Below are 72,089 nucleotides of genomic sequence, written 5' to 3'. Positions count from 1 at the left end.
TACTCTCACTCAAGCTAGGCAAACTGAAGAGGAATAACTCAAGTACAGATAACTCAAATTAACTGCAGTGAAGACATATCATAGATGCACTAAAGACGATTTTATCCTTGTGTTAATTGGTTTACCTTGGGTCAATAAATTACTAATTTAAAATAAACTGATTTAACCAAGGGTTGAACCAGATTACATGTGTACACATTAGAGGTTTTCGTACTTCTTTCCTTAGATAAACTGGTGAAACTTTTTTTAACATAGACAAGGCCAAAGTTATATTATAGCAGTAAGTATTAATGCAGTAGCGTAGCAGTGGGATCACAGACCCTGTAACTCCTTAGGTTCTTATTTCTTGTGCTTTTACATTACCTTATGCAATTGAGTGGCGCTAACCCTACAACATGTGGAACAATCAAATCACAGAAATACTGAGCACTTATTTGTCTGTAATTGTATTACCATGGTGGACAAAAGATTGGGGTGACATCATTCAACAGTGACATCATGGTACTGAAGTGTACATCCTCTCTTCCTTCTAGAATGAAAAGATTCCTTCCCGACCCCAAATATGGCGATCCGCTAAACCCTGAGCATATGGGCAAGATTCACCAGCCAGATAGTACAGAAAATTCTTTCCTGGGTAACTCAGATCCCACCTCACGGAGGGAGGGGAGAAGGACGACATGTACCCAAAACCACCCATGACAATGTTTTTGCCCCATCAGGCAGAGGGAGCTTAACCCAGAATTCCAAAGGGCAGAGAAGACTAGCTACTCACAGTGCAACGCTCCGAAAGTCGACACTAGCCTCGGTACTGTGGATGCACTGCGCTGACTTAATGCGCTTAGTGCATTAGTGTGGGGACACACACAGTCGACTGTATAAAATCATCTTCTAAAAAATTGACTTCTATAAATTCGATCTAATTTTGTAGTGTAGACATACCCACAGACTGAGTTCTTTGGCCTATAGGGCATGTGGCAAAGCCTACTTATTTTCCCAGGCATTTTCTGACTGAGTTTCGTCTCTTGTCTCTAGTTTTCACCTACAATTCAGAAGCCAGGTTCCCTTTTCCCAGAAAGAACCACTGAAAAGGTCCCTTTTTGACTCTTTTTGACCCAATATATCCAGAACAATTGAGATTTTGAAAGTGGGTAGGCACGTCTGATAACCTCATCCCAAAAGGTTCTGAGGGGAATATACCCAAGCTATCACTCAAAGTTACCACCCCGGCCACCTTATCCAGGTTAGTGCCAATCAAAATTCCAAGCAATATCTTCAATATTTGATGAAAAATAGTGTAGTTTGGCTCATCCTCAACATATTTTCCATCTAAGGCTGTAACTAGACAGTTCTGTGTAAGTTCGAACATGAAAGGGCTGACCTAGCCCAAGGACCAAAAAGAATCTGACAGCCATGCCCCATGCAAATGTTTGGAGCCTATCTTCTTGTGATGCATTCTAGTGATGTGTTCCCACCTCTCCCTTGTTCATTGCTTATGTGGGCTGGTGCAATCTAAATCTAGAACTACCCTTATTTTGTATAAATTTGTAATATTTTGCCATTTTGATGAAGTTGAGGTACATATTACTTTTGGGTGTCTGTTGGAGATGGAAACGAAAGCCTTACGGACCAAGGGAGTATGTTATTGATAATGTTGTAGGCAGTATGAAAGTGCAAAGGAATGCACAAGTCTTCCCACTTAACATCTTACTTCCCTGCTTTTAAAGTTTTGGGTGGAAGGGCAGGGTCCTGCTACAGTAAGTAAATTTGTTTGTCAGCTAATAAATATATACTTTGGTACCTATAAATAAATAAGTACAGTCTGAGAATTCTCTGTACTACCCACTATGTGAATATAATTCCCTGATTTGTCTTTTATTTAATTCAGACATAGGGAGATTTTTTTTTCCAAATCAGAATAGTTACTCCTGGACTGTTAGATCTATCTATCTCCCTGAGGAGAAATATCTCTAATTATCCCAATTACAGTATATTTTAGCTTCTGAGAATCTCATATTATACATTATGCATTTAACTTTTGGTGTCATAAAATGTAAAATGTAAAGTATACATGATGTGCCTATGTGGACAACTTAAGATTGCCATTGCGATCTTCTCATTAACATTGTCTGACTTTTTATTTTAACTCTGCAACATGAGTATTACATTTCCATATATTTTTGCATCTCATTTTTGAGACATTGAATTATAACACCAGACGCTTTTCTACTGTACTTAGGTAAAAATAACCTTATGCTCTTCACCGTTATCTGCCAGACACTTTCTCATCAAGTATGTTGGCTGGCCCACAGAGCCATATCCCTACTGGTGCTTAAAGAAGGTGATAACAGACATCCCAGATTAAAAAGGTCACAGCAGATGTTTCTTTGAGTACTGCTTACATGGCTGCTATGATACATCTGTGAGAACTTTGAGGGAAGTAGTTCTGCCTGCAGGCACAGTTTGGTTTCTTTTTTCTAGTTATTCATTTTTAAGTGGTTGGACCTTTGCATGTTGCAATGACACTGTGACATCCCAGGAGTACTCTCAGCAACCGAAACTCATTGACTATTAACCTTTAGCTCAGGTACTGGTGCTTTCAGAGAAAGAACTGAATGATTTGGTTTCTCTGCAGCTTTTCGTAACACTCCTTACTGGCAAGTGAGTTATTCAGGGAAGTCCACTTCTGAAAGTGGTGATTCCACTGGGATTTCCTTGGAGATTATGCTACATGCTTAACAGAGAAAAGACCAGAGGGTAAAACAGACTTTCTTTGTTGCTGGAGCTCTTAAGGCAATCTGGCCTCCAGAAGATGTTTGATTTTGTTTTTTGCTGTGAATTACATCAAGTTCATCTGTATTTTAGTTCTTCTTTTGGCAGATATATTAAAATTCTGGCTAAATAATCTACTGGAGATATTTGTGAAATTATCCAGGTCCCAATATAAATAAAAGATTTCCCCTGTAAATATTGTTCATATAAATATTGTGAAGAATAATACATCTATTCTATACTTAACAGATAAAAAAGTTTTATTGTTCTCTTTCCTTTTCTCTGCTTCCCACACCCCTTTCTTTTCTGATCGTCTTTTTGTGCCAACTATTCCTTACCTCTTTTTCTTGTATTACCCTCATTCTCTACTCTTAAGACTGTGCAATTTAGAATGCTTATTTAAGAGAAAACCTAGTTAAACAACTTTCTAATCTCCTCTACTTTATTCTTACTATTTCTTTTATTTCTCTATCTTCTCTCTTTTTTGTTTCTTTTCGTACTACTTTACGTATTATGGTATGGTTCAAAAATGAGAAAAAAAAACATAATGTGTTTTCTTAGATTTATTCATAATGTTTGTATTTTACAGCAATAAAATCTGTAATTTTAAAAATCAGACTTTGTTCTAGGATACTGCAGTTATGTCAAAAAATTCTACAGTGAGTAAGACCCTGAAACATTGAAACTAAGATGAAGAACCTTATGGCTGTTTCTAAGATCTTAATATTCAGAAAACAAAGCTAAATTTAAAAATTGAGAATGTTAGAAATTAGCATCAGAGTTAAGAATATTCAGGTAGTGGGTATACAGGAAAGTTCAGAAGATGTGGATTCCCTTGGATCTATCCAGGAACATTATGCTACCCCTATGAACATACTTCTATGGATAAAAAGATATACTTACAGTTGGCAATGTGCTGAGAAGTTGTTTAGAAAACATGGAAAGTTTTCATATAAGAATGCTTTTGATGCTTTGAAAATATTTCCCTTCCATTTGCTACAAATTATGGATTATTTAGAGCATGTGTACAGGGATGTATTAATTAATGTCCCTTTTTTCTGGTTTTCTTCTTTGATTTCACTGATGTGATCTTAGTTTTGATAGACATTTATCGTTGGTATAAAACATCACATTTATAAGTAGAAAGCTGAAAATTATTGGATGACATTTCCAGCAGATTATAGGAAAGAGCATTTCTAATAATGTGGGGAGCAGCTATGCTTTTGAACTCACCAACCTTAGCCTACATGCCTGTGTCTTAAAAGGATGTTTTTTTCTGAGTGCTGTCTGCTGGATACTTTTGCTATCCTATCACAGAAACAGGAAAGTATATGCTAATATCTTCAAATATTTTGCACACTTGCTGCAAAGACACAGACATAATTAATATTCTGAAAAGAAACAAAATTCAAATAAAACAGATCAAGATTCAAAGGTAATTTTAGATTGCATTAGATTACATTTCCAGAATCAGTGTTAGTGATCATATATTGGTGGCCTGTTTATAACTATATTTTGAGTATAAATAATGTAAAGTAACATAATTGTCTAAAATATTTTAAAAGAGCTTTTCCCAATGGGCACAAAGGGCTTGATACTGTTGTCAAGTACATGTCAAACATGTGCAGTATATTTTGAAAAATTCAGTACTGTCTTGCAAAAGCACAGGTACTATCAGATCTAATTAATCTGTCTAATCTGGGTACTTCTAATGCTCCCGTCAATGTAGTAACTATCAGCTATGCTGTGATGTATGCTCACATACTTGAGTGAAATTAAGCCCATAATAGGTGAAATACATTTTAATTCCAATAATATTTACTGAGATTTTGAAAATATTTTTAAATACACAGATCTAAAATATTACTACTTTGGACTTCTACTGCATTCCCTGTCCTGAAGAGTTTACAGTCTAAAATTATAATGAATAAAGGAAGGGAAGAGTGGGATGCAACACAAGGAAAACATTCAAGCAAAATACTTTTTCTCCAGTGACATTTCTGTTGGGAGATCATGGTATTGGGGTATTGTTGGGACCTTAGGAAATGTGTTGCTATTTGACATCTGAAATTGTCAATTCTTACAATGTTAAATCTAGAGCACCCTGATAGCAATCCCATAGTGAGGGCTGTGTTCCAAAATGGCATTAAAATGGTGCACAAATTCCTGCTTTTCTCTAAAAACATGCACTCCTTTGGTGTGTTATTTCACAAAGGTTAGTTTTTAGGTACTTTGAATTTTCTGTGCAGTTGTGGTTTGATTTCTCTTCATAATTTTTGAACAGGGAGGGTTTGAAATTCCTTGGCAGTGGGACCACTGTTGATTGATACGTCTTAGAAAGCATTGTGTATCTACATAAAACTTGATAGAGAGGTGTATCTTGAGTAGAGATGGTGCAACAGGTAGGTCTTTTAAAAAATTGGATGTATGGATTGATGTGCTGTTTATGTACCGTGTGCAAAAACATTGCGCAGCTGCACATAAATATTATTTGCAGCTGTGCATAAACGTTATATGGCACTTATGTGAAGCTGTCATTGCATAAAAATTCATGCACAGCTTCTACATATAACAGAGAAAGATTTTATTTGAAGCTTCTTGCATATAAAAGTTCATGGCAATATACAAAAACCTGTGGGAGAACACTTCAATCTCCCTGGACACACAATAGCAGATTTAAAGGTAGCCATCCTGCAGCAAAAAAACTTCAGGACCAGACTTCAAAGAGAAACTGCTGAGCTTCAGTTCATTTGCAAATTTGACACCATCAGTTCAGGATTAAACAAAGACTGTGAATGGCTAGCCAACTACAAAAGCAGTTTCTCCTCCCTTGGTGTTCACACTTCAGCTGCTAGAGGAGGGCCTCATCCTCCCTGATTGAACTAACCTCGTTATCCCTAGCCTGATTCTTGCTTGCATATTTATACCTGCCTCTGGGAATTTCCACTACATGCATCTGACGAAGTGGGTATTCACCCACGAAAGCTCATGCTCCAATACGTCTGTTAGTCTATCAGGTGCCACAGGACTCTTTGCCGCTTTTACAGATCCAGACTAACACGGCTACCCCTCTGATATGTAAAAGTTCATGTGCAGTTGCACTTACCTTCACCCCCTAGGTCCCCTACCTTCATTTAAAATCAAGCCCCCACTTAAGAATTAAAAAAACCTAGGAAATTGATCTACAAAAACTTGGTTGTAAAGGTGTTAGGCCTGCTAAACATACCTAACTCAAACCCACAATTTGCAAGGAAATAAAAAATTAAGGCAACTAACAGTATCTATCCTCTTCTACTTCACCCACAGCACACACTTTACCATTTCCACAGCTACCCTACACTACACACCACAACAAACCTTTGTGTGCCTCAGCTTCCCTGGCTGTAAAATGGAGATAACACTGATTCTGTGTATGATGGTGATAACAATTATTATTATTAAGCCTGTTTTATTTTAGTAACAATTAAAATCTATGACTATTTCTCTTGGTAGGATGGAGAAAGTTTAAGGAAATATAAATCAATTGTAATGGTCTTGAGACAAGAGTTTTTGATGTGGATAAATCAGTATGTTTTCTTCAAGGAAAAATAGTGAAATATAAGATTGCATCTCCACAGGTTCAGTCATCTAATATCATTCATGTTGATGCTGCATTTTCTACATGTGTAGAAAACTGAGGGGGATTTAAGATATTTAAAACTTCATTATCTACATCTCTCAATATTCCTTTGGGGCAAATTAAGTCATACATTGTTTCTTGAAATGTTTAAAGCCAAATTCTGAAACTGTCTTGCACTGAGTAGCATCTTACTTCACAAGTAGTTCCACTGAAGTCAATGGGACTGTGCACCAAGTAAGGTGTTATTTAATTTGAGAAATGGTATCAGAATATAGCCCTTAGTATACATCTAAAAGAAAGTTCAGAAATAGAAAAAAAATCTCCACATTTTGCAATATACATATATAACATAATTATTCTCTGCCTGTATTAGTTTCTCTCACAGGAGGTAACTGTGCTTCTGTTTCTGTTCACAGTTCAGATCTTCCTGTTCAAAAACACATTTTGTTGATTACAGTCAGTTTTGTTCTACTCTCCCATTGGACATTCAAGTTATCTAATTTGTCTTATCAACATCAGGTTCTCTTTTAAAGGGAGATAAAATGCATGTTTTTCTAGATATCACATAGACGAGTGGTTCTCAACCAGGGGTATGAGGCCCCCTGGGGGGCAACGAGCAGGTTTCAGGGGGTCTGCCAAAATAAACCAGAAAGCAGGGTGGGGGTTAGACGCACTGGGGCCCAGGGAAGAAAGTCGAAGCCTAAGCCCCACTGCCTAGGGCCAAAGCTGAAGCCTGAACCTGCAGCATGGGGATGAAGCCATCTTAGCTTTGTGGAGCCCCCTGTGGCATGGGGCCTTGGACAATTGCCCTGCTTGCTATCCCATAATGTGAGCCCTGGCTTTTAATCTACTGGATGTGCAGAAAAACATTTTTTGTGGCTCAGGTGGACCATGGAGTTTTTATAGCATGCTGGGTGGGGCCTCAGAAAGAAAAAGGCTGAGAACCCCTGACATAGACTACATTTAATTACAATACACTTATTCAATGCTCATTACAATCTCTCCTACCCATGCTGATGCTTAGTTTCATATAATAATAATTCGTATATTTTATGACTTTGATCAGTTGATATATTTTACTGAAGATTGCAAAGAAAAAATAGTGAAATTGGTGATGTTACTTCTAATATTTGAAAATGGACTGATTAATCTATCAGTTGTGTTGATTAGTTTTGTCTGGACCGGCGCAGTTCATGTGTTATGTTTCTGTTCCTAGACTAGATGATCAGGTTTCTAGCATGAACGCTCATATTTACAAATTAAAAATATGCTTGCTACAAGTATTTTCCAATGGCTCAAATTTTGAACATCAAATATTTGCAGCAAACTTCTCACAAAAAATCTAAAGATTAAGATATACTTGCAAAAAATGTTAAGGAACAAATACAAGGTACTACAGTGATGGATGTATACATATCTAGGGTTCCCAGGTGTCTGGTTTTCTACTGGAACGTCCACTCGAAAGGGGATCTGGCAGTGTCCAGTCTGCACATCCGACTGGATGCTAAACGTCTGGTTGGCCACACTAACTGGACTTCACCTCTGGGGGGCGAGAAGGGCAGCAGCTGGAGCCGCATGGAGGAGCTGTGCTCTGCTCAGCTCTTTACGCCTGACAGAGCAGTGGCTGGCTTTTGGACTAGGCTCCAAGACATAGGTGCTGCTGCCTGCAGGGTGGGGAATCCTGTCCGTCCCCCTTTTTGCCACGCCTTGCCCCGACGGCCCCCTTGCCGTGGGGACTGACTCCTGCTGTACCCCAATTGAGCAGGCAGGCAGGCTCTGTGTCAGCTCCTCCTAGCCTGGCTCTGCAGACCGTAGGTGAGTCCCAGGGGAGGGGGAAGTGAGTGGGAGTGGTGTGGAGAGTGAGCAACGGAGGGAGGGAGGAGAGGAGTGAGCAGGCGTGGGGCCTCAGGGGAAGAGACAGTGCAGAGGCTGAGCAAGAGTGTTCGGTTTCAGCAATTAAAAAGTTGGCAACCCTGTATCTAGAGAGCCAATAATTTCAAATAACAGATAAACTATAGAAAATGGTGATCTTTTTGTAGACAAATTTCAAACAGAAAAAGGCATAATTAATCTCCCTTCCATAACTCTAGTTTCCATAATGCCCACTATTTTCAGAGTCAGAACTTATAAAAATGTGTCCATGAGCAGTGTCCACACTTCAAAAACATTTGGCTAAATTAATCATCAGTTTAACTTCATTCACGTCAGTGTCTAGCCCCAATGGATGAAATGGCACTGGGACAAAGTGCTACTATAGACCAGTTTCTGATTTATGAGTAAAGTACACATCTGTATTTCTTAAACGTAAACACTATATCAGCTTGAGCAAGAGATATCATCAGGTAAAGATGAAGGAATAGCCCTGCCAAGATAGGAGGGAAAATGCCCATATCAAGACAAGAGTAATAGCCCTATCAAGAAATGTGGTGAGAATAGGATAGGTGGGGACGTGTAGGGAATATCCATACTGAGTACACAGCTCAGTCCTTACTCAAATGTCAAGCAAAAGCACTTCTAATGTGGGAGAAACACCTAAGGGCCCAGTCCTGCAAACACTTTTCAGTGGAACTACTCACAGGAATAAAGTTACATGCTTGACTGTGTGACATACCCAGGGTACAAATCTAGACTGATGAAGGGCTGTGTCATCCCAGCCCTCTTATGTGGGGTGCCCTTTGCACTGCTTTGCTGCTGTAGCCTGCAGTCTGGATGGCTCACAAGCAGCCTCCAGCATGTAAATCAATCCCAGCTATGTCTGTATATGAGCTGCAGCTTGCCACTAGCCTGAATTACACTACAGGGTGACTCCAGCACACTCCTAGTCCCAGACTTTTCCTCAGAAATATATGGCTTGTACTGCCCAGTCCTGTCCTGGACAATACAAGCTCATAGAAAGTCTGTCATTTTATTAATAGAAAACGATATGCACAAATCCTGTTATCCAAATGGAGTTTCCCAAACACTTCAACCCAACCACGCTGGTTTAGATAAAACAATGAAACAAGTTTATTCACTCCAAAGAGAGGGATTTGAAGTGAATACAACTAATGAGGCATAAAAGTCAGAGTGGTTACAAGAGAAATAAAGATAAAACACAGCTAATGCCTAATTTAACAAAGTGTGTTAAATTCAAAGCAAAGTTTCAAAGCAGCTTCTCCCCTTTGCAGGCCGTGGCGGCAGTTTTTTTCACCGCTTGGGGTGGCAAAAACCATAGAGCTGGCCCTGCAATCAATAGATGGACAGAGAGAGAGAGAGGATGAGGAAGGGTTCCATGGGGTGTTTGTCTCTGATTTTTATAGTGTCAGTCCCTCTCTTGGAAAACGTTTCCAGCTGAATTCAGGAGATAAAAAGTTTACATGGGAGGATATCTCCTGCTCGTTTTCCCACATGTTGGAACTCCCTGTGTGCTTGATAACTCTGCTTACTGCTTCAATGCAAATTAAGCGGGGCACACATTCTTTTGTTTGAGACAGAGCTGTTTGCCAACTTCTGTTTGGGCAGGGCTGTGGTTTGGAACATGTGTTAATAACACCATGTAGTGGAATCTTATAACTTCACATACAGTCTTGCCACACACATTTTATCAGGACAATATTGACCAGCATATTATGATTTTTCAAGTGATACCTCACAAGGCATACTTTGCACAAAAATTATTACAATAGTGTGCAAGAGGTGAACACAAGGTATACAGACCATCACCGAGTGTTTGCAGGATCAGGCTGTACATGAGGAACATTTCAAAATCAATAACTCAAATCACTCCCAGTACAAATCAGTACCTGGATATACAGTACACACACAAGGTTCCACAACATTTGTTAAAGTGCAGGGGAGAAGTTGTCTTCACATTCTTGAAACTCATTTATTTAGTTAGTTTTAATAAAACCACGGTGGAAGCTAAAACTTACTATTTTTCCTGCACCAAATTTGACTTCCTCCTTGAGTCTTGTCTTAAGTGGTATCTATCCCTCTTGCAGCATCAGCCACCTATGAGCGCAGCATTGTGCCTGAGGTCAGTCAGTGATCCTGCTTCTACTGAACCAATTTCTAGCTGTGGAACTTAATCCCCTCAGACACCTGCTTCAGGTCATCCCTCCCCACATTAAAAAAAAAAAGCTAAAAATACTACTTCTACAGGGTTTTTTCCTGTTGTAATGTTAGGGTCCCTATAAAGAACCCTACACATATTTTAACTGTCCTATCATATGTGGCTACTGGTAGCCACCTATTTTTATATGTTTTTAATTGTATTTTATTTTAAATGGTTGTGAAGCAACCTCAGCATCTTGGCAGGAAAGCACTTTTTAAATAAAAATAACCATCCTTAATAATTCTATTGTTTAGTTCGTATGTACGGAGTGATATTTGCCAGCAGCTGTGAGTGTGGAATCCTGCCCTTTGGGCAGTGATCCAGTAAAGGCTAAACATCTCAAGACCACATCTTCTTTTCTGTTCTCTGATTCTGACAGGGCAAAAGTCTAAGAAAAGTGAACATATGAAAGTCTTTCCATATAGGACCTGATCCAATGCCCATTGAAATCAAGGGGAGGTGTTCCATTAATTTCAATAGGAGTTTGATCAAGCCCACAGGGAAGTTGTTCTTGGACTATGTGAAGGGTAAGATGTCTCTGACCTATAGAGTGGGATGGAGGAGAGTTGAGCACTGGCTCATGGTTAGGGGATATGGGGATATGGAGTGTGGGTGGGAACAAAGAGATATGTGATTCATGTTCAAAACATAGAGGGTGGCAAAAAGTAAATGTTCTCTACCCAGTAAGCTGGGATGTGGAGAAAAATTACAGTTAGCTGGCTCTTATCTTGCTTTTTAGTATTTAGAATGTTTAAATCTATAAAATTGTATTAAACAATGTATTGTCCAGAATTTTCTTTTGTGAAACAAAAGTTTCTTCACATGTATTATTTTACACAGTTGAGAACCCATGGTCCCCTGTTGGAACCACTAGAGACACCTTTTTGACTCTGCTCTGTCGAATGGTTTGAGAAGAGTGGAAGCTGAGAAAGTGAGTTGACAACTTGGCCATCACATCTCGCTTACTGAGGCCTTGTGAAATGCTCTCCTAGGAAATGCTTTATAGTTCTGTATTTAAATAAACTAAAATGGTTTATTGTGATTTATTTTAACTGTATTTTAAATCTAAGTATAGATGACCTTTCCAAATGATAAATGATATGGGAAGCTTGGCCAAAGAGACAAACTGTCTGGCATTCCTTACAGAAAGATGGCGCCTAGCTATCTCTGCTGGGCTCTAGATAATGTACTTTCATCTCTCCACATTCAATTGTATGCTTAGTAGTACATTACAAATCACTCAAGCCTTGTGTCATCAGGTCAGTCAGTTGCCAGTGCTTGCAGAAATTACAAATTCTTTCTTTTTTTTTCTTTTTCCCCAAACTCTGTTCTGTTTTTTTTAAATTTTCTTTTGTGTGTGTGTGTTATTTTTTTACCCCATCAAGTTTGAAAAGCTTCTGTCGCAATGTAGGGAGATGCAGATGCCTGCTACGACTGTGTGTGCGCATTCACGCTTGGTGTGCATGTTCTGGTTGTCATGCATCACCAGCTTCCCACCTCTAGAGGGAGTGATGTTTCAGACAATTTCTATTGAGACATCTAATTTACATAGTTTATGTCAGGTGTTAGAATCAAATTCAGTCATTTACCCTCTGAACTGCTCTGGTTGGTGGTGAGAGGAATAAAATCTGTAGAAGCCACGCAGAGGTTTTCAGACTTTTTCTGCATATGCGGCCTGAGGAGAATGCACTCAACAGCAGACCTAAATGCTGCTGGAGAAAAGTGCTGCATACTGTCCACAAGGACCAGCTCCTGGAGGCAGGTGAGGCTGGGACCTGGCCACACACTCCACCTGGCTGACTGTGCCTTCCCAGGGATGTTAGTTGCCACCAGGTACATTAGACAACTCCTAGCTAATGTGGAGCACTAGATCAGCATTTGACCTAGCACCTGCACAGATGCATCAATGCAGAGGAAAGAGGGTTCCTGTGCTTACTTCACCCCTTTGCACATCCTCATAGAACAAACCACAGTTTAGCCCTAGGTTTTAAGTAGTAGAGCCATGGGAAGGGATCACTTCCATGTGTCATGTGGATCATTTCTTCAGATGTTGGCACTGGCAGCTGTCGGGTAGATTGCAAGTAGTGCTGTGTTGATATAATATTGTAGAAGGCAAACAGCATCACCTTCTATCAGACCAGCTGGGGAAAAAATCTCTCTTCATGTTAAGTACAGTTGTTGCTGGGTGCTTTAAAGCTTTTACATTCAAAGATTCAGTAGCTAAAATATAATAAGGAAGCAGATATAACAAAATAATTGTCTCCCTTATTTAACTGTGATATCAAAAAGGAAAATTAATACTCCCAAAATATTTTACCCAGATTCAATAAAATCACAGTATCTGGCTGCATTGCATAGGCTTCTGCAGTGGAAAATTGGACAGATTTTTTTTAATTTTGAGTTTAGTTCTTAATGGCAAAGTATTTGTTGCTGCCTTACTCACAAGCTTTTTTGGCACACATCTCATGTTAATATTTGTTGTTCACCTTCACTTGCCGTATCCCTGGAAGATGTGTTACACTTTAATATTTTTATAAAAAATGTTACTTTGGAATTGCTGAGAGCTCAAGCAATGCTGCTGCTGTTGTTTTATACTCCCAAATCTTTCAAGTCACACCTTCTTCTGCCTTATTGTTTTAGGAACTAATCCAAAGCCTATTAAAATCAAAGAGAAGACTCTTCTTGATTTCAGTGAACCTTGATCTGTGTCCCTATTTTGTCATAATTCTAATTTCAAGAACAAAAGGGGCCTAACTCTCCTTGCACAATTATTTAAACCTGGGCAGAGTGAAACAAAAAAGGATGCAAAATGTTACAATTCTCCACTCACATTCACAAGATAGAGCATTTTTCACCCATTTTACACAGACTATTATTATTGCTATTTGCAAACTATTGTAAACTACTTCTTACAGAATTATAAATTACTTCACAATGTGCAAGCCAGTGGGTAATTAGGGCCAAGTACTCATCTTAACTTCCTTTACTAACAGTCCTCATGAAAATACAACGGCCAGCAAAACAGTCAATATACCTCATCACTCGTATGTCTGTTGATCATATTTTAGCTTCACAATTTATTACGGATATCTAAGGAGAAATCTACATAGTTTACATTTACATTCACTGGGGAAAAAACTGCTTGAGTTGATTAGTGGCAGGTTACAGCAGAGTGAGCCCTAAAAGGATGTAAAATGTTACGAAGCAAAAATCCTCCACTTACTGAATAAATATGTGAATTTCTGAGTACCAGTAGCACTCCATTTCCTCTGAGCTGTCATTGTCCAGCAGCACCACTCCTTTCTCTCCCATCACTCCTGGCTTTTTTTCCCCCATGTGCATCAGCAACATGATTTATAGAGAATGGTCTTAGGGGCCCATGCATTTTATCAATCTAGGCCATGCATAGCCTTAATCTATTCTGAAGGGAATATAAAAAGTATTCAAAATTATGAATGGGTTTGCTATGCAGAGGGCAGGGCACACTGTGAACTGTCTTTTATGGTTAAGTGAATTTGTTGTTTACAGTGCTTACAATGACTACTCCATATCAATAAACAATTATCTGGAAGTGAACACAGTATGTGAAAAAGTACTGTTTCCTTCCTTTTTACACTGAATGTATGCATGTCTCCAATACTTTTAAATCAATAAGGAAAAGTTTATAAATCTGAATAGATTCAATAAAGGAATAGCGATAAACTGCTTTCTGTGTGATAAAGAGATAAACCTACTACTGGTCTGAGTATCAAAGTGAGAGGTTATTTTTCCCCCAGTAAGGTCTAAGGCCTTTTTGCAGTAAAAACAGCAGCCATGAGCTAAGTTGCAGAGAGTCACATCCTTGCTTCCATCTAAATTGCACCGAAATAGTGTAATATCTGGCTATTAAGAAGACACTCCTGTCCTAATAATACCCACCATCACCAGATAAAGAAACAGATCTCAAGATGTTTGAAGAAAACTTTGTATGATAACATTCTGTCTGGCAACAAACCACCTATCAACAGTTGTGATTGTAAAATCTATCCTTCTTTGTTGTTTTGCCTTTATGGTTCTTCTTCTCTATTGTTTATCTGTATGGCCTCTCTCTGATTCTTTAATTGTTTCTGTCTGTTGCATAACTAATTTTGCAAGATTTGAATCAATTACGGTGGTGGGGCATGATTGGTTAAAGAATTGTTGCATAATGTTCTAGGATTGGTTAAAGAATTGTTTCATAATGTGCTAAGATTGGTTAAAAATACTGTTTCGTAATACTTTAGTTTAAAATGATTGGTTAATGAAGGTATAGCTAAGTAGGACCCAAGTTTTAACTATATAAACTGGGGTCCAAAAGAAAGATCTTTGAAACCTAACTCCGGGACACAGCCCAAGATCAAAGCTGCCAGACCTCAACACCCTGCCAACCATAACGTGCAGAAGCCAGAGTCCCCAGATGATCTAATCTCGATGGGTCATCAAGAGAAGTTTATTTTCTTTATTGGGAGTGCTGAGCATTGTATGCTTAGTATGTGTTTTCTGTTGATTAATTGTTCATAAATATAGGTTAAGGATATTACTGTGTAAGGGTATGTCTGCACTACCAAATTAGGTCGAATGTATAGAAGTCGGTTTTTTAGAAATCGTTTTTATATATTCGAGTGTGTGTGTCCCCACAGAAAATGCTCTAAGTGCATTAAGTGCATTAACTGGGCGGAGTGCTTCCACAGTACCGAGGCAAGCATCAACTTCCGGAGTGTTGCACTGTGGGTAGCTATCCCACAGTTCCCGCAGTCTCCGGAAATGAGATTCAAAAGTTCACGGTTCTTTTCCTGTCTACCTGGCCAGTGCATCTGAGTTGAGAGTGCTGTCCAGAGCGGTCTCAATGGAGCACTCTGGGATAGCTCCCGGAGGCCAATACTGTCGAATTGTGTCCACAGTACCCCAAATTCGACCCGTCAAGGTTGATTTAAGCGCTAATCCACTTGTCGGGGTGGAGTAAGGAAATCAATTTTAAGAGCCCTTTAAGTCGAAAAAAAGGGCTTCATTGTGTGGACGGGTGCAGGTTTACATCGATTTAACGCTGCTAAATTCGACCTAAAGTCCTAGTGTAGACCAGGGCTTAGGCTCTTTCATTGGGAAAGGGTCCCGCAGACCCATAGAGCCCTGAGTCCACCAGGAATGGGTATTAGCCCTGAGCCCATGGAGGGGGTCGTGTTGGATCCCTCACTTCCTGAACCAAAGAGAGAGAGTAGGGGAGTGAGAGCCCTAAATTGTGCAGGTAACATCCGAAGTTATAGAACCAAATCTAAATGAGAAAAACCAACAACAAGAAGGAAATGGGAAATTCAGTGACCTTAATAATGCTCTTGATTTATTTGGCATCTTTCTTCCTAGGATCTCAAAGCACTCTATAATCATTAATTAATTTTATATGTCCTAAATAGTAAGGTAAGTATTATTACTTCCTTTTTACAGTGATGGTAATTAAGAGGCACAGATAGATTAACTGACATGCTCAACAGTACACAGCAAGCTAATTCCAGAGCCAAAAGCAGAATTTGGAGCTGCTAAGTCTTGGTCTTCTGCTCTCACCACTAAGCAGTGCTTCCTCTCTGACTTGGTTAACTAGGCAGGTTTGCATGACAGAATCAGTGCACATTAGGGCTTAGCTGGAGTTGGGACAGAGCAGTGATGCAGCCAAGTCTGACACAGCATTCCCCAAATGGCAATACTTCCAAATCCAAAACTTAAAATATCAGAAGACAAAACAAAATACCCCCATGCTTCAGCAGCACCTTTTTAAAATATGTAAATGATATTGTATTCAAACTTATTGTACAATTTAAACAAATGAATGTTTTACCCCAGTGCTTTGAAGTGGACAAGTCAAAATTTCATAGAAATTAAAATCAGGATACCAAAACACTTCATTTAAAATATAATTTATGTGTGTACTCAAAGGAAACCTCCACTATGTCAGATGCACTTTGCTAGCAAAAAGGGATTCCATGTTTTAATTAGGAGCTGATGAAGAAAAGTGAATAGCAAACAAATGGAACAGGTTTTAAAATAAGAGAGAATCAAATACTTGTTGAGAGCTGTGTGTGCATGCACACATCTAACTACTCTGTCATCTGGGGCTTTCACTGTCTTCTTGATCAAGTTACTCCCCACTTTCTTTCTTACAGCCTTCTAGCTGCTGTTGGTCCAGATTCATGGTTGCTCCACACGTTGTGCCATCATTTACACCAGTGCAAGTGGATGTAAAACATTGCCATTCTGATTTGGTGTTCTTACCAACAGGTCATCTAGACCTGTTCCAAGCAAGGTCGCAGAACAGGATTTTAATTATTGTCTTATATAATCCATTTCAGAACAGGTCTAGTAATAATACCAGCCATCACTCGCACCTTAGGCTTGTCTCAGTGGGGATTTTTGCACTCGTGTGACTATACTAATGAACCTCCTCCAGTGCCGCACAGTTGGAAACCCCTACCACACATGCACTCCACTGGGTTAAAAACAGGGTAAGTTCCATTGGTGCAAATCCCTTTTACACCACTGCAGCATATCTACACAAGGAGTTGGCACCGGTGCTGCTATGACAGTCTAGCTACACCCTTGCGAAACTCTGGTGCAAACCTTTTGCCTATGCTAGAGCTCCAACTGTTGCTACCACTGGTAGATCTGCACCAGCGATAGCAATTGTCATAAATGTATGGGGGGAGAAGTTTAGGACAGACAACGGAAGAAGAGCCAAATTCCATAATCTCAAAGTGCTCACTTTCTAAAATAAGGCCCAGATACTGCATCTGGATCTGTGTGAAGCACAGCAAATGACTTCAAATAACAGCAGATTTTCCCTGTATATCTGCAAATTCTCATTTTTATGGACTTCATGGGTTCAGACAGGACTACCCATGTGTACAAAAGTGTGCAGTCCTGGGGACCTAGTCCTGAAAAAATAATTACTATCCCCAAGTGATTTACAGCATTAAAAAGTATTGGAAAATATAGACAGGGGGAAAGATATTTTGAAAAAAATGAGATTGAGATTATGGGCCTGATCTGAAGATTTGCATTGATTTCAATGGGCTTTGGGTCACAAACTTGATGAGGAGGAAAAGCTGTGTGAGAGAACACACAAAAGAGAGCACTCTTTCTAGTAAGATGTTTCTACAGACCTCTGGGCCTGTTTGATTCGCCTTTATAGTTTATGTGCTCATATCAAAACACCTTCACAATAAAATAAAATGATGCGATCAGTCTGCCTATGGTGTTTTTATGTAAATTTGTTTTATTTTTGTATTTGATAAGTACTGTTGGAGTAATGATTCTTGAAATCTCACTCACAACAGACTTGATTGACAACCCCCCAAGTGCTGAGCCTTTTATAGCAGACATAACTGACAACCCTAGCATGTGCAGCCTGCAAATAGTATTGTATGGTCCACATTTGAAGACAGTGAGACCCAATGGAGGAAGATAGTTGTTCTAATTATTTGTTACAAAGCAGATTAATATACTGTGTGTTGTATGAGCATTGTTGGGATGATATAACTTGTGGGCTATAATAAATACATTCCTTTTAATAATCATGAGAAAATAATCAGTACAAAACAGTTTGTATGACAAAAGGTACACATATGTTGGAAAATGTTTGGAAAATGCCTCAGTGAAACAGAGTTTGTTACTGCTAAATTCCCTACATTCCTCTCCATTTAACATGTATTCTTTTTCTCACATGCACACCTACCAACTTCTGAAAACACAAAGGTTTCTATCATGCCCTAAAGAAATGTCCTGTGTTAAGGTGCATGGAGATGCACTTCCTAGTGGGCACGGTGCTTTACAGAGTTTCAGGGAGCATAGGAGTAATAAGGCCTTGAAGAAGTTGTAGGGTCTATTCCTTTCTATGGAGGTAAGTCAGTGGGGCTATGACCTCCACCCCTTAGCTTCCCCTTTGGAGAATCAGCACTGGACAAGCACAGGTGCTAGCCAAATGTAGTCCTTGAACACTGTGAATGCAAGGGCTATCACAATGCCCCGTCCTTGGTCAGGTGTGCAATAAGAGGAACCATTGGGGCTCTCTTCCCCCTTTCCTCACTGCAATAAATGTGTAGAACCTATAAATTTGGCTTAATCTACTCATATCTCCATATCAACTTAACTCCTGGCGATCTGGGGAAGTCCCGGACGACTGGAAAAAGGCTAATGTAGTGCCCATCTTTAAAAAAGGGAAGAAGGAGGATCCTGGGAACTACAGGCCAGTCAGCCTCACCTCAGTCCCTGGAAAAATCATGGAGCAGGTCCTCAAGGAATCAATTCTGAAGCACTTAGAGGAGAGGAAAGTGATCAGGAACAGTCAGCATGGATTCACCAAGGGCAAGTCATGCCTGACTAATCTAACTGCCTTCTATGACGAGATAACTGGCTCTGTGGATGAGGGGAAAGCAGTGGACGTGTTGTTCCTTGACTTTAGCAAAGCTTTTGACACAGTCTCCCACAGTATTCTTGCCAGCAAGTTAAAGAAGTGTGGGCTGGATGAATGGACTATAAGGTGGATAGAAAATTGGCTAGATTTTCGGGCTCAACGGGTAGTGATCAATGGCTCTATGTCTAGTTGGCAGCCGGTATCAAGTGGAGTGCCCCAAGGGTTGGTCCTCGGACCGGTTTTGTTCAATATCTTCATTAATGATCTGGAGGATGGTGTGGATTGCACCCTCAGCAAGTTTGCAGATGACACTAAACTGGGAGGAGAGGTAGATATGCTAGAGGGTAGGGCTAGGATACGATACAGAGGGCCCTAGACAAATTAGAGGATTGGGCCAAAAGAAATCTGATGAGGTTCAACAAGGACAAGTGCAGAGTCCTGCACTTAGGACGGAAGAATCCCATGCACCGCTACAGACTAGGGACCGAATGGCTCGGCAGCAGTTCTGCAGAAAAGGACCTAGGGGTTACAGTGGACGAGAAGCTGGATATGAGTCAACAGTGTGCCCTTGTTGCCAAGAAGGCCAATGGCATTTTGGGATGTATATGTAGGGGCATTGCCAGGAGATCGAGGGACATGATCGTTCCCCTCTATTTGACATTGGTGAGGCCTCATCTGGAGTATTGTGTCCAGTTTTGGGCCCCACACTACAAGAAGTATGTGGAAAAATTGGAAAGAGTCCAGCAGCAGGCAACAAAAATGATTAGGGGACTGGAATACATGAGTTATGAGGAGAGGCTGAGGGAACTGGGATTGTTTAGTCTGCCAAAGAGAAGAATGAGGGGGGATTTGATAGCTGCTTTCAACTACCTGAAAGGGGGTTCCAAAGAGGATGGCTCTAGACTGTTCTCAGTGGTAGCAGATGACAGGACAAGGAGTAATGGTCTCAAGTTGCAGTGGGGGAGGTTTAGATTGGATATTAGGAAAAACTTTTTCACTAGGAGGATGGTGAAGCACTGGAATGCGTTACCTAGGGAGGTGGTGGAATCTCCTTCCTTAGATATTTTTAAGGTCAGGCTTGAAAAAGCCCTGGCTGGGATGATTTAGTTGGGGATTGGTCCTGCTTTGAGCAAAGGGTTGGACTAGATGACCTCCTGAGGTCCCTTCCAACCCTGAGATTCTATGATTCTATGATCACGAAAACAATACTGAATGTGCAACTTTTTCACACATCACCAGTTTGTCAGCTCTTACTATAATAATAAATGTGTCTTTCCAGAGGGCTTTCACTAACCCCTTCCCCTGCTTGGCTGCCTCCTTTCCCTTGTCCCTCACCAGTTCTTTCTTCCATCTTCTTAGCTGCTTGTATGTCCTGTGAAGGGGACCACATATGCAGCTATGACTGGGTAGGAGGAGACTGTAGCCAGCTACCATCTGATGGGCAGCAAATGGGTGCAAGAGAGGAAGGCTGAAGAGCACCGGAGTGACAGTTTTGATTCTCGTTGTCTTGGTCAGCTGTAAATGTCAGAACAAGATCAGAAATTCGGATATTTAAAGCTTAATCCATCAACTGCCTCCATCAGCACTGCTTCAGCTTTGGTGCCTTTCTTGATACAGGCATATTATTAGGTTGGAAGACCAGCAAACTCTGAAGTGTGTTTACCAAGGAATGCTGGTATATGACCAGCGGTCACTTGGTCACCAAAAGCTTTGGTGGAGTGATAAGATTTCTAGTACAGTAATGGAAATAAACTGAATATCCAGCCAGACCACCTTAAGGACCTTGCTAGAAATTGATCTGGGTGGTGCTCAATCTGCAAGGAGGCTACCTTAGGGTGGCCACTTGTCTGGTTTTAAACCAGACAGTCCTCTTTTTGGGTGGTTTGTCCCCCGCCCAGTACTGAGACCAAACTGGATGTCATTTTGTCCAGTATGGGATGGGGAACGCCATTTTGAAAAGTGCACTGCTCCAACCCCACTGGCATGATCTCGCACATAGAGTTTGTGCAAGGTCACACCAGTGGGACCACGGCACCACACTCTTCAAACTGGCGCCTCCTTGTGGCAAGGCCATCTCAGCATGGGTGGGCCCACGCTGTTCCCAAAAGTACAAGAATGTCTGGTATCCCGGGAACATGTGAGTGGCCATCCTAGGCTACGTTCCTTTTGGATTTGTCATGATGATGATGGAATGGGAGCATAAACATGATGGGGAGTGGAGGTGCACTTTCAATAATCCATCTCAAGCAGAGAGTGCTCCTAAAAACAAGGCCTTGAGAGGTCTGTTTAAGAGCTGGTTGGAAAATGATAAAAGTTTTTGAAAAATGCTGAAAATGTCATTTCCCCCTCTTTTGTTTTGGCAAAATGTTATTGTCAAAATTCTCTGACCAGCTCTAGCTTTATATATATGTGTATGTATGTGATGAGCTCCTCTTAGCTCTGAAGACTTCCCACCTATATACAGAGGTGGTGACAATATTAATCATGAAACCCTGTTCAGCAGAAGACTATAACAACTCTAAATACAGAAGAACTTCTGCATGCCAAAAATGTTCATGTTTAAACTTTTGGTGCAAAACTGTATATTCTTGTGGTCGCTCCATCTCAAAAAAAGATATATTGGATTGGAAAAGGTTCAGAAAAGGACAACAAAAATGATTAGGTTTATGGAAGAGTTTCCATAAGAGGAAAGATTAAAAAGACTGGGAATTTTCAGCTTGGAAAAGAGACGACTAAGGGGGGATATGATAGAAGTCTATAAAATCATGACTAGTTTGGAGAAAGTAAATAAGGAAGTGTTATTTGTCCTTGTCCTTCTCATAACACAAGAACTAGGGGTCACCAAATGAAATTAATAGGTTTAAAACAAACAAAAGGAAGTATTTTTTCACACAACGTACAGTCATCCTGTGGAACTCCTTTCCAGAGGGTGTTGTGAAGGCCAAGGGCCAACACCTTCTGAACAAGGGTTCAAAAAAGAACTATATAAGTTCATGGAGGATAGGTCCATCAATGGCTATTAGCCACGAATGGTTTCCCTAGCCTCTGTTTGCCAGAAAGATGGATCACTTAATGATTGCCTGTTCTGTTCATTCCCTCTGAAGCGCCTGGCATTGGCCACTGTCGGAGGACAGGATACTGAGCTAGATGGACCTTTAGTCTAACCCACTATGGCCGTTCTTATGGTCATGACAGCAGGTTATAATTGTTTGTGAAGCACTTACAGCATGCTCCATACCATGCAAGGCAAAGATGAAGAGAATCCTTGCCATAGGGCCTTTGCAATGTGAGACCACAATCCTGAGCAGATTTATGCACAGGAGTAACTTTATGCCCAAATCCCCTTGCGTCAAGAGTAGTTATATGCTACCTGTTTGCAGGATTGGGGGCCTAATCACTGGAACTGGGAAAGCCTAGAGGAATGAGTAAGTAAGGTGAATGTTATTGTGTATGACTCATGGGACCCTCCACATGATGCCTGTTAAGGTAGGACATCAAGCACCAGATTTAGGGCTGGAGATAAAATAAAGGGCAAGCAACAATCCACCAGGTGGTACCCTCTCTCCCACTCCGGCACCCCAGCCAGGCCTGTTACTTCAAGGAGAGCGAGATGAATGAACTGTGCAGCAGAAGCTCCGCAGGGAGCATTAACCTTGACCCTGCCCTTTTAAAGCCCAGCCCACATTACACGCGCGCGCACATTCCATTTCGAATGAACAAGGCGGCTTGGGAGCGGCACAGCGCCCGACAAGGGGAAACTCGAGCACAGGCGCGCGCCCCCTCGCCTGCTGCCCCGCCAGGGTCACGTGAGACTAACAAATCCCGCCTTTCGCCAACAATCCTCAGCGCGAGGGCGGCCGTTTCTTGGCCAAGCTCCTCCCCTTACAAGCGTCAAGTGGCCCAGTGCGCTTGCGCCAATCCTAGCTGTTTTCTCTCCGCTTCCCGCGGCTCCTCCCCACCCCCTCCAATCAGCCTGGCTCAGCGACGCTGACAGTCTCGGGCCGCAAACATGGCGGCTGCCGTTAGGCGCGTGCTGCGAGCGAGCCGCGGCTGGAGCGCGGCGCTGAGAGCCCCGGAGGCGCCGCGCGCACAGGTGAGAGCGCGGGAGGGGAGGGAGGAACCGAGCGGCCCCGCCCAGCGGGCCGTTGAAACGCGAGCGCAGGGGCCCGTGTTTGGCTCGCCTTCGCCAGACCCAGCCTTGCAGGGGGAGCCGGGCCGGGCCGGGCCGCGCCGCGCCGCGCCGGCCTGCTCTGCGCGGGGGGCGGGTGCAGGAGCCGTCGGACCCCGCCGCTGCCCGGCCCCCCTCCGAGCGGCATCGCTGCTCCCGGGTGCCGGGGGGGGACGCTGGGCTCTGGCCGGAGGGCAGCCGGCCTGGCCGCTGTTTTGGGCCCTTGGGCGGGGATCGCGTGTGCCGGGCGGGCGGTCCCCGCATCAGGTTCGCTGGGGCGGGGGCTCTCCGGCTTCAGGCCGGCCCAGCTCCGGGCTACACGGAGCAGTTGGATCCGCCCGGCTGGGGCGTGTGTGAACAGTTCGCATCGCTGAGCGCCGTGGTTAGGTCACCCTAACCCCCTGGTGTAGCCCCGTCCCCTAGGGATTCCTCTGTCGACCTAGCAACTGCCGTGTGGACGGGTGAATTGAGTCTAGCCATGGCAGAACGGCTCCTGTCGCTGTAGGAGGTATCCGTCATAGGGAGCTGGACCGTGCTGCCGCTGTAGTGTCCATAGGGGCCTTGGCTTGGGTCTGGACATTTAAACCCGTTGCTTTAAACCAATAGGGGTGTGCAGAACAGTTGTGCCGGTTTGAGTAATTCAGTATAAACCGGTCCATTGCTCAGCAGTGCAAAAAAAAAAAAAAAAAAAAATCCACCCTGAATGACAAAACTTTCAATGATGAAAAGCACGGTGTGAACAGTGCTTTGTGGGAGATGCTCTTCCGGCAACGAAGCTACCACGGCTCGGTGGTTATTTTGTTGTCAGAAGAGCTCATTCCTCGCGACAAAGAGCGGCTGCACTGCTTACCTTACAATGGTGTGGCTGTAGCTTCAAAGCCTCACCTTGTAAGGTGCACAGTGTAGACATAGTGCAGACAAAGCCTTAGGCTACCACTTTTATTGGTAAAAAACACACCCCACAACTGTGCTGGTGTGGACAGCACTATGTCAGCAGGAGAGTCTCTCCTGCCAACATGACTAATGCCTCTTATGGGGGATGGTTTAATTATGCTAGTAGGAGAGCTCTTTTCTGCTGGCAAAGAGCGGCTCCATGGAAGACCTTATTGTGGTACAGCTGCTGTAAGGTCCCTAGTGTAGACATAGCCTAAGACTGTTGATTTTAAGTCTGGAAAGACTAATGTGATGATCTGGTTTGGCTTCCTGCAAAGTGTGGGCCAAAGTGCTTCACCCAAGGTTTCATGCAGTGGAGACAGAGTTATTCTTCTCTATTATGTAAGCAACTGCTGACCAGGCCAAGAAGTTGGGGCAAACTAGAACATCTCTTTAAAGACTCCAGAATCTTTGATTGAAAGACTTCAGGGATGAGTTGAGAATCTTTTCATTGTTAAAAAGTTGACTTATTTCTAATTTGCATTTCCAGTTTGAAAAGCAAGTATAAATCAACCTTGAGATCTGTTTTAGGAGTAATGTTGAATACTGTATTATAAATATATTAAAACACATAATATGTTCACTAATGATCTAGAAAGAGGGTGGAAGTGACAATTTTTAAATGACAAAATAATTTAGGATGGTGAAAACTGAGGAACTCCTGAGTGACCTAACAAAGCCAAGCAATTAGATGACAGATGGCGGATGATTCAGAGTAGGCAAATCCAAGATAATGTACATTGGAAAAGAGCAGTTGGGTCTATTTACACACATTGCTGGTTTCTAAATTAGCCGTATCCATTCAGGAAAAAGACTTGGTGTCCTTGTGGACACTTCAGTGTGCAGCAGTAGTTAGAAACATAAACAAAATATTAAGGTGTACAGTACAGAGAATGGAATAAAAATAATACTCAGAATATTGTAACATTATTATAATGATTGTAGACTCTTAGTTTGAAAATAGTGTCTGGTGCTGGTCAGCCCATCTCAAAAATGTAGAGGGGCCAAGTGACAGGTACTGAGAATAATCAGAGGACTGGATAGATTTATGTATGAGGAGAGATTGAAAAGATTAGGACTGTTTAGTTAGAGTGGGGCTCGAAGAGGGTATCTGATATCAGCACAGAAATAATGGGTCAGATCCCTATGTAAGTTGACATAACACAACTGATTTTGGTGGAGCGAAGGGAGCTAAGGATGCAGCCCAGTCAGTAATATAAAAAATGTAAGTGGTGCTCCTATTTACTCTTTCTCTTAATACGAGAATGAGAAGACCACGTGTGAAAATGGGAAGCAGTGCATTTAAATTGATTAACACCACCACCACCACCACACGCAGTACATAATTATTTTAAAGTAACCTGACACAAGATGGTGAGTCCAAAAGCTTATCAGGATCAAAAAAAGACTGATATTTATGTGATCCCAATCTTCCATTACCTTTGATAAGTTAAAAAGGTATAAGGAATATAAGCCCTTCTGCCTTATTGCTGAAGCCAACCATTAACTAATTGCCCGTTACAGACATACATATATGTACATGGACTAACTGTATATAGGACATGGGGAGTAGGATTCACAACCACTAATTACAAAACCCAGGTGTCAATTGTTGTTGCCTAGGTAGCCCTCTAACTGGAACTTAGTTAACAGTTCTGTTTGGAGAAAAAAAACAATTCACTTCAGTGGTGTGTTGTTTCCAAAGGGCTGACAGTAATGAAAAGTAATATTTTTTTTCTTTTCTCACTGACTTAAGCAGATGTGACAAAATACACACAAGGAGCAGATAGACTGGGTACCATTTTTAGTCACCTTTCAGAGAAGCACTTCACTTAAGTAAATACTGCTTCCTGTGAAGTGGCTTGGAACAGCCAATGTGAAAATAAATATAAAATTATTTGTTTATTTGTTGTTGATTCATTGTGAAGGATCCTAAAGTGCTTTACAAAATACATATCAGAAACAAAGCTTTGGTATTGATACCCCCACAGACACCCTGGTAAAATGGGCAGAATTGACTTCTGAAGTATGGTGGAGTAAGTCAACCCTGACCGTGTTCCAGGGAGTTCGGAGGGACTGATTCTCTACTCAGTATTAATCACTAGTTTTATGCCCATTTATCTTCACTGACTTGAGTAGAGTATGATAGGTGAAAATTGATGTAACAGTAAATAAACAGGCCATAGGTATTTCAAACCTGATACTTAGACCTCTATGCTATTACTTTTGAAAGGAAAATAATTTAAAAGCAATTAGTTTCTGAGTGTTAAGGAATTGTGGTAGGCTGGAGGAAAGGCTGTTTCTTTTCTGGTGGAATATTCTGTTGTTTCAGGAGTTTCTTAACAAGAGTTCTTTTTAAAAATGGTAATAATACTATCTGCAAGAACACTTTATGAAGTATATAATAAATACAAGCCTCTAATTTCCTTTATATTTTAGAGTAGTATTTTCTAGTTTGGCTTAAATACGAGAAGCATTCAACTTCACTTTGTAGTTCTTACCCATATGACCCTTGAAATTGTACTCTTATCCCAGAAGAGGTACTCTATACAATAGATATTAATTTGCATAAGAGGCTGTTTTCTAATTATGAACAGTTTTGTGTCCAGGGACTTTTGATTAGTGATGAACTTAAACAAGAAGAATATGAATAGCTTGAGGGGAAAAGGAAAAAAATGGGAAAATTACAATAAAAAATGACAGGCGTAATACAAAAGTATCCTGTTTAACGTATGGCAGAGAGAAAGGAATCTTGGGCCTAGTAATGAGGATTCTTATGTTCATTAAAAAGAATTACAAATAACTCGTTGTATGCATGGAAAGTAAGACTGAGTGAATAGCATTTTCTCCTGAAGTAAGTGTCTAGGAGACAATGTCTAGAGATACTTCAGCGTTTCTCTCTCCCAGACATTCACTAGAGCTTGAAACATACAGCAGAAACTGGGAATAAGCAGGATTTCCAGTACTAAAATTCAAAGCTTGTCTCAAACTCCTGTTTTATCATCTTATTGTTGGCAGAGATTTTATTAGAGACCATGTTCATATACCTCAGTTTAAAAAACAACCAAATACTTACTCATATCATCCTTTTCATCTCATGCAGTATATACAAAGATTAATTCACCTACTTCAGGGGTTCTCAAGCTTCATTGCACCACAACCCCCTTCTGACAACAAAAATTACTACATGATCCCAGGAGGTGGGACTAAAGTTTGAGCCCGCCCGATCCCTGCCACCCTGGGTCAGGGTGCCAAAGCCAAAGAGCTTCAGCCCCAGGCAGGGGGCCTGTAATCTCAGTCCCACTGCCCAAGGCTGAAGCCCTCAAGCTTCGGCCCCAAACAGTGGGGCTTTGGCTTTGGCCCCTGGCCCTAGCAAGTCTAAGCCAGCCCTGGCAACCCTATTAAAACAGCGTCGCAACCCACAGTTTGAGAACCACTGACCTATTTTATTGGACCTGGGCTGAATTGCAGTAGCTATTTTGAATCGCACAGTAACAGTACGCAAAGGTTTAGCTCAGGAAATAAAGAATACTATATCCAATTAAAATTGCAGGTAGATTTTGGGTAGGCAGACTGTAATTACCCTAGTTAGAATTTGGCTTGAGTTAACAGTGCTACAAAAAATGTAACAGAAGGACAGATTCTTCTATCTGGTGCAGCATTTTGTACCACACTGCTAGCACCATATGATCCTGTGAGCACTACTCCAATGCAAAGTGGTATTGAGCTGGTATAGATGCTCCTATTCCAATCCCACTTCCTGCTGTCAGCATGGCAGGGAAAAGTGGTATGGCCAGCAGAAAAGGAACATGACTAGTAGATCCCTGCTTCATGCCAATAACCATTTGTAGTTTCAGCCTGTTGCTGCCATTAGCAGCCAGTGAAAGCTAGAATAGACTTTAGGTTCCAATTTTGCGAATGTATGTATGTAGTCTTATTACTTCAGTGAGACTACGGACATATGTTTGTGTTGGGTGTATAGTTTGTAGTTGCCAGTTATATCTGAAATGTTTAAGCTGTATCTAGTCATATATTTTCTAGTTCATTTATGTTTTTAACTCAAAATGCTGAATTTAAATATAGATTTTTTTTTTAAACCCTGACCTGGAGAGAACACTCCTAGAAGCAAGAGGACAAATCCGTTTAGTCTTTGGTTTCTCTTCTACAGCTGGCAATAAGGCTGCTAATTAGTTACCTTTAAATTTTTGTTAGTTTGCTTATTTTTTTAATGTGGTCACATAGACACCAGAAGGTACAGTGAGACCACAAGTTCACACAGTAGGCAATTGACCAGCCGTCAGATAATAACTGCTTCAGGTCACTGTTGAGCATGGCCTGTTGAATAGAGCTCTGATATTTTCTCCATTCCAAAATGTTCCTTTCTCTGCTCTTTTATTCTTGTGACTTCTTTCTTTCCCCATAGACAACTCCAGTCATCAATTCTCAGTTTGGTTTATGGAACATTTTGACTGCAGTGAGGCTTTGTTAATACTGACATAAGACACGTAAAGTAGTACATAAAAACTGGCATTAAGCCAAAATTGGGACATTACTGCTCTGTCAATGATGCTTCTGTTTCTCTGGCAGAGTGCTTGATTGAAATTACAGTTGTCTTACCCACTGATTATCTTGGTGAAAGAAAAACAAATCAGTCTAGCCATATCTTATAGTCTTCCACAAAAGCCAAAGACAAGTGTTCCTTGGATTATGAGTTCTGAGCTGGAACCATGTTAGCTAGTATTTGTTGATAGGAATTCCCCTAGAGGGTTGTAAGAGGCAAAGGGATGAATTGCTCAGTCAAAATATGGTCAGTGTTCAAACCTAAATATCCAAAAAATCCTAATAAGATTTCTTAGAAAGTGCAGATAATATCTTACAATGGGAAGCAATGTCCTCTACAGCAGTGCTTCTCAAGCTATCTGGTGTGGGGACTGGCTTTTTTTTTTTTTCCCCCAATGTGCATACAGACTGGCAGCCGATGGCTCGCAGACCAGCACCGGTCCACGGACCATCACTTTGGGTAGCACTGCTCTACAGACTTTGAATATTCATTTTTATTTTATTTTAATCAAAACAGCAACCTTGTGTAAATTAATGAATTTAGTAGCTTTTTGCCTCTAGAATGATGGCTGACTATACCTAAAAATTCATTTTCGTGTTCTTAGCATAATTCTTGTCCTATATGGTGCATTAGGACGTACATTGTGTGCCTGAGTACTGATTCAGCTCCATGGATGTACTCTTTTGTGATAACATTCTGTAGATGGTGAACTGTTAGACTGATCTGCTGTTAAACTCCATCTAGGTCTATGGACACTAGGTTTAAGGATAAGGATTGCAGTAACAGTCACCTCATGCCATGTTTTTTGTGTTCAGGGGGGAGATATGGGATGGGTATAATGAAGAGACTGAATGGTTCCAAAGTAACCGGTTTATATGGAGTGATACTGTACCAATTGCAGTAGCTATTTTGCATCACACAGCAACACTGCACAAAGGTTTAGCACAGAAGATAACAGGATATCCAGTTGAAACTGCAGCTAGATTTTTTGGTAGGTAGACTGCAGTTACCCTTTAGGATAGTGTAAAGGTTTTCTCTTCTAGATGTTATAAAGATTTTTGTCTGCAAGTGAGGGGAGAAACCGAAGACTTTAGTAACTTTCTAGTCTCCAGTATAAAGCCCATTGCATCAAACAGTTCTAATATGTGCTTGAAATATTGCTTCATCTGCCTTCATATCTGCATATCCCTGTTGTAAGGAAGGGACAAGACCAAGTATGTTTGACATTTGTAATATTAATATCAACATTTAACATTTGTATTACAGTAGCGCACAGAAGCTCCAGTTTGGGTTGGGATCCAGTTGTGCTGGGTGTTGTAGAGAAACACAATAAAGATGTGGTCTTGAAGAGTTCATAGTCTGTACAATTCTGTTATCAACACTAGGGCAAGAAAGAGTTCTGTAGGACACAGACTTTAACTCCACTCCAACATTGAAAAACACATGAGTGCACCCCTAAGCCTATGTGTGTAAAAATAGAGTAACTGGTGGGCTCCGGGGTGCCACTGTATGGTTCTCAGTGCAAGAAAGGGTCCTAGGCTATTTCACTGTCCCAAAAATGCATTGTGCCTAATTTCCTTTTCTTTGTTTCTTTGACAGGGCAACATGGAAACTTGATACCTTAGTAGTTTCATTACGCTGTTGTATTGCACTTGGGATAGCAGAATTAAGTTTGCAGTTCTATTCATGCTTCATTTAGAAGTTCTCTCTTTGTGAACATATATATAAATATATATATAAACCCTTTGAGATTATTTGTGTGCAGAGAGATAAAAGAATACAGTCACTGTTTACTTACAATGCCTAAGCGGTTTATTTGCCTAAAATTTGTTGTTTTGTTTTCATCAGAGACTTCGTCACATGTAAAATTACATTTCATTCTATTAGTAAAATCTGAGTGTATGTCACAGAAAACAAACTGTTTGAAATTGATTTAACATTTTTAAACATAGGTACATACATTTGATAAAAAGACAATCCATTGTTCACAATTTATTTTCTCATATAAAAAGATTAAACTGTTTGAACACATCTGTAAAAGGGTCTTTGGCAACTAGAAGAAATCAACTTTCTGAATAAGAGTGCCTTTTCTTAGTTTCTACACTACTGTGCACAAAGCATGTTTCCCTTTTTATGCCAATAATTTTGCTTAGAGTTTGCTGTACCAATTCTTTAATATTCTCTTCTTTTTTTTTTGTTAGACATTAAGACTAATCTGTACCACTACAGCAGTGCAGAAGAGAAACATTGCAGCCTCAGGACCTGAAAAGTATACAGAGGCTTTTATTAAAAACCAGATTGAAGAGTTCAACCTAGGAAAAAGACATTTAGCCAACATGATGGGGGAAGATCCAGAAACTTTTACCCAAGAGGATGTTGATGTAAGTACAGTTGCTCTGTTGGAGAAGTCATTTACTATAGAGTTTCAGATATTGAAAGCACTTTACTTCAGCATGAGCCCCTCAGCTCTCCGTGAATATTAATCAAACTGTCAGAATAAGAAAGAATACTACTATACATTGTAAACATTGCAATTGTGGCTGTGAATAGAGATTCTGCCCCTGCTATGTGTGTGAGGTCAGACATGGCAGTATAGAACTGTATACCCATATTTTGCTAAAGCACAGTAGGTTCTCTTTAAAGCTACTAATGGATAATCCCCTTGATCTGAGGCCATAAGAACCACTATAAAGGTTTATATAGCACTTGAAAACATTTACTCCTCATTTGACCTGCTTTGTATATTTAGGTCAGGTTTTCCTGCATGATACCACAGCAGCTGATGATGCAAATTTAAATTTTACAGGATATTTCACAACCAACACTTGGTTCAATTTTACTTAGTAATTTACACACAAACACACACACACCCATTCTCCCATGAAGTCTCATGACTGAGCAGCGTGTCATGGAACCAAAGAAGAGAAAATTGAGCTCACTGCATTATGGCCACTGTGGGAACAGGGAAATACGATGGTTTTTGAGGAAATGCCTGCTGCTTTACATGTAACGACTTGCAGTTGGGAATCAGGTAGACTTAAGGTTAAGCAGCTTTTTCTGTCCTTCAGGTTGAGATGGTTAAAATATTTGGTTGGATATTTTCTTACCTCTTCTCTGCTAATATAAACTGTTTAGGCTGCTATGGGTGCTAAGTGTATTGTAAAAGATTGGGAACTGTTTTTGACTTCTTAATCATAAAAAAAAGTTTTCTGTGTAAACAAATGTCTGGATTTACAAGTAGTTGCAACCAACAAAGAATAGTCAAACCTTTTAATCTTCCAAGAAGTTAAAATCCAATACTAGACAAATTTTATGTTCAAAAAGATATTAATTAGAACATCTTGCCAAATAAATTCTAGTCTCATTTATTTTAAACTTGATTTTGCTCACTCATTGCATGCCTGGTAAAATAAGCTGCTGTTTATGCAATAGGTGATTTTCACACAAGACATACAATAGCTTTCACTTATTTTAATTTATATTTATAAAAAAATATGCACCCAGTGCTTGATTCTCTGTATGAATTTTCCTCAGTAAAAACAATTAATATAAAAATGAACTGCATGCTGCCAACAGTTGGTTCTCTTAACAAATGACAATCCTTTCTTTCTGACTTCTATTATAAAGATCACAAACTCATAAAGCAATGTTCCCAGCTAATCTCTTGGACAGCACACTCTTCACATCCAGTTCACCTCAGGCAAAGGCCTGAGCAAACAAAGGGAACTTACTCCTTGTCAGTAAGGTTAAAAGTCTTGAGCTCTGAGCAGTCATATGCCTACATCCCTTTTTATTTTTTTAAGGACAGTAGTACTCTGAATCCATTTTGAGGCTTAGATTTGAGACAGTGAGAATTTAACATTTGTATTTATTTTTATAGTTTACATTTTATTTGCATTTGAAGCAGTGGTAGGCATGTTTCGATATTGATGTCCTGATAGTACCACTGGAAATAGAAACACCATTGCAGACCCTTACACTTGTCACCTGTATGTAGTCTCATTGACTTCGGTAGGACTCTGTCGAGGTAAAGATGTGCACTGGTGAATCAGTATGCAGGACTGAGGCCTTAATGATTAACAAATTACTTACTTTACTTTGCTTGTTCTGGCTTTTATTAAATGATAAAATTTCCTTTCCCTAAATATTTTATCTCAATTTGGTAAATGTTCTCTTCACCCGTAACGGAGTTTGTCTTTGTTTATTTGCATGACGTGCTTGCACAAACTAGTAAAAAAAACTGTTGGTACAGCTCACAGAGTGTGGAGATTGTATTAACTTCTGTGTTGATTTCCTGCAAGGGTTGGTAGTAGGAGGCTGTGTGTTCACCCACAATTCAGCTCCCTCCCTGCAGTCCAGGTTTTCTTTCCACACATGGGCCTGTTTCTCGAGGACAAGCCTCTATAGGAGCTCAGGAAGTGGGCAGCAGGACTGTTTGGGGCATGGGTTCTCTTCCCATGCATGCATATATGCCATAAATACGCATGTAGAAGATGGAAGATCCTCTGCACACAGATCCCCAAGGGATATTCTGGCCATTTGTACAAAATGACTGAGCTCCCCACTAGAAAGAAAAGTGGGCTCATTCTGGAAATGAGCTTTTGTAACCCACACACCTTCTGGGTGTGGTGTTCTGTCCCATCTAGTTGCACTGCGACCACTTAGAGGGAGAGTTAAAATGAGTTTGCTCTACAGCCTTAGCTAAGAGCCAGTTGGCTTTTAGCTCGTGCAGTAGAGGCTTGTGCACTAAGCTCTAGAGGTCCCCGGTTCAATGCTGCCTGCTGACAACCGGGGTCTGTCGGCATTACACTTTTCCTTACTGAAGTGCACGTGACAAGTATGGGACCAGTTCACAAATTTTATTTCTGAAAAGGTGAAAAAACAAAAGCGCAGCATTTTATTTAGTATTACAGAGTATCTACCATTCATGTTTAACTTGCTCACATACCATCAGGTGTTGAAAATACTTTGAATGCATAATGTCTGCTATGCATAATTAAATTTCTGTTATAAAAGCCGCTTAGCACTGGCAGCAGAATTATAAGGCTTTGCACTTCGAATAGTAATAATTCCTTTTGATGAGTGCTTACGTACCTCCATGTCTTCTACTGTTAATCAGTCTGTATAGTGCATTTCAAAAGTAGACATGAGATTGTCTTTCATTGGCATTGTATGTGTATTTTATTAAAAGTTAAACCTTGTGAATTTTAGAACAGGTGCTACAGGGAAATAAGTTTACCATGTTTTAATCCTCTTGCTGGATTTTTGGATGCAGAATTGCCTCTTACTCATGCTTTTATTTAGGAATGGAAAGTTAAGCTGTATATTACAACTAAATTACTGGGGGGGAAAAGTCCAGCAAATTGATATATAACTGCAGAAGTCTACCAATTGCTTTTTAATTGGTATTATAGACCTTGCTCTGGAACCAGGATATTTTATTCTCCTATGTGTGAATATGTGGTATGAAGTTTCTCTAATTGATTTGCTTTGCCCATTCCATTTGATGTATCATTTTTCACAATATTTCATAATTTGTGCTCATTTCTAATGAACAGAGTCGTTAGGACAAGCATGTCTAAGTACAACTGACAGCTAACATTAGGTGCCAGATGCAGTTTATAAAGCTATGTAGAACTGCAGAGAACAGTTTAAATAAATTAGCACCTGTACATTAGTCTCACTTGCTGGTAATTTATAAGCGAATCAGTAGAGATGACATTTAGGTAAGTCATTGATCAAGTTAACAGCTGCATACCCACTGCCCAGCTGGGATACCTGATTAATAGAGATTGCAGTCCTGACCCAGTGCTTTTTCTCTGGTCGAGTCTGTAATCCTTTTATTTTGTGATTTACCTTTAACTTACAGACATAGTAAACAGTCTGCCTTCATTTCAAACTTTCAGATCACTAATATTCTAGTTTAAAGCCAAAAATCTAAGCAAGATTAATACAAGAAAAGCACCTTAAACCCTGTGATCTATTTATATTCTAGTATTCTTATTTTTCCTTTTATGGACTTACTAAATGCTGTTCCAGATATCTGAGCACAATATAAAGCTGCTGTCTTTCAGTAGAGTTAGTTTAAAAAAAAAATGTAGAGCAGGTCTTGTATTTGATCTCTAGATAAATGTTAAGCATCTTTTGGTGAGTAGGGCATAGGTCTTAAATGATAATTGACATACAGACTGACTTATGTTTAAATGTAAAACAAATGTTTTAAGGAAACTAGTTTCACTTGCAAATGTCTTTGTACAAGGGTATTAGGAGAGTTGTTCCCCACAAAGAATTTTGTGGCCTAAAGCATCTTGATTAAATGAGAAACCCCTGGCTCACAATAATATGCTATTTGTGTGCCACATAAGTTCTCCTCTGGGTAAGCAGTAAGACCTTTTTAGTCCTATAATAGTGAAAAATGTATGTTGCAGTTGGATTGGTTTTTAAAAACAACCCAGCACATTTCACTTTTAAAGGATATTCAGATTTTACCTAAAGGAACTCTTAAAAACTGTGAGTGCTATTCTGTGTAAAATGCTAGTCCCAAGGGAGTCAGATTTTCCTTACTTAAGCAAAATCCCCACTTGGATAGAGAAGTCCACTTGGATTTGACCAAACGGCTGGGATATTTTTGTTTTTTTGAAGGGATTGGTAACTTTTTAAAATGGATTTTATTTAACACTTCAAACTTTCACTTCACATAAATCTCCACTAAAAAAACTTGTGTGGAAGTTCTTTTTTTAAAAGATATTGGAAACCACCAGCATTATTAACGTTCTTAGTCATTGCTGACTCAGTGAGAGCAACAATTCCATTAAACATTGTAGCTCAAAGAATGTAGTATTGAAAACTGTCTGAGCTGGAGTTGGTATTGGAGTCTAGTTCAAGAACTAGAGATTTCCCAGCATAACAGAGTTGGAAAGGGAAGTTGGAATCAGGCTGAGGAAGCTGGAGAGCAAAGGGAGCTGATTCAGTAACATCATCTAGGGAGCCAGGGGTCCTACTGAAGTGTTTCAAATGTTATGCCCTGAAGTATAGTCTCAGAGCTGAACTGGTTTAGTACTCAGTGCTTTAGGCTTTATGTATATAAAAGTAAAGTATAAGCATCATTATGTCCAGTTCTTCAATGTGCTTAGGGACCTTTTGTGCCAATGGTGCTGTAGCAAAGAAGCCATAGGGAAGATTTAAGACTCCCCTAGAAAATACCCCCATTGCTGGGGGCTTCTCCGCTAGCCCTGTGCCACCTCCATAAATGGTTTAAGCACAGGAAGCCTTCCAGTGTAGGCCATGGCTGTAATGGAGGCGAAGTGTGGGTGAATCGGAGCAGGAGGAAGCATGGCCAGGGTGGACTTGCACCGTAACAAATCTCCATAGGACCATTGAAGCAGGAGGACAGCGTAAGAGCTTCCTGGCCTGTGCTGGGAAGCTCCACTGGCTTTATAAAAGGTCCTGAAGACAGCAGACGCAAAATGCCTCCCCTCTCTCCCCTTGCTGACTTATGAGTCTGACCTAATATTTTTTTGCCAATCCAGTTTGAATTAAGGTAATGGATTTCTAAATGCCTGAAGATACAATTAAATGTGCATCAGATGGCAATAAACTGGGCCATCTGAGGTTAAAATTGAGGCCAGATTTTCTCTGGCCTTTGGGAAAATGAAGGGCCAAGAATCTTTGTGCAGCTCCATGTCTGAGTTATTCTGCATTTTTGCAGGTAATTGGTTTGAGGGGCCACCAAACATCTACTGGATATGATGAGAACAAGTTTCAGTCCCTTTTGAGCTAGGGTGGATTCAAACTGACAACCTACTTGTGAAAAGCCCACTAGCAATGTTCAAACATATCCAGTACCTCCCCAAGTGATAACTTTAAAAGTGGGTCCCATATATAAGTATGCTGAAGCAACAATAGGGTTACCAACTCAAGCACTCTTTTTAAGAAATGCTAGAATTAAATGCAACTCTTGAGTATATGCATTATGATTTATTCTTTAATTATGTGATCACATATTTTTTCCCACATGGGCCATCAGCAGTTTGAACCCAGGACACTCAGATCCACAAGAGAGACCTCTCTGCAACTTGAGCTAAAGGAGTAACTCATACCAAAAGAAGGCTGTTATCCTCTATATGGAGTTCTCTCTAGAGTCTCTTTGGCAGTGGGTTACAGAATTATTGTGAGACAGAAGTGGGATGTTGTGTTTCAGGATTCTTGGGGTGCAGTTATTTTGAAAAGTAATGTGGTTGAGGGGGATGAAACTTCATCTGTCATATTAGAGAGCTGTAGTCTATTCCCAGGGATAATTATAAGGCCTGTTCCCAAGGAAAATTTAATAGGGTTGTGAAATATATACCTGCTCTCTATAGAAGTTCGGTGGTGGGGGTGTATCAGATATCTCAACATATTTGTTACTAGACTCTGATGTTATCCTCAAGACATTGTTCTCAGCCTTATTCATACAGGGCTCCACTTCCCACTGGATTTCCCTTCTCATCCAGTCAGTCATCCCCTCTGATTTAGCATTAGGGGAAGGACAGAGTCGATATGACTCCCAAATACCTGTTCACAACCCTCAACTTGAGAATCCCAATCCTAAAGAAAACTGGTCTGGAAAAGTCTGTATGGAACCTTTCATGTGTCAGTGCTCTCTCTACCACAACTATTTCAGGTTTGGTAATGGAATATTTTAGAGGTCATTGGTTTGCTTTTATGTTTTCAAGGATATTCCGAATATAATTGTCTTCTAGATCTTGGTCTGATTCCTGAAGGGATTCTTGCACTGAAATCCAGTGTTGGAAGTTTGAAGGAAATCCATATTAAGTTAATGAAGCCTTCTCTTGAACTACACTAAAATGCTCTAGTTTCAGTTTTTAGAGAGAGTTGTTACTCGTGGTGGTCTAGAGGCTGGTCCACCTTCTGTTTCTGTTACTAATAACATATGAATTTGAGAGCAAGAGCTGATCAGAACATTTTCCCCAAAATATGCTGTTTCATCAAAACTGAAACATTTTGTGAAGATGTTTTTTGAAACTTACAGAGAGGGTGAGAGAGATTCTGTAGCTGGATGGTTAGGATGCTGGCATGGGATGTGGGAGACTCAGGTTTGGGTCTCTGTCTAATTTAGAGTGAACTGTGATGAAAAATTCTGCTCTCAATCAAGCATTATCCCAGGCCAATACCCTAACTACTACTACTAGGGGTAGAGATAGACACACATCTTCTCCCTGACTTAATTCCATTTTTAATGAAAACATGCAACATGGATTGGTTTTATTCACATTAGAAGGAAAACAAATTTCAAAACCTCTGAAGTTGCAGCAAGACAGAATGTCACGTTTACACTGAGTTTTTAGTGTCACACTAATAGATACTGGTTGAATCAAATCTTTGAGAGCTAAGATACAGGATACCTTTTAACTACACACACTTGCAGTCTCAGTAGCCCATAATATATTCCTTTAATATGTTATAGTATAAGGTGTTTGCTTAACCAGAGTTGGCTCACAGCAGATTTCTCTATTGTCACTGTAATTAATCCCCATTTGTTCATAAATAGGTGTTCACCTACTCTCTGTGTGCACAAAATGCCCATCGACTAACAAATGGGAATTCAGCAGTCACTAAGAGAAACAAAATTACCATTTCATAAAATCAAGTTAATCCTTTTGTTTGCTTCAGAATTCTCAAAATTTCTGTTTGGAATACCAGTAGGGGATTAATGAAAATAATAGGTTAGGTCTTTTTACACTCCATGCATATTAAGTAGGTTGAAGCACTGATAATTTTTTCCGTGGACATGGATTGGTTTATGAGCAAGTAATAGCCTAAAGGTAACCAAACCAAAAAAGAAGCATAGTTTTTGAGAGACGATTTTAACTAAAATTCTTGTAATTGCATTTTTCTTCTCTGTCCACTAAAAATGCTCTGTCCACTAAAAATGCAAGCAAGTCTACTGCAGTATTTTGTTCTGTTATTAGTGCTGTTGTACAAATATATTGTATCTCTTTCTAAAATCACTAGGCTCATGCTTTTGTTAATTTTGTGTCATGACTGAAATTGGCCATATTTAGAGCCACATTTACCAAAACATATATTTTTTTTTTAATTTGGAAAAATACTAATACATTATTTTTGCTTCATTAATCAACATTTTTTCAACCATTGTGGAAAAAAAATGCCATAGTAATAAATTGCTAAATAGGAATTACATCCAGTTGGATTTACTATTACTGCAAGCTACTGTGTCTTACAGTAATTCCAGAAATGGTTTATAGTCTTTAATCTGTTTGCAAGAGTAAGTGATGTTACTTATTAACAGGGAACACACACCACATTAAAATATTGGTTGAGTGGATGAAGAATAAGTATCATGTACTGCATATAGCAATAATCTTGATGATAAACCACCATTTGAAAAAATGCACATTCTAATGGTTTCCTAACTCGTAAGTGTCTTATTGACAGACTTTTAAAGGGAGACTTCATTGTTTAAGGTTTAGTAATTGGAATAGAGATTTTCACCTACAGGTTGCTGGTTCAAATTGAGCTTAGGTTGTAGTGACCACCAGTTGTTCCCATGTGATAGTTGTTCAGAAGCCTTTGTATATAAATTTCCATGACAACAATCATCACTCTTGACAATCCTGAAAAAGTGCTGGATCTAGGTGGAATGGAGATTCTCAGTGGTCTGCAAACCCATAGTTATCTCCTGTGCAGATTGGCACTCTGTGGCAAAATAGTGTGGGGAAGCTTGTGCTGCCTCTGTCCATTTTGTCTGTATTCTATTCGTGGGGGAATTCTGCGCCACTGTGTGCGCGCATAATTAATGTGCCGCGCACAATTTTTTTTCTGCAGAAAATCACTTCTGCCAGAAAGTTGCTGCAGTTCCGCCTTTTGCCCACGAGGGGTTGCTGTGGCACTAGAACAGAGCAGCCACTCCCAGGTGGGAGCAGCCCCAGCTGCCAATAAGAAAGGGAAGAGGTTGTCTGCCTGGCAGTACTGTACCTGTGGGGCCTGGTCAGGAGACGGGATATGTGGGGACAGACAGCATGGGGCTGGCAGGTCACAGACTGGGGTTCCTAATGGCTATTGGGGAAGGGCAGACTGGGGCAGCAGCTGAATGGGAGTGGAGGCGCTGGGCCACATGGCAATGGGGGAATCGGGGTGACTGAGTGGGGGCACAGAGACACATGGGGAGGGAGGTGCAGGGACCCATGGGGATGGGGGGAGGAGGTGGATGGGGGTGTGCAGGGACACATGGGGATGGGGGGAGTGGGTGTCTGAGGGTACAGGGATTAAGGGGGACAGGTGTACCTGACTAAATGGGAGAGGCTGGGGTCAGTCAGGGTCTGCATGGGGGAGGCGCCCTAACAATCCCTCTCTGGCCCCCTCAAAAAACCTATTCCATACTTTTCCCACCCACATCCAACAACCCTCCAGGTTCACTCCCAGGATCCTCCCCTTCCCTCCCCTCCTCCCTTTCCCTCAGCTCCTCCTTTACCCTGATTCCCCCAAGCCTTTGCCCTGCACTGAGGGGTGCAGGAAATATATTTCTGTATAGTAGTTTAAATGAATTACTCAAAGTTCTGTATTTACGTGCCTAGTAAGGAATCTATTCGATAGAAACATTTCCTGAATTTTTTTCATTGTCTGTATTGTTACAGACATACTTGCTGACAGGTATTTTGAAATACAATACAATCACACCAGTTTCAATAATTTTGGTAATGTATTATTTTGACAAATAAAATATGCAGAATTTTTTTAATTTTTTGGTGCAGAATTCCTCCAGGAGTAGTAATCTTTGAAAAAATAGAGAACTTATTCTCAAGAGCTATCAAGCTTGCACCTTTCACAAACACTAATATGTGCAGGAAGAAAATTTAAAAAATTATAAATGAAATGTGAAATCCATTCTAAGTTACAGCATTAGGTATTTTTGAGGAGATAAGTGAGAATTACTCTTTAAAAATCAGTGTTTAGATTAAATAAAATGGAGGTTGTATATTACTTGAACCTGGCAACTGAGTATTTCTTGTAATTGTCTGTTTGAATTTAAAGTTAATCTTTAAAGTAAACAAAACAGTTCACTCATTCTAAACCCACTAGATTACAGACTTCAGAATTAGATTCTTCTTCTTTCATTCTCTCTAAAGAATCCTGAGATATTTACAGCTGCTTTTATTCTCAGAACAGCATATAGGCACATGCCATTTTTTGTTGATTTGTCTCTCTCTCTGTGCTGTCTAGGTTTTTATAGCATGCTCATAGTAAAAATATCTGTAAGGAATTTGATTATTTTGTTGTTGTTACAGAACAAATATGTATCTGATCTTTGTGTGTTTGTTTGCAGAAAGCTATTGCCTACCTCTTTCCCTCTGGCTTATTTGAGAAAAGGGCCAGGCCTATAATGAAGGTAAGAACAATGTTCAATGAATTTTCTGAGTACTTTTAGCATGGCATACTAACTTTTTTTTTTTTTTTTTGGTTTTCTATAGCATCCCACTGAAATTTTTCCAAAACAAAGAGGTAAGTGTACATAGCTATTTTTTCCAGGCTATATCAAAGTTTTCATTATGAGCCTCTATGTTGTTTTTCTTTCCTACAACCCATTTACATTTCCTTTATTAATATTTTTTTATAGCTGCTAATGAGGCACCTGAGTAATAAAAACGCAAACCTTTCAAATATAATATGAAATTTTACTGATCTGAGGTCCTGCACCAGTGACAAAAAGTACTGCTAGAGTGAGGGTATGTCTACATTGCAATTGGAAACTGATGGTTGGCCTGTGCCAGCTGACTTGGGCTCAGGCTGCAGCACTGTTGAATTGCAGTGTAGACGTTCCAACTTGGACTACAGCCTGAGCTCTGGAACCCTCTAGAGCCTGGGCTCCAGCTCAGGCCTGGATGTTTACACTGCAGTTAGCCCCATAGCACGAGCCCAAGTCTGTGGCCAAGGATTTTTAATTGCCGTGTAGACATACCCCAGGGGACCAGTGATCTTTTTAAAGAAAAGATGTCCTGCCATTGAGAAACATTTCTAATAACGTAGTCTGATCGAGAGCCACTGAAGTCCATGGGAGTCCTTCAGTTGGCTTTGGATCGACCTATAAAGCATTACTTTTTTATTAGTATTTGGTATAAAATATAATTAAAAAAACCAAAACTTTCAGGTAAACTCAATGCTTATGAAAAGTAGCAGATTGGCAGCCTTGGAAACTGAAGCGATCTCTTTATCCAAAGCACCAGACTGTGCACGCTTTCCACCATTATCTGCCCTTGATCTGGCAGGATCAACTCTGCAGTTTCTTTGCCTGTCCAATCTTTGGTCTTGTTCCCAGTAGCGGTTTTTGTTCGTTGGACATCTGTTCAGCGGAAACAATTTAGACTACCAAAATCATTTTATATGGAACACTAAACAAACATTGCAACAACTTTTGGTTGCTACTGTCCTAAGCTTGAAGTGAACTACAGTGGAGGCACATCATACGCGAATTTAACTTACGCAAATTCAACTATATGCGCTGGGCAAAAAAAAAAGAAAAAAACAATTTAAATACTGTAGTGCGGGCGATTCCGCCCACCATTCAACTCAATGAGCGTATGCCCTGGAGTGAGCGTGAGATGGGAGACGTGAATCTGCTGTTCCCTCAGTCGGTTTCAGTTCCCGCATGCCTCTCATGGTGTGGGCATCTCGCCATGCTGAATGTGATTCTAGTGTTTAAAGATACGTATTTTTTGTACAACATGGCCCCTAACCGCAAGCTAACTACTTCATCTGGTGCTCAACCGAAGAAACAGCTATCTGTTCCAACGCTGGAGGAAAAACTGGCTGTGTTGGACTTATTGAGAGATGGTCTATCCGTCTCCAACGTGGCGCGTAAATATGGCTGCAACAAATCTAGCATCTGCGTCATCAAGATTCGAGAGAGAAATTTGTCAAGCCATGGCATCAAGTGCTCCAATAACTGCTAAGGTGATGAGCCCAGGTGCGTGATAAGACTTTACTGAAGACTGAAAAAGCATTAAACTTATGGCAGGAGGACATGAACCGTAAACGTGTGCCTATTGATGGCAACACGTTGCAAGAAAAGGCTCTTAGCCTCTACGCCCAGTTCAAACGTCCTGCCGAAGAGGGACAGCCTTCGGATGAGAAGGAATTCAAAGCCAGCCAAGGTTGGCTTAACAGTTTTAGGAACCGCTTCTACCTCAAACACGTGCAGACTACTGATGAAGCCGCATCTGCCAATGAAGAGGCAGCAAAAGCCTACCCCAAACAATTAAAATCACAAAAGAAAAGGGCTACCTTCCAGAACAAGTTTTTAATGCTGACGAGACTGGGCTCTTCTGGGGAAAAAAAAAAAAATGCCCAACGGCACTCACACTTCGAAATCAGAAAGACAAGCCCCTGGCTTCAAAGCAGCTAAAGACTATGTGACTGTGTTTTGTGGCAATGCGGCTGGGCATTTAATAAAGCCGGGTTTGCTCTACAGGGATGCAAATCCCCGTGCCCTCAAAGGCAAGAACAAAAATCTCCTGCCTGTGTTCTGGCAATCAAATAAAAAGGCTTGGGTGATGGCAGCATTATTTCTGGATCGGTTCTACAAGTGTTTCATTCCGGAGGTCAAGCAGTACCTCAAAGAGAAAGGACTTCAATTTAAAGTGTTGCTGATCATAGACAATGCTCCTGGCCACCCTGAGGCACTCCGGTTTGCGCATAATGACGTTGAAATAATCTTTCTCCTCCCCAATACCACCGCCAACCTCTCAACCAAAGCGTGATTCGCTGTTTCAAGGCCACATACACGAGGCTTACGTTCTCATGGATACGTAGCGCTATGGATGCTGATCCCAATCTTAATGTGATGGCAATGTTGAAGGACTTCCAACACTCCGATTGCATCACTTATATTAAACTTGTAATGGATGCAGTAAAGCCTGAAACAGTCAATGCATGTTGGTGAAACCTATGGAAAGAATATGTGAATGATTTTAAGGGTATCCAGACCATTGACAAAGAAGTGAAACGAATTGTTCAGGTCGCCAGGCAAGTGGGTGGTGGTGGCTTCGTCGACATCCGTGATGAAGAAATTGAAGAATTAATTGAGGGCCATAGAGAAACATTGACTAATGAAAAGTTAAAGGAACTGATAAAATCGTCTACAGAAGACGAAGATGACAATGACGAACAGGAAGAGCCAGCAAGTTGGAATCTTCAAAAATTTGCTGAAGTGTTCCAAGCAACAAAACACTCGAATGATTTAATTTCTGAATATGATCCCTCTATGGAACGAAGCCTCAAAATCACACATAGTATTATGGACTGTTTGAGACCGTATCAAGAAATGTTTGAGCAGCTCAAGAGACAACCGCGACATTTGCCGATCACCATATTTTTCAAGAAAAAACAACCAGGAGCAGATGAGCCTACACAATCAACTTCTTTGAGCTGAACCAGAGCCAACCACTTCACTATTATCATTGTCGTCGTAGACTAGCAAGAATATCCAGGATGAATGATGAGTGGTTAGGTTTACTGTTTTCCTTTTTTATTCTTTTCATCCGATGAAGTGAGCTGTAGCTCACGAAAGCTCATGCTCAAATAAATTGGTTAGTCTCTAAGGTGCCACAAGTACTCCTTTTCTTTTTGCGAATACAGACTAACACGGCTGTTACTCTGAAATCTCTTTTATGTAATTAAAAATACTGTAAAATTATATTTTGCATATGTACTCTTTATTATATACTGTACATTTATACATATTACTGTACAGGGTTGTACAGTATGCACAAAACCATGTACAGTCTACTGTACTTTATGGGTGATGTAAGAGATTTTCAAGGGTAATTTTGACTATGCACGATTTTCACCTTATGCGCTGACTTCAGAACCTAACACCCATGTAAGATGCAACTCCACTGTAGTGTGGAAAGGTTCTGCATCCCCAGAACCACTGAGTCCCCCAAAGAACACAATTCTGATCCTCAGTAATATCTTATTTTCTCCCTTTTATGAATGCTCATATATTAGCAGCTGCTGTCCTGAAAACCTTTAAAGCTAAAAACCGACTTTTTATATCATCTGAAATTTTGGAACATCAGTTTTCAAATGGTATAAAACATTAATTTCTAACTTCAGTGCATTGTGAAATATAAGCTAAAATCATGTTGCAATTGAAGAGGCAGCAAGATGGTAATAATAAATGTGAATCAAAAGTCTGATGGCCATTTCCTATTGTCAGCACTAGGCTACTAGTACATATGCTTTCAGGACTTATGAACTCTCTCAGACACTGGTCTTATCCTAGTGATTGTGGGGTGTATTTGTATTTATAGCCAAAAACAGCCTTGTCAGTAATGATCACCATTTTTCAAGGAAGTCATTCAATTCTCTAAAAGTTACGTCTTTAAGAACTTTGAAGTGCAAAAATACGAATTTGTACTTCAAAATGGTCCTTGAGCAGTCATCACTGAGCAGCTATACCATTACCAGCTAATATAGTATCAGGCCACAACATGAACATCTACTTCTCACCCTATTTTTTTTCTTCAGTTTCATAGTTTTACAGACTGAAATACACAAACACTATCATAAATGTGGTCAATAACTGCATCTTTTATTAAAAGTTGAGTCTAACTCACATTGACTGTGTTTTAAAAGAAATTGACCATGGTGAAAACAGAAGCCACTTGATGGGTTTAGTTGCAGTTGCTTATGTGATGTCTGAATTTGGCAGTTTTTACCAGTGTTCCTTCTGTCTTTGCCAGCTTAGTCTTTTCCTACCACTAGTGCCTCTGCCATTTTCCTCCCTTAACTCTTCTTTGTAATGCATATTGTGCTTATCAGGTCTGTCAGAATTTGTTTTCATCTGCCTCTGATCTTCTACAGACTGTTTCTTCTTCATTGGTGATGAGATGGTTGGGATTTATTAACTTTTTCAGTTCATAAAAAAGTAATGTCAGTTTCCTATTCCTGCTGCTTTTTCTATGTACATGGTGAGGGCAGAGGGGAAACAAAAACAAAAACGCTGTTTCCATTTATAAGATAGGATTTATTATTGCAGGCCAGCATTAAGTAAGCTTCTACTCACCTCAGTTTTATCTGCAGCTTCCCATCTTAGCCTCTTTTGAGTATAGACTGGGCATGCCAGATTACACGGAAGTTTTGTAATGTGTGCAAATGTCTACAAGAATCTGGCTTTGACTTTACTAAATTAATCTAACATGTTTCCTAAACCAGGTATAGCTTTGGTGTCCGGGTTTAATACCTCAAATAAATAAATAAATAAATCAACTCACTAAGTAATGTACTCCTATTGAAGAATATTTGACAAAAAATTACTGATAAATATTGTCAGTTCTTGAACTTGGTATCAGTGAAATCTTGGCTCCGTTGAAGTCAGTGAGTGTTTCCACTCTAGAAAGATTTTACCCTGTGTGTGTATGTGTATATATACACACACACACCTGTTAGATTTGAATTTATACTATTAAAACCAGCAGAATTTAATACAAATAATTTGCTAAATGCATTTTACTAAATATTTTTTCTAAAGCTGCTTATAGTTCTGAACCTGTACTTGCGCATTTTAGTTCTCTTCTGTAAAGTTAGCATAGTGTTGTGCTACTTAAGAAGACACTTGAATCAGAAGACTGATTTTCCACAGCTGCACAAAATTATGGATTTTAAGCATTGTTTTTTAGTTTTTATCTATTAAAATTTTTGCAGTTCTAGGTAATTATGGGTGGGTCGGACAATAAGTATTTAATGAAAGTAGACCTTGAGAGTCAAAAAGTTAAAGCTTTATAATAGTTAAAATACAAATTGTCAATATCACATTTCAAAATATACAAAGTAAATATCTTTAAATCAAACTCTAAGTTCTGAGGCTGCATTTTCCTTACTTTGCCAATTTGAAGAAAATATTTTTGTTCGTTTGTGAAATCAACATTTACCCATAAAAATCTAATCCTTCCAAGCCTAACTATAATATCTTCTGTACATCTTCTCTGCCCAGCAGTGGCACTGGTAATTGCTTCAGATTCAATTTGTAGATTCAGATGATGTGTCACTGTAGGAGGTAAAATGACAGAAAAGTTTAATTTTAAAATAAAGGAAATTTTTATTAGATGAAAGTATCCTTTAAATTATAAATCTGTTCATAATTTTTATATTGCTAAAGCATCACATAAATGTTTTGGCTCCTGTGATTAGACAGATGAAATTGTTTTAAACGTTTTGCCTAAAAATATCTGTGTTCTGCACACTGTTCGCTCTAGAATATAGTTGAGATATATTATCAGGGCAATGTCATAAAGTTTATTCAGCGGCTACCCATATAGTACTGCTGTTTCTAGAAGACTTTATTTTCTGGAGCTGTCAATCTGGCACTTTTCATAATCATGGTATAGCTTATAATTATCTTTTAGTGTGCATTTATGTCTAGTCTAAATTTGGCACCTCTTGCTGTATTGCTATTACATAGGTTCCTTGAGATTTTATTTAAGATCTACAGCAGGGCTTCCATTATGTAATGAGAGATTTAGAATGCTATATTAAAAATATCTGGTTATATTAGCAGATTGAGGTGGGATATAACAAGGTATGTTAAAATATTAGCTTTCCATACTGGTTGAATACCCATGAAATGTCTTTACTCTCTGATATTTTAAAAGGTAATTGGTATTATAAAAGAGGTTTATAACTTCAATTTCAATGCAGTTATCTAGTTGCTGTATATTATTGCTTTTTTGTCTAATTTTGCTTTTCATTAGCAATCCAATGGGGAGAAGATCACCGTCCATTTCACTTTCTCTTTTATACTGGCAAGCAGTCATTTTATTCATTAATGCATGTAAGTATGTTATAGTCTATGATAAATAATGTTAACGCTAAGCCAAGTAAAACATTACATCAGAACTACATTTCAGAAGCTTCTGAATTTACCTAGTGATTTCATAATGGACCATAACACTACTAGAGGTGAAACATAATGTGTTTTGTTAAATCATAATATTTATTCTTTCATTTAGAGAGAAGTTGTTGCCTAATTTAAAAGCGAATGGTTTGTTTGCCTTTTTTTTTGTTTTGTTTGGAATTAGGTCTGAATATTCTGAACATTTTTCATTTTAAACTGTAGTTTAATTTAGTATCAGTAACGCTTAGCGGTGGTGACTGTCCATCCAACAGAGATGACCAGATTTAGGATTATTCATTGTCCTTTTTAAAATACATCTTTTTCGTCTTAAAGAGAAGAATTGCAGAAATGTGCTGACATTTAATGTGAAGGAAATTTGTATTAAGTAGCTCAATAGATTTATATTTTTTAAAATGTTTGAAGATTAAGTTTACATGAAAAAACAATGTGCACTTAGGTTAGTATGGTTGTAATACCCTGAGATCTCTGTCCATTTACCTTTACGATAAAAGCTACATCTGATAGAACACTACTAGTCCCAACTTCTTTATTGTGTGTTCTGAAGAGCCCTTTTATAAATATGCCCATTGGTAGCACATAAATTCTTTGACTCCCTAGAAGAGCTTTGTAGAGAGATTGTAGTACTTTAATGCATGGTTCTGTGAGACCAGAAAAGACCCACTTTTGTAGTCAGATACTTTCAATTTGATGCTCCTGTCAGATTCTGTTTTCCTCATTATGCACTCTTGAAAAAGTTATAACAACATTATTGGACTTTTCCCAAAAATCAAATTCTGTACATAGCTTTTCTTTATTTTTGAGAATTATCTGGTGTTTATTTGTGCTCTACAAACCCAAAGGACAAAATCCCCACCTGTCAGGTACATTTATTTCTTGGAAAAAACCCTTTTTTCGTTTTTTGTTGACCTTGGGCAAATGAGCTTCTTGCCCTGGCAGAAATGAAATGAATGATAAATGTAGAGTGTGTCTTTGCTGAGTAATGGAGCTGCAGCATAGGCTTTCTACAGAGGTTTTCTCCTGCACAGCCTGAGGCAGCCTGAGGACCCCTGCTGTTCATTTAAATAGGTATGTCAAATCTGCCTCGAAACGCCGCTGGTTTGATCTGTGGTAATATTTGTGAAGGTTCCATATGGACTTGAGCCCCCTGCAGTGCTAAGAAATAATGTACAACGCTTCATGGTGCAGACGCAAATTTTCTCTGAAAAGGGATGCAATGCTGCGTTTTAGCTGTCGGAGAGGATGATGGAGCTGACGCGCTAGGCCTGTCAACTTGTTACACGGATGGGTTGCACGCAGCGAGGCTGTGGAAAATCTGTGCCTTTTAACTTTTCTACTTAATCACGGTTGTAGCATTGCCTTTAGACTGTATGCTACATTAATTCTCTTCCTGCCTTCTGCCTTTCATCCGAAGTTTCACGGAAAAAAGTAAAGCATGCAGGTCTTGTAGAGGAGCCTTATCAAACAGCTGTCATCTGACAAGCCATTTGCATTTGTTTTGGCTGAAACAGAGCAACCCAAGGGCAAGATGTTTTGTTGCATTCCATCATAATGAAGAAATTACAAATTTTACAAGGAGCACAATTTTATTTTTAGCTCTTCCTAGCCTTTTAAAAAAAGTATGTAAGATTGCCTAAGAAATAGTCTTCCAAAGGATAGTGTGTATCCTGTTACAATACCACTTGATTAAATCTTAGTCAAATGAAATCTGCTTGACAAACAAATTTCATTACTGTAGGATATTTCAAAGTACTTGAGTGTTCTTGGGACATTTCTAAATCTGTCCATTAAATAGAATTATATAAAGCAGAATTAATTAAACAGGATTTAACATCCTTTTAGTTAAGCAGCTGCAAAAAAAGGTGAAATCTGTATACAATGCTTAACATTGTTTTAATCTCTCATCAGGCTAAATATGTTCTATAAGAATTATAGATTTCTTTTAAACTACCAAAACTGTAATTCATACAGCTGGGAGAAAGAAAAGATTGTATGTTAATGCAGTATTTGCATGAATGACAATACTTTGTATGGATTTTTTAAAAAAATAATTGCTACATAAAGAGTGATAAATAGGATAAAGAAATGATTATTTGGCCTAAATGTTTCAGTCACAACTGCATTTACTGACAGGGATCTCAGATTTTATTAATTGCAGTTGAGACAGCCGGTCACAGCAGTGCCATTTGTTTAGATAATGCTAATAAAAAATGTTAGACATCTGTTAAAAGTAGTGAATACATACATTCACCCTACATCTTATAAGATCCAGCTTATATGTGAATGTATGACTTGAATATTAAGTAAGACTTCTATAAAACTTGAATATCCTTTGTATTCACATTGCTCTCTTTGTTCTGCTTGTTGAATATAGTTTAGTCTTGGGGACGGGGCAGTTTATTCACCTCTTGATGTGCAAGGGATTTGTTGCATGTAACTCTAACGTACATTGAGAGAATTTAACCCCTTCACATGTGTTGTGGCTGTTCATCTCATTCAAAATGTTGCACTTTGAATACGAAATGGAAAATTGTATTGTTAGCAAGTGATATAGTCAGGTTTTGTAATGTGATGTACAAGACAAAGTGGCCTATTTTATACTTTTTTTGTTGGACAAATTTTGTAGCTTATGTAGTAGTCCTGATTATTATTCCCTTCCAGAATTCTCAGTGAATGGAAACATCATTGTGGCCTTATGCTACCTTTATCAAAATTGTATTCAAAGAAAATCATTTACATCCCAGGGCATTCTAAGTATATTGAGTGTTTTGATTAAAAAACTAAAAATAATAAATTAAAGTAAAAAAAATACTCACTTTCAAGGTAGCCAAGTGACCTAAAGAATTTTAATGCATGATGTTCTGGTTCCTCCAGTCCTTTAAAACAAGTCCTTCACCCCCCCCCCCGCCCCCCAAAAAAGCTAGATTTTTTTTTTTCATAAGCTGCTCTATACTTTGAGGATACTTTTCAAAGATCCAGTTCACTCATTCTTGTCAATTTATTTAGTAATAAGAATAAATCCTTCTTAAGAGTGCATCCTAGTGCAGATTAAGGATTTGATCCTTCCATTAGATATGGGAGCATTTATGGCTGCCTAGTGTCTTGTAAAATCAGGTATTTTGTTTGCATAATATCTGAGTTTACAAGACAACAGACGTGTACAGTCATGAGTTCGAATATTGCATCTTGAAGTGATTAATAAAATCTTCTGAAAAGAGAGTCTCTCTACAGTAGTTTCCTATAATTTGGGGAAAATTAGGATTGTTAGATGTAATTGTTTGGCATTATATATGATTATTTTGCAAAATAGCATTTAACATCATGATTGCATCTTACCCTCTTAAGTCCTGAATCTTGCAAAGTCTTATGCATGTGCTTACCTTTATGCATGAGTAGTCCCATGAAGTAGTAGAACTACTCCTGTCCATAAAGTTTTGTCACCTAAATTTCATCCCATGAGAGAAATGAAAGTTGGAAGCAAAACCGAAACGTATTGGCACCTGTATTTCATGAGAAGACCTCTCCTACCGTAAGATGTACACTGACTGTAGAAGTACTTTTTTTATGGCATTCCACTTTTTCCCTAGTCTAGATTTTTTTCATGTAGACAGTAAGTAACTCTGATAAAAGCATTCCAGAAAATAGGAACTCTTACATTGAGGGGAACTGGCATTTCCAAAAATTCTTAGGAAAACCCTACTTTTTTTATGCAGATTTGAAGTTTCCTTTAGAGACAACTTTTTTTTTTTTTAAAAAAGATTTAGTTGTGACCATAAGCTTCCAAGTCTACAAACAGGCAGAGTGAAACACAAGAAGTATGAACTGTACCCATTCATCCTAGTAGAGCTTCTGAGCCTAATGACTATTCAAGGTCTCCCTCTACACTTGTTGCATATTACCCAAAGCAATTTTAATTACAATTTAAAATCACTTCAGACTAAGGCCAGTTTACAGTAAACTTACAACTGTATTTCCTCCCTTTCTTTCCTTACAGCAGCTCTCATCCCAATTGTCTTTGTAGTTAGCACAGGATTCTAGTACTAGCTGCTAACCTTCCCAATAAATTATGTGCACATTAGGGTGAAGTGAGTAAGGCATTCCAAATCCTGGTGGTGCTCTAATAGTCAGACTGTTAGATAGGGAGGTAGATAGGTGATCCAGCTGCCTCAGTGCATCTGCTTTCTCACCAGATAGGAAGATGGTACTGTATGCCTATACAGGAGAAGAGAAGAAGCTGTTGGGTCAGGAGTCAAGCAAACAGCCTTCCCGCATATTTACAAGGGCTGCCAATCCAGCCCCTTTCCTAATTGCCAAGCTCTATCTAGGTCAAGCCTTTCAATGGCCAAAAATCTCTTGTGCATTCCCAACTTTATTCATTCCACTTCCAGAAGTCTTAAGCCACTCATAGAAACCACTTCTTCATGTCCTCTGTGCTATTGAGTCAAGCCTCATAAGGTATGTCTACACTGCAAAGAAAACCCTATGGCATTGAGTCTCACAGCCCAGGTCAATTGACTTGGGTTCTTGGGTCCTAGACTGTGAGGCTATCGTAGTGTAGATGTTCCCACTTCGGCTGCAGCCTGGGCTCTGGAACCTGGCGGAGGGGAGGGGGTCATGGAGTCTGGGCTCCAGCCCAAGCAGGAATGTCTACATTGCTATTTTTAACCCTGCAGCCTGAGCCCCGTGAGTCAATTGACCCAAGCTCTGAGACTTGGTTCCATGGGTTTTTCTTTGCAGTGTAGATATATCCTCAGTCACCTGACCGGCTATCAAGAAAACATTTAGCCCCAGAGAAGAACCTAAGCTTTCTTGCTTCTATCTGACACTTCTACCCCATAGATGCAAAAATTTTCTATCTATTCTCAGGTAAACCTCACACCATCCAACCCTACTCTGAATGTTTTTCTTGAGGTGACTGCCTTTTAACCCTGATCCTAACTGAACTGCAAGAGTTGCTTCAGAGTGACGTGAGATGCTTGCTCTCTGAGTAGCACTTTCCATACCTCACTAGCCTACAAAGTGAGAGACCAGACCAGGTAATCACACTGAGGTATCTCACAAGGTATTGGGATGTAGGAGCAGTTTATTTTAGTCTTACAGATATTTTGAATAATGTTTCTTGTGTCTTAAGATATCAGATCTTAAAATATAGAAGTGGACACACACAAATGCCACAGATTGGGAGGTTTCAGAGTAACAGCCGTGTTAGTCTGTCTTTGCAAAAAGAAAAGGAGTACTTGTGGCACCTTAGAGACTAACCAATTTATTTGAGCATGAGCTTTCGTGAGCTACAGCTGTAGTCTCTAAGGTGCCACAAGTACTCCTTTTCTTTTTACAGATTGGGAGAAAATTCTACACAGATTTGATCATATTTACTTGATTTCTATTATGCCTACCCAAAATTAAAAAGTTACTGGAAGGCTTACTGCTACAGTTCAGTCTGATCTGAGCTGTTTGTAAACCAATTTGGGTTTTCTTGTTTTTTTGTTTTTTTTACTTCAGAGGTTCTATACACTTGAGCTGCTGTTCCAAAAATATTTATTTTGCTCATTACATTATTATAAATCTCAGCACCAGCCTGCATCACAGATTCCTTTTAAACTGATTCCACAATCATTTATTTAAGTGCTGTGAGTGCAACTACTTTAGAAAATCAATAAACCTATGGTTAACTTATTCTGATACTTTTAAATATCTGTATATTTTTATTGCAACCCTACTGGGAATGTATATTTATAGATAAAGAAACTTAAAATCATGATTGGTGGGTGCTTACTACTGTAAGGAAGTTCTTTAAGTGTTAAATGATATTTAAGTGTTGCATCAGCATCTTTGTTCACTTATTTCAAATTATGATATTGCGTATTTTAACAATTAGCACTTTATACAGTGGTTATTACTAAGCTCAGAGGCTTTCCTATGTTTCATCTGTTTCACTGTTTTAAACTTTGTACTTTTTGTAAAGTAGTATATAAAATGTAAAAATTTAATCCTTGCCACTCCACAGTAATTGCAGCACTATAGTATTTCCTGTTCTAAATATGGGAAGATACTGTTGATGCTGCAGATAGCTGGGGCTGTGAATGTTGAGGTTTTTATTAGCACCCATTGTATTTCATAAAATAATTGAAGCCAGTACACAGTGCTCATCAATAAGCCTTTTGTTGTCAGCACTTGCTAATTTAAGTGGGGTCTTTGGAATTTGCAGTGTTTAGTTGTAGTACCACCACTTCTGTTTTTCTTATAAATATTACTTGTTGCCCAAAGTCTTCACTTATTCTACTTAGGATTAAGTTGTGCTGTAACACAAAGCATTTGATGGGTTTTTTTTTAGCATGAACACTAAACTTGTGGGTAATTTAGCTTCATCAGAAAGCTAGATTCTTGAAGAAAACAATTAAGATTGAGAGTACATACCAATAACCTCAGGTTTAAAAAGAATTACAAGAACGTTATAATAATAAAAAAACAAGCACTGAAACTCAGGAAATTCAGAATTAAAGTTAACCCTAACATTTGAAAGTATGGAAATGCACAGTTATGGCAACCTTTACTCTGCTCCTATCGGTATGCACTGAGAGAAAGGAGAAGGGACTCTGACTCAAACTATCTATTGCTGCAGGTGAACAAGTGTTAACAGTGGTGGGAATTTTTTACAAAATGTTCCTAATGTAGACAGGGCTTACGTAGAAGTTTTACTAAATGGGTAAGAAATCAATTAAGGAAAGTTAAAAACTTATCTAAATGTGTATCCTCAATCCCTCATTTTATCTGTGCAAGGAATCTCTAGATGAGCGTGAAGTATTCCAACAAACAAAAGGGCTCAACTCTATGTAAATAGTAACTGAAACTGAACCGTTTTTGCATATATTGATACCTAACCTAAACTTCTAACAGATTCATTATTACACATCATATTTGAAAATACATCAGTGACAAAAATATACTTGCTATACTGTATGTGTGGCTTGCTGAGTTTTTGACGGACTAGTATTTTTAAAAAGCAGACTTGTTCATGCACTTCCCCAAGAACAAGGAAGCCGTGATCTCAGGTGGGGCCTTTAAGTGCTACTGTAATACAAATATAATAAATATCACCAAGATTAACAGAGTTGCATGGCAGTAAACTTTTTTAGAATACACTATATAAATACTTTTTTCTAAAAAGGCAGTTCAAAGTTCAAGGCAGTAATTGTGTTCTTTATATAGATATAAATATATTGCCCACATCCTTTTTAGTTTTGAGAATGACTTAAGCACCAATCCTTCGAACAGTTACACACATGTTTAACTTTACTGCCATGAGCAGTAGTGAGTGCAGGATCAGGGTCTTGTATACATTTTGAACCTGCAGTGTACTTGTAACTGTTGTTAAATACTGTAGCAATTTTTACAATCATCCCTATATCTTTTTGTACCCTTCAGGATGTTTGGATAATACACTACATAGATAAGTAATGGTTGAATATTTTGTTATTTAAAACCATGTAAACAATAAAATATCTGTACGCTTTAATGCATATTTCTATATATTTTAGGATATATATGGGAAACTGCTAGACATTCAGAAATATCAAGACCACTTGAGAGGCCAAGGCTTGCTTGCTGAGAACAGAAAACAAATGTGAGTTTCCGGCTTGCACTAATATTGGTATCCATTTTCTTAAATTGCTTTAATATATTATTTTAGCATTTCTTACAATCTTGGTTTCAAACATTTTTTATTTGATTTTTGGAGAGACCATTTTAAAATAATTCCTGTGAAGTAACACAGTATTGCCAACCTCAGGAGATCAAAAATCATTAGTCAGACCCCAAAAGAACATGAGATGATAAAAAAAAAAATGTTTTTTAGGGGTGGGGGTTGGTTTTTGTTTTGTTTTTGTTTTTTTTTTTTACTTTACAACATCTGTATACCCATCTACTTCTCTGCCAATGTGTGTGTTATAATTTCTAGTTGGAACGTCAGCCTTAAGTCACAAAAAATGCACACCTCTCCCTGACTGCTCAGATGGAAACTCCACTTAGCTTCTCCTCATTCCTAAAATAGTGTCTCTTCTTCTTAGTTTCCCACATTCCACAGCATATTCCCTCCAGTACAAGGGCTATAAAATGGAGCTCACAAAGCAATGAACATCCAAGAAACACAAAGCATTCTGATTGTAGATCAAGTGTTTCTATTATTGTTCAGTAAAGATTTATATGAGCTACAAAGACAGGAGATGCTGCTGAGGTAGGGGGCCCATCCAATTGTGAAGGCAGAGCTCAGTGGCAAGGCCAGATGTGTGTCCTCAGCCCCACAAGCTCTTGCACTAGGTTCTGCCTCTGAGTTTAGCCCTGGAGATAGCAGGAATGGAGGAGCGTCTCATATTATGAGAGCTTGTCCTGCAGGTGCCAAAATCCCATGACTCATGATTAATTCATAAGAGTTGGCAATACAGTTAACATTTCAGTCATAAGACCAATCATTTTTGATCATAATTCCTAATTATGGATAAGTAATTCAACACTCAAGGAATCTAATAGGTTCCTTATTGTGTTTATATTAACCATTCAATTTTTTAAAAAAAGGAGTACTTGTGGCACCTTAGAGACTAACCAATTTATTTGAGCATGAGCTTTCGTGAGCTACAGCTCACTTCATCGGATGCATTCCATTTTTAACATCCTCCTCTTTTTCTTCCCAGTGCCAACATATCTGTGTAGTTTTACTTTTCCTTACCCCTTTTCTTTCTATTCCAAAAGGGAAAAGAATAGAAACAATTTCCCTCTCCTCTCTCTTAGCTTCTGACCTTTGGTTAGCACATAACTGAGACTAGAAGCAGATCGAGAAGAATATTTAAATATTCTTGTTGGGTGAAGGTGTTCTGAGTTTTTTTTCCACAAAAGGTTTTCAAAGTAGATGGTTCTGTGTTCAGTGCCATTGTCCTTGAGGATTTTACTGATTGGGTTATGGGTTACTCATTTCTATTGAAGGTCAATGGAAAATTCCTGGAAGACCATAATGGTCATTTGTCTGTTAACAAGCCTTTTTAATGGCTGCAGTCAGGATTGCTTGTCAGTCTTTGAAATTAATCAATATTATAAGTTTGCTTCCTTTGAGGAATCCAGAAACTAGGATGCAGTAGCGCAGTTGTGTGTTGAGAATTTTTTGTAGTAATTCCTCCATACACTGAGTGGGCAGTCAGGATTCAGAGAAGGTTTGTCGGGTTGGAGAGGTTCCACTGAAACCAAGAAATCTGTGTCATATTCTCACGGTCCACTCCTTTTTCTCCCAGTTAAATGGTTGCTTTTTCAGGGCTGCAGTTCTTTCATGATGCGCCTCCTATGTGTCTTCAAGCTAGCATTATATAGTGTTCCAATTCTCCATAATGATGATCTGCAATTTTTTCTATTTTAGATGTTAATTTTGTGTGTGGATTTTTTTATGGGTAAATTGCAGTGAAGAGTGCATAGCTTCCTATATCTTTTTTTCTTCAGCACTGTGGTTTGGGATCATAACTACTTCAGTGTACCTTGCTATGCTCTTCTATTTTGGCAGCTGGGACAGTTGTGTTAGCATGAGACTTTTGTCTTTAGCAGTGGTACACCAGTTTCTTATCTTGGTTTTGTAGTTGACTGAAGTCCATGTTCCTTTACGATTAAAGTTTCCTATGGTGTGTAGAGTTTATTCATCATACCTTTCTAGGAGAGGCCCTTTAGGATATATCTGCACAGCCTTTTGGAGCCTGCAGGAGTGAGCCTTCCTGCCCAGGTGGACAGAATCAGGCTGGCATTCTAAAAATAGCCATGTAGACAAGGCTTTGAAGTTGTGGCTTGGAATATGAAGCTCCAACCCAAGCTGCAACTTCAAAGCGCTGTCCACATGGCTATTTTTAGAGCACTAGCGTGAATCCCTGCTATCCCATGTGTGTCCATCCGGGCCAGAAGGCTCATTCCCGCTAGCTACAAAATGCTGTGTAGTTATACCTTTAATTTCTGAGCAGGCAAGGGGAGAATGGGGTTGGAGTTCATAGTGGATGCTGCTGAAAAATAATCTGATTTAATGTGATTCCTTCCAAAATTTAATCAATTGATTTACTCATGTGAATAATGGTGGTCCAAATTTCTTTCATGTTCTAAAAGCCAAGTGGTTGGAAGGATTTTTTTTCAAGTTTTCCAAAAACAGGTGCCTGTCTTCCACTGGGACAAGAATAGATAGTTTAACTCTAAAATGAAGAAATACTTTTTTCAGAGAATTGAGCATCTGAAAACAGGCTGTTATACAGACATTTTGCAATCTTAACTACAATGTTAGGCCCTGATCCTGCAGAGACTTAAGCACACACATAACTTTACACATGTGAGTAATCCCATTGACTTCATTGAGGCTACTCATGTATAAAGATAAGCATGTACTGAAATCTTTGCAGGATCCTGACTTCAGCTGCCAGTGAAAACAGTAACGTTGTCAGGCAGTGGGGGATGAGGTCATTTTAGGCCCTGATTCAGGAAAGCACTTAAACACGTGCTAAAGTTAAGTATATGCTTAAGTATAGCCCTGAATAATGTTGCTTCCTGGAATTGGGGCCTTTAATTTTGCCACGAAAAATATTAATTGACATTTATTGTTTCTAACAAATCTACAAAAGCAAAAAAATAAGAGTTAAGGCCTTGTCCTTAGGTCACCTTGTAATCTCACCCCCATTACTATATGAAGTATGCTGTTTCATCAACCGTTTGGGTACTTTTTATATAATACTACATGAAAAGGGCATGTTTGGGACAGTGCTTTGAATTTTCTTTCTTTTATTGGTTTAACTTAATTCAGACCTTAAAGATGTTTCACTACACTGGACTGTTTTCTTTACAATTTCCACCATTGCTACCACTAGCGCATGTCCTCCGTTGGTAACGACAGTGGGAGTGCTGATGCAGAGTCCAGCACTGTCATGTTGTCTAACCTAGCTCAGAGTAAGTCCAGATGACATGGTTAAAATGCCAGTAGCTACTAGTTCCCTTCCTATATGAGCACCCCCACCACTGCTGCCAGCCGCAGAGCTGCACCAGTAAGAACAAGGATTAACAGGGGAAGATCTAGTATAGACAAGGCCTTGTTGTTGTCTTGAATCTAGTTTTATGTGCATTTTGTTTTGCTGAAACCGTGTGGGCCAGGTTTTTTAGGACTGAGTTATAAATCTGTGGAAAATTAGCTTATCGTGGAACTGCTGATTGGCTTTTAACTTCAGTAGCAATAATGAGTGACACTTAAGTAAAATTCATAATTAACTCTTGATGCAGTGAATTTAATAAGTGTAGTTACCATTCCTTTCATAAGAAAGAGCTTTTATAACTAACTTAAACATTATAGATCACATTCACGTAGTGAATATCATACTGTTTTGCAGTAGAAAATACATTTCCAAACCAAGCCTGACTGTATGTGTGGTCCTTTGTGATATAACTCTAATTGCATGGTTAATTAAAAAGAGAATATATGTGATATTTTAAACAGAAACCTGATTGGCAGCAGATGGCTGATTAAGGAGGAATTGGAAGAAATGTTAGTGGAAAAACTGTCAGATCACGATGTGAGTAATTAATCTTTTTAATTTAAGGGACCTGTATCTTAAGAATACAGACTCCGGCTGCATTTAGTATCCTGAAAAAGTATGTCTTGGAGGCAGGTGCTCTTTAAGTATCGTCCATTCCTCCCCCCCCCAACTCCTCTCCTCCCTACCCCCCAGTAAATATTTGCCCTATTGGCATGGTTATCTCTGTCCTTATGCATGCTACAAAAAGTTCCCACCATTGTTAACATGATCCATTTCTATCAGTGGTAACATCTTGGGAGCCCTTGTGTAGATGTGCCATATAACCCTGCTCAGAGAAGGTCTCATTAACACAGTGCTTAAAACCCCAGTGGCGTTGAGTAGGGCTCATCTATAGGGCTCCTAATGTTACTATTACTGATGAAGTTGAACTGATGGTAGTGATGTGATGCCTACTGTAGACAAGACAGACCATTACCTGCAATATTCTTGCATCATATGAAATTGATTCTGAAGAACTCTGAATCTGGCACCTTACTGCTTGCATCTCCAAGAACAAGTCCGTTAACCCACTATTTCCATCTGGTTTCCATAGGTGAGAAATAATGCTGATGTTTCAACTACACTGAGGTTTTCAAAATAAGAACAGAGGTCCAAAAATCCAGATCCAGTCTGCCTGTATGACCTTCTAAGTTATGTCTTACCTATGGAACGTTAATTTCCCAGTGGAATTTGAAGTTTGAATTGGGCTGTACCAGACAGGGCTGACAACCTTTTGTCTAAGCATTCTAGATATTTTATCCTCTACATCCTTCATTGCTGTGTATTGCACCATCCCTTAGAGATTCAGACTACAGACCATCTCACTAGCAATGGAAGCAGTCCTCAGTTTGAGTATCTCTTGTAATACTATGATGGTTGGTATGGATTTTCCTGTTTATTTTCCCAAAGCCCCAGGAATTGTTCTGCATTCACAAGCATACCCAGACATTTTAGTGTTCCTCACAGCTTGCCTTTCTACCGTACCTCACACTTCTATGAAATATCAGTGGGCTAGAAAATACCATACTAGGGATTGGCCTGTGAATAAATACAAAAAAGCACAAAGGCTCAGCCTCTGGAAACAAATTGAAATGTTTGCATGTATTGAGTCCTTTAGATATTAGCTGTACTCTTTTGCCTGCTCCATTTATCTTTTCTTGTTGTTGCAGCAAAGCTTTCTGTGGTGCTTGCATTAAGGGTACTAAACAAAATGGAAGCAATTGATTTTTTTTTCTTCTACATACGCCAAGAACTCTCCGAGGTTTTCCTCATTTACAGCTTCCACAATTTGATTTCCCCCCACCACTTTTAAAGGCATTTGGCACATACGTGTTATGCTAATGTCATTTTTTTTTCCAAAAAGCGTTGCCACGGAAATCTGCATTAGAGCATTGGACTTAAATAAAACATTGCATTTCTATGAGTGATCTCAAAATATCGAGTGATACTGCTAATTTATTTGTAAGAAAGTAGCCCACTGCAGAAGATGCTGGGAATAGAGCATAGGTAAAAAGAATTCTCAAAAATAATTTTAAAAATACCCTATGAGTAGGAAAAAAGTGTAAAAAATTTTCTTATACACAATGGCATCCTGATATTTCTTTGTTACTGCTGGTCCAAAACTCTTTCAAGTAATGCCTTGTAGCAGGTGATCCCAGCTTTCAGCACAAAGGGGTTAATGCTGAGGTGTTTACTTTCTAATCACATGCTCAAGAACTAGGAAAAAAGCACACAGGAGCAAAGGATAATTTATTTCAAGAGGTTGCCCTTTAAGTCAAGTATCTCTCGAATTTTTAAATATCTTGATTGTTCAGTTTTAAAGGAAATCATAAACATTAAAGTAACTCAGCTTGAACAGCCGAAGAGATATGTTTCCCATATGTATTATGAAATATAATCATCGAGGTACAGTTTAGTAAAATACAATTATTTCCATTTTCTCTCTCTCTCTCTCTCTCTCTCTCTCTCTAATATATATAGACATATTGGAAATGAATGTGAAAGCTTTTTCTCCTCTATTCTAATAAAAAAAAAATTCAGATCCAAGGCCCAGTAGAAGTTTTCTTTTAAAATTGAGATGAACTTCATTCTAATATAATAATCCTGTATTACAAAGAGGTTGGGTGTACTCTGAATTCAAGATTAATTGTTGCCTGAAGAAAGGATTAGATGTCTTTAGTCACAGAGAAAATGATGCATTTGCATGCTGTTTTTGAAGCAGCATGTGGATGCAAAAGTGTCATCTTGTCAAAAATCATCAATAAAAGCAAAGAAGGAAAGATCAAGTATATAAAAATAGAATGTTTTAGCAAATGCAATTTCACTTGCATCTCTTAATGAATTTTTATTGTCTACAGTATTCGATGTGTATTCAGCTGCTAGAAAGATTAGTGACGTTGCCATGTTGTGGCATCGAAGAAGAGTATGTGCTAAAGTTTCGCAAAGAACTAGCTATACAATTAAAAAAGGTGGTGATTGAGCCCCTGCAATATGATGATCAAGGAGTGGCGTTCAGCACTGGGGAAGGTAATAATTTCAAGTTTGTCTGTCTGGTTGAAGTGGTGAAAGTCTCCAGATGAGACTCCAAAATTTCTTCTGTAACCCCAACACTCAGCAAAGTCTTGTATTGGTTGGTGCATTTCTTTATTTCATACACTTGTATTGATATTTTACAATTCTTTCATGGATGTCTTGGTATCGAAATGGAAGTGTATGGCACAAATGCCATTATCTAATGATCCATGATCTACAAAAGAGCCTTCAAAATAATAGTAAATCACTAGTTGTTGAAATTAGTAGATATGGGTACTCGACATTGCTTAAGAAAAGGCATTATAGCCAGTTTTCATAAGTTCAATAACTATCTTATTTTCCCTTTAAATACACAAAAGCACAGATCTATTTCACAGTCTAACAGGTTTCAAAAATCATTTATCAAACAACCTTTTTAACATTACCAGAGCTCAGTGTTGTAAACCAGACTATTTCTTCTGGGCTGAGATTTTGTATGTCATATTTTAGGTCAGAGCTCATGTTTTCACAGATATATAAAACTGTAGATAGTTTACGATGAAAGCTTACTAAAGGTGGACAAAAATTGTAGCAGCACTGTTCGTACCAGTATAATTAATTTGTATGTACAGATTCATATGAACGTTCTTTATTAAACTGTTAAACTGTTGTACATTTTTTGTAACAAAGTATCTTAATTTTTTTCACAAAATATGTTTAATATTAGCTCCTGCAATGATGCTTCATGTGAGATGGTAGATACGGAACATGCACAAGTGTGACAAACTGCTTTAGTACCTCCATGTATCATTACTGCATTCAATCATCTTTCACAGTTACTTTTTAGTTCAGAATATTGCTTCTCATCTTCTAAAGTAAAACTGTTCAAAGTCGTACTGTGTGGGCTGTACTGATGGTTTTGTCCTTTTTTCTCTTATTTCCATGAACATTAGCAAAATGATCAAATCTATTTAGTGCAGTAGCATGCTGAATGTTGCTTATATTTTACACACACACCCTTTTTTACCTCCAAAAAGAAAATCATTGCTGCTGTATGAAAATAAAAGATCTGCTTAGCTTTTTTTGCATTTGATATGCTGAAAAATAATGAACCCACAATAACAAAAGGTTGCTTTGTTTATTTTAAGGCAAAAGAAAGACTTCGCGAGCATCTGCAGTAGTTTATGATAATGGAAGTGGAAAAATTACAGTGAACGGAGTAGATTATTTATGTTATTTTCCAGTGATGCAAGACAGGTGAGAGCACCATGTATCTGTTTTAACATTAACAACGTAAACGGAAACCATCATGCTTCGGTAGAGCATTTCAAGTATTCAAAGCATCAAAAAGGGCTAAGATTATTATTATTATTTATTAATAATTATTAATTATTTATTGTAACTTGATTTTTTTTCTTGATGTTTCTGCATGGATCTTTAGTTCTGTGAAGCTGACATATTCTCTTGTTCCTTTATAAGTATCTAGTTTAAGAAGACTTCACCTTGTTTCCATTTTTCTTCATGATCATAAGAACTCAAGGTGTATGGGCTGAGAGCTGTCTGTCATCTGCCTTTTTTCAAGGAGAGTTGCAAAGAATAAGAACATAGATCATTTTGGTTCTTTAGTTATGGGATCTGCTCAGATCAGAGAAACTCTTGGGTTTAGTGGAGTACACTCCTGAAATACATCTGTTTCCTGAGAGTCCCAGGGGCAGTAGTCATGCAGTCATACTCCAGCATATATCAGTAGCGTACAAACAAACAATGTAATTCAAGACACTTCACCTAAAATTTCAGACTGCACACACAATTTCAGTTCATCTTACACTGACAAGATTTCTGAGCATAAGTTATAAAAAGTTTCCTTAGAACAAGCCAATGTGGGTTTATTTTATTCATCCTGTTGACTATACAATTCAAACACCTTGTATATTACAATAATCTAAATGCAGAATAGTCCTTTCACATCTGGGTTTAACGTATTGACAAAGCAGTACAGGGAAGCTCGCATTTCTTTAGATTACGTATGTCAGGTCATCGTTTAACTCTCTCATAAACTAGCAATGTATATAATCTGCAATTTATAAAAATTAAATACTGTGTGTATCTTATCTTTTTTTCCAGAGAACAGTTAATGTTCCCATTCCAGTTCCTTGATAGACTTGGAAAACATGATATGGTCTGTACCGTTTCTGGTGGAGGGAGGTCCTCACAGGCTGGAGCAATCCGTTTAGCCTCTGCGAGAGCCTTGTGTAGTTTCATCACTGAAAATGAAGTGGAATTTATGAGGCAAGGTATGAGCATAAGTAGGAAAGAATGCATAATTCCAACAGTAATATGTGTTTACACACTTTTCCAGTAACTGACTAAGATTAATAAGATTGTTAAGGGCCTGACTCTCCGAAAACACAGAAGTGAGTAGTTCCATTGAAATCAGTGGGACTACTCATGTGCATAAGTGTTTTCAGGACCCACACTTTAGTCATGAATAGTTTTAATAGTCAGTCTTCCTGACATCTTTCAAATGTCCCAACTGTATTTCCTCTTTGAATAGCCTCTGCACCTGTTCATGACATGTTAGGGTCACAATCCCAGCCTGAGAACCCCTGCTTAGGCTGCATCCCGTCAGTGCAGAAACACAACATGTAGTAATATATCAAGTCGGAGAAAAACCTTGAGTTCAAATTTTGTGAGAGGAAAAGATTCCAAGATTGCTAATCAGTTGAATAGAAACAAATCTCTCATATTCTAAAGGTTCTTGTTCCTGCATTCAATCACCAAAATGATGGGGCTACCAGTAGATTAATTTCAGCTTGATCTGAAGGGATGGCAAGGAGCATAAGTATAAGTAGGTTACTTTAAATAGGCCAGATTAGAGGTTCCTCCTCTTTCCCTTATTCAGAAGGCACCAGTAAAACAACCACCACCCTAGGTAGCTGCAGTAACTGATATTTTCCTATATGTAGAAGATACCACACTATTGCAACAATGCAGAATTAGAAACATTGAGTTTTTAAATAGACTGGAGGGAAATATGTTGAAAACTCCTACTCATAATGAAGGCAGCATAATTCTAAGCAAGCTTTTGTCTCTGCTTAACGTACTTTTGAATTATTTATTCATAGATTCCTAAACCCAGAAAGGACCCTTTGGATTACCTAGTTTGACCCTCTGTATTACACGGGCCACACAACTTCCTCGAAATAATTCCTAGAACATATCTTTTAGAAAAACATCCAATCTTGATTTTAAAAATGTCAGTGATGGAGAATCAACCACAACCGTGATAAATTGTTCCCATGGTTAATTACCCCCATCATTAAAAATTTATGCTTTTATTTCCAGTCTGAATGTGTCTAGCTTCAGCTTCCAGCCATTGGATTGTGCTACACTTTTCTTTGCCAGATTGAAGAGCCCAGTGTTAAATATTTGTTCCCCATGTAGGTACTTACAGACTGTAATCAAGTCACCCCTTAATCTTCTCTTTGTTAAGCTAAATAGATTGTGCTATTTGAGTCTACCATGAGAAGGCATGTTTTCTAATCCTTAAATCTTTCTCACGGCTCTTCTATGAACCCTCTCTAATTAATCAACATCCTTTTTGAATTGTGGGTATCAGAACTGGACACTATTCCAGCAGTGGTTTCACCAGTGCCAAATACAGAGGTAAAATAAATAACCTCTCTACTCCTGCTCAAGAAACCCCTGTTTATATATCCCAGGATTGCATTAACTCTTTTTTGGCCAGAACATTACATTGGAAGGTCATGTTCAGCTGATTATCCCCCATGGCCCCCAAATATTTTTGAGTCACCACTAGTACCAACTTTTCAATGTGCCGGGGGGCGCTTGATCCCCCACCTCTGCCCCAGACCCCAACCCCACCCACCTCTTCCCGCCCCATTCTGCCCCCTTCCTCGAGCGTACCGCATCCTCACTCATCCCCCTTCTCCCTCCCCCACCCCCAAACCTCCCATGTGCCGCGAAACAGCTGATTGCAGCAGGTGGGAGATGCAAGGAGGGAGGGGTTGATGCTGATCAGCAGGGCCCACTAGCGGGCAGGAGGCGCTGGTGGGAGGTTCTGATAGGGCGACTGCTGGGCACCCACCATTTTTTTCCCCATGGTTGCTCCAGCCCCAGAGCACCGACAGAGTTGGCATTTGTGAGAGTCACTGCTTCCTAGGTTAGTCCCCCATTCTATAACTACAGCCTACATTCTTTGTTCCTCGACGTATACGTTTAGCCATATTAAAATGCATATTGCTTGCTTACACCCAGGTTTCCAAGCAATCCCAATCTCTCTGTATCAGTGAATTGTCCTCTTCATTATTTACCACTCCACAATTTTTGTCATGTGCAAACTTTTTATCAGAGATGATTTTGTTTTCTTCCAGGTTATTGATAAAAACATTAAATTGTGTAGGGCCAAGAACCAATCCCTACAGGACCCCACTGGAAATATACCGACATGATGACCATTCCCACTTACAATTACATTTTGAGACCTATTAGTTAATCAGTTTTTAATTCTTTTAATGTGTGCCATGTTAATTTTACATCGTTCTAGTTTTTTTAATCAGAATGTCATGTGATACCAAGTCAAACGCCTTACAGAAGTCTAAGTATTTTACATCAACACTATTGCCTTTATCAGCCAAACTTGTAATCTCATCAAAAAAGATGTCAAGTTAGTGTGACAGGATCTGTTTTCATAAACCCATGTTGATTTGCATTAATTACATTACCCTCCTTTAATTCTTTATTAATCCAGTACTGTATCACCCACTCTATTATCTTGCCCGGAATCTATGTCAAACTTACAGGCCTACAATTATCCAGGTCATTCCATTTACCCTTTTTAAAAATTGGCACATTAGCTTTCTTCCAGTATTCTGGAACTTCCCCATTTCTCCAACACTTATTGAAAATTAACATTAATGGGGTACAGTGAACTCTTCATCCAGTTCTTTTAAAACTCTTGGTTACGTGTTATCTGGACCTGCTAATGTAAACATGTCTAACTTTAGTAGCTTCTATTTAAAATCCTCCAGAGATGCTAGTGGAATGGAAGGAGTATTATCATATGATGAGACTACATCATTTGTTTTTCTCCAAATACGGAATAGAAATATTTATTGAACACTTCTGCCTTTTCTGTATTATTATTGAAAATTCTCCCAATACCATCTAGTAGTGGACCAATACCGTTGTCAGGATTCTTTTTGTTCCTAAAATATTTAAAAGCTCATTCTTATTGTCCTTAACTCTGCTAGCCATAGATTTCTCCTTGTGTCCCTTTGCTTCCCTTTCCCGTTTTTTACAGTTCCTAACTTCTGATTTATATTCATTACTATCAGCTTTCTTCCATTTGTTATATATTATTTTTATAGGTGTCTAAAAGTGAATTCAAATATTTGAACAAATAACATGTCCTTTACATCACTGGGGTGATTTTTTAAGATTTGTAATGTATTGTAATGTACAAAATTCAAATACTGTAACAGTGTTAAAATTCTGTGGGGTTTGACTAAATTCCCTTTTGTTGGTTTCAAGTTGTACCTTTGTCCTCCTTTTGGGCCTAGATGTTGCAGTTCATGTGGTATGCAAAGTCACAAGTTGTTCTGAAGCCCACTTTTTCTCTCTCTCTCTCAAAAAAACACTCACACAAAATATATTAGTGAATGCTGTACTTCATAAAATGACTCTCTTCATATTGTCCTGTAGCTGGACTACTGACAGCTGATCCACGTATCAGGGAACGAAAGAAGCCTGGTCAGGAAGGAGCCCGCAGGAAGTTCACCTGGAAAAAACGCTAAGTCTAACTGGAGCAGATGTTATAAGTTATGCGTTACAACAGTTTCAAAACATCACCAACTGTATGATTTCTTTACAATCACTGTTGTGTAAATATATCTGGTAATTTTTTTTGTTTCTAATCATTGTGGTTTTCCTCTTTTAAAAAATTAATTTCTTTTAAGTTGTAGTCACTTGTTAAAAAATTTTAAAAGTTGCAAACTGTGAAGTTTATCTGAACTGAGAGTCTAAAATGAAACTTTGAGGCCAAAATAATTACACCTCCCAGCTGCTTGTAGACATACCCTTAATGATGGGCATACCAGATGCTTACTTTGCCTGGATGAGGAGCACATACCAGAGGGAACAGGAGTACTTGTGGCATCTTTGAGACTAACAAATTTATTTGAGCATAAGCTTTCGTGGGCTACAGCTGTTCTTTTTGTGGATACAGACTAACGTGGCTGTTACTCTGAAACATAACAGAGAGAGATGCCATATGTAGATCCTTTTCTAAGAGAATCCAGAGAGCTACTGAGTCTTCTCTGAAAATGTTCCTGATGGAGAGATCAATGCATCCCTCTTTACACCCCAGAATGCCTGGGGTAGAAACTTCTAAGCTCTCATCAAAAAGCATCTCTGCTAGTTCTTGTACTTGGGAAGTAAAAAGAGTTGCTCCTAAAAATCTATCCTCCTTGTCCAATAAAATCTCAAGGGATGGGAAGGAAAGAGCACCGAGCACACACAAAGAAGAAATCTAAGTTTTTCACCAGGTCCTTCCTCTAGGAGCCACAAATCCTCTCAGTCCTCATCTGAAAGAGGTAGTACAAGGTTCCAAAAGGGTCCTATTGGCATACAGACAGGTAGCAGTCACCATGCCTCTAAACGGACTTCTTGGTACTGCGAAAGTTGCCCAGCACAAAGATCCCCACTACAGTCAACTCTGGTACCAATGCTATCCTACTGTCTGACTTCAGCACCAACTGATTTGGTACCGAAATCCTATATAGAGTCCAAAGACCTACTGATATCTACCAGATTCCTCACTATTTGCAGTAATAAAGGTAGATCCTTCAGTATTGATGGCTGACCCTACACTGATATTGAGCACCTCAGCGCTACTGACCAGAGGCAGCATATGGGCAGGCTGAGGCAGCATTAGTCATTCTAGTCCTCAGGTTCAGAGGGCAGTAGTAAGGTTTCACTAGTTTGTTCCCTGGGGTCTAAGTATTCAGGCCAGTAGACACTTGAGATGGAGTTGAGGGCTGAGTTTCACTACCCTGGCCATGAAAGCTCAAAGAGGGAGTGAAATCCCTATCTTTCCCCTTGGCCAACCTGTCTTATATACTTATGAACACCTGGATCTTTACTGGGCTGCATCAAGTTTCAAGACCAATGTCTACATTCCAATCTAGCACTAGATCCCCTTCACCACCACCTCACAGGGGAGCTTTACAGCCAGCCCAATCTGCTCTTTCTGTCAGCTGAATAGACTGGTAATGGCTCTTATGAGGAGTCACAGATAGAGGACCACCTCATCCTGGCTCCCATATCATCTACTGATTGGGCTGTGACACCAGAGATTCCAGTGGAGGTGGTCCAGGAAAAATACAAAAGCTTCTAGACATCCTGCACATCTTTGTTCCTGGATCTCTTGCAATGCCCATCACCAAGGGACATTTAGAGCCAGCTAAATTGCTCTGGCAGATGCCTGCTGCTTTGACACCAACATCAAAAGGGGCAGATCAACACTATTAAGTGCCTTCCTGGGGCTTCGGGCAACTTTATATGCACCTCACTAGTTGTCACCAATTGGGAGGTCTTAGCAAAGTCAACAAAAATCAACACAGACAAGGAGCCCAAGAAATTAAATATAAGAAACTAGGTATCTCTGAAACTTTCCACCTTCCACCAGTGAGAAACAACTGCAGATTTCTTCAGCAGGGGTTTTACATACCAGGGATTTTACATACCAACATGTGTGGTCAATCAGGAAGGATATACTCTTCCAGATCTTCCACCAGTGGGGGTACACAGGAATAGATTTATTTGCAACCAACCTGAACAACAGAAATGTTGTTCCAGTTTGGTCTGCAGCCTGGTTTCCATTACAGATACCTTCTTTCTCCCCAGTCCACTCTACCTCCAATATGCATTCCCACCAGCTCAGCTCATCCCAAGAGTCCTGAAAAGGGATAAGGCAGACAATTCCAATGGCACCAGGTTGGCCAAAACAGTACTGGTTCACAGACCCTACGGCAGCTGTCCATATGGTCACTAATATCTTTGCCTCTAGTCAAGGTTCTGCTCAGAACCAGGATAAGTCTGTATCCCAACCTCCAATCTTTCCACCTCGCTGAACGGATGATCTCTGTTGAATACTCATGAAAGGTCATACTTCCAAAATGTCTAAGCCATCTTAGTGAGCAGCAGAAAACAATACACTAGAGCTGCATATGTAGCAAAGTGGAAGAGGTTCTTCAATGTGGGCACCATCTCAAACACTTAACACAAGATATACAGTGATACAATTAAACAAAGGGAGGCAGCTTTTATGTCCTCAACTCAGCACACAAAAAGAGTAGGGACACATGCTACTTATTGGTATTGCTGGCAAAAGTCCACCTCGAGTGTATCGGGTGCCCACACACCTGCAGTGCACAACACCTATTGAAGAACAATTGTTACTGTACAAGTAAGTAACTTTTTTGTGTTTTTTATTTTCCCCCCATTTCTATGGTGTTTGGAGCACCACCACTACAAACTTCTGGGCCCTGGAAATCATAGGGATGGAATATTACCTCCAATTCCAAACCTTCCCCAACCATCACCCACCTTTCCTGTCTCTTTTCAGAGATCGCTCTCACAAGAACATGCGACATCAGGAAGAGCAGCCACTTCTAAATCTCAGCTCAGTACCTCAAGAGCATAGGGGAAAGGAATTTTACTCTCATTACTTAATTCCCAAAAAGTAAGGGGGCTGGCACTGCCCTATTCAGGACCTTAGACAGTTGAACACCTTCATTCACAAGCTCATTTGCATGATGGTGACTTCAGCCTTGATAACTTCAACCCTAGATCCACATGACTGGTACATAGTTCATGATCTTGTTTCCATGTAGTAATTCACTTTTCCCAAAGAAGGTATCTGAGATTTCAGGTGGGCAGTTTTGGCTAACATGCGGCCTATTGACAGCACCAATAGTATTCACAAAATACCTAGCAGTAGAGGTGACTTAGGAAATTAGTCCAGGCTTATCTGTACTTAAACTGTCACATTTGCAAGTCACATCAATAGGTAACTAACTCCATACACTAGATTTCTGCAACCTTTCACATTTCTAGGTATAAGAGTAAACAAAGAAGACAATATTAATTGCAACTCAAAGGGTTGAGTACATAGGGGTGGATTTGGAGCACCAGTGGCCCAGCTGTCACAAGAGAGATTCCAAAACATACTAGACTTGTCCGCCCACCTACAAGTTCATCATCATGGGCAAGGACTTGTCTCAAACTTTAGGACAAATGGCCTCTTGTACATATATAACTCAGCATGCAAGACTTCACCTTTGTTGCACACAAGAGTGGTCTGTATATCTATTCGGGACCAGACCAGTTAGGAACAGCTGCTGGCCTGCTCCCTGACTAACTATGCTGCTAGGCAACCAATGAGCCCAGCTGCACTGCCTTAGAACTCTGAGTGGCCACAGCCCCTGACTGTCTGCTGGTTTAGCAATCCTGCTGATAAGCCTGGCTGATAAGTTCAGCAGCTGTTTGGCATATACCATGTCTGCAGCTGCACTTGCCCTTATTCCAGTCCCTGTTCCCCTGTGACTTCTGGCTTTGACCCCCAAGTCTGCCTCCGGCTTATAACTCTAGTTGACCCTCTGATTCTGGCATTTAGCTTCTGTTTCTCTGGTATTGATCCTTGGCTCCACCTCTGGCTTACAACTCTGATTTATGCTCCCTCCCCTGGCTCTGGCATTTAGCTTCTGTCTCTCCGGAACTGACCCTCAGCTTGTTTCCTGGACTCTGCCCACGCAGGATGCACCAGTAGACCAAACTCTCACCTTCACCACGGCCTGGTCAGCAACAATATCAGCCAAGCAGGAATCACCTGGCTCTGATGATGCACATTTCCCCTGTGCAAGTCCTGTCATCATAAGTAAGCTGGTGGAAAGGCCCCCCTAAAGTTGGCAAGGGACTATGCTGCTCTCTATCATTGCCATGAAAAGCATTGATGACAGGTGTCCCCACGCTGGGTTGGACAACCTTCATGCTCAGGAACTCCTTAGGAGGCCTACCTTCATGTAAATGACTTGGAGCTGACTACCATTCACCTGATGTGCAGTTTTCCTCCCCGTTCTGAAAGGGCTGACAGATCAACTCATGATAGGCAACACTACAGCTATGTTTTATATAAACAAGGGGAAGGAAGATCCACTTCTCTATGTCAGGAAGCTGTGCACCTATAGAACTTTTGTACCTGCCATTGAATTACTCCAAGAGGAGTACACCTATCAGGGTTACAAAATATGCTGACAGATCACCTCAGCAGACAATTTACAAGTGACCACAAGTGGTTAGGAAATGACACTATTATCCATAACATATGTTCGTTAGTGGGATTGTCCAAACATAGATCTCTTTGCCACCAGAGAAAACAAGAAAGGTCAAAAGTTTTACTCCAGAGGACAGAGTCTGGGATCCCTATCTGATTCC

General features: G+C 39.4%; 1 protein-coding gene across 1 annotated transcript; it reads left to right on the top strand.

Moving 5' to 3' along the window:
* Positions 1 to 22,813: 22,813 nt before the first annotated feature.
* On the top strand, positions 22,814 to 67,589 carry MRPS9 (mitochondrial ribosomal protein S9). Its single transcript, XM_084652550.1, has 11 exons — positions 22,814 to 22,990; positions 30,761 to 30,940; positions 40,906 to 40,968; positions 41,051 to 41,081; positions 47,330 to 47,409; positions 55,029 to 55,114; positions 58,985 to 59,060; positions 61,421 to 61,589; positions 62,723 to 62,831; positions 63,699 to 63,868; positions 67,299 to 67,589. Exons 1-11 carry the CDS (start codon positions 22,907 to 22,909, stop codon positions 67,388 to 67,390), a joined length of 1,140 nt encoding a protein of 379 aa, XP_084508676.1. The 5' UTR covers positions 22,814 to 22,906; the 3' UTR covers positions 67,391 to 67,589.
* Positions 67,590 to 72,089: the final 4,500 nt, after the last annotated feature.

Source organism: Lepidochelys olivacea (genome assembly GCF_965140295.1).
Source record: "Lepidochelys olivacea isolate rLepOli2 genome assembly, chromosome: 1".
NCBI lineage: Eukaryota > Metazoa > Chordata > Testudines > Cheloniidae > Lepidochelys > Lepidochelys olivacea.
This window is presented reverse-complemented; position numbering and strand designations above follow the sequence as displayed.

Excerpts from the sequence above, each read along its gene's own strand:
- MRPS9 (XM_084652550.1), top strand. The coding sequence starts at position 22,907 with ATGGCGGCTGCCGTTAGGCGCGTGCTGCGAGCGAGCCGCGGCTGGAGC. Across the intron at positions 59,061-61,420 it reads AAAAACTGTCAGATCACGAT|TATTCGATGTGTATTCAGCT; the intron begins GTGAGTAATTAA and ends TATTGTCTACAG. Across the intron at positions 62,832-63,698 it reads TTTCCAGTGATGCAAGACAG|AGAACAGTTAATGTTCCCAT; the intron begins GTGAGAGCACCA and ends CTTTTTTTCCAG.